Genomic DNA, 60,551 nt, shown 5'->3' on the forward strand with positions numbered 1-60,551 from the left:
AGAGGGAGAGAGGGAGAGGGAGGTGAGAGGGTCGAGAGGAAGCAGGGAGAAAGGAGAGAAAGAAACACACCATCTACATTTCTGTCAAATGACACCAGGGATCCTTACACAACCAGGAGAAAATAACACAGCGAGGCTCTTTCTCAGCTGGAACTGGAACTGCAGATGGGGCAAAAAACCACCAGGGTGGCCACACATGTCCAGCTGCCGCCCAGCCCCTGAGTCTGGTCACCAGGGCTCTGAGTGTTTGCTCCAGGGACCTGGGGTTCACCCTGTCACCCTGGAGGTCGGGCCTAGACAGCAGGGCCCCGGGCTGGGCACATAGGGGGAAAAGCATCCCCACAGGACAGCTTGTGCGAGCCGATTCAGCTGCGAGATTCTAGAGGCCCGGGATCACCCTGTGGCCCATGAAACCCAGGAGCCAGGAGGGTCTTGCATCGGGATTCCTGTCCGTTGGACTGTAACGTTTATGTAAGGAATCTTGGAAACAGTGGTAACAAGACTGAATTCGAACGAGCTTTAGGATATTATGGACCACTGCGAAGTGTGTGGGTTGCTAAAAACCTCCCGGCTTCGCTCTTGTTGAAAATGAAGATCCCCGAGATGCAGCGGATGCTGTCTGAGAACTAGACGGGAGAATGCTCTGTGGCTGCCGAGTAAGAGTGGACCTGTCGAATGGGGAAAGGAGAAGTCGAAATCGTGGCCGCCTCCTTCTTGGGGTCGTCGCCCTCGAGATGATTATCGGAGGAGGAGTCCTCCCCCTCACCACAGATCTCCAAGACGGAGAAGCTTCTCCCGCAGCTGGAGCAGGTCCCTTTCTAGATATAGGAGAAGAGAGAGATCACTGTCCCAGGAGAGAAATCACAAGCCGTCCCGATCTTTCTCTAGGTCTCCTAGCCGATCCAGGTCAAATGAAAGGAAATAGCAGACCACTTTGCAAGAGGAGTGGTGCACAGGAAATAACTTCATTTGACAGGAGTATGTACAGAAAATTCAAGTTTCGTTTGAGACTTCCGAAGCTTGTTGCACTTTTTAAATGTTTTAGCTGTTCACATTTGTTGTCTCTTGGGACAGTGACACATAAAGGTGTCATTCTCTATGGTTTGGAATGGGTCATATGAGGCATGTAATATGAAGAATTGTTTCTTTACAATGTTCTCTTAAGCAAAATTGAATTTGCTTTGAAATTTTGATCTTGCCTAGACTGATAATAAAACTCTAACTCCTGCCCACCTAAAGTGTGATGTTTATTATTATGGAAACAACACTGGCAAACATTGAAAAGACTTTCTGTAGCTGGGATATGGTATGCAGCTGTAGTTAAGCAAGCAGTCTTTAAAACGTGTTGTGAACACAAGCCAGCAGGTAGAAATGAAAGCCGCACCCTTACCCTAGGTTAGAGGTTTAAGAATTCCACTAGTCTTCACAGTGGACAAGAGGTTGTCCAGTGAGTTTAGAATCTAAGAATTTTCAAGGAAGTTAGTTTACCTTTGAGTTAGGTCATAAGTCCCCTCTGTGATTGCTGTACATGAATACATAGCTCTTTGTAATGTTTTTAGGAAGTTGAGATTATCAAGGTACCAGTGTCCTGCCAGATTAAGAGTATATTGTAGAGCTGAACTTTGAGTTACTGTGCAATATTTTTTTTCATGCTGTCATTTGTAATATGTTTTGTGAGAATCCTTGGGATTAAAGTTTTGGTTCCAAAAGGAACAAAGGAAAAAAAAAAAAGGATCCACCTGCCAATGCAGCAGACACTGGTTCGAGCCCTGGTCCGGGAAGATCCCATGTGCCGCAGATCAACTAAGCTGTGGGCCACAACTATTGAGCCTGCGCTCTAGATCCTGGGAGCCACAACTACTGAGCCCCCATGCCACAACTACAGAAGCCACACATCTAGAGCCCCGTGCTCCCGAAACAAAGAAGCCACTGTAATGAGAAGCACGTGCCCGCAACAAAGAGGAGCCCCTGCTCGCCGCAACTAGAGAAAGCCCGTGTGCAGCAACGAAGACCCAACGCAGCAAAAAAAAAAAAAAAAAAAAGACTATACTTGGCCAGGTGATTCAAGGGTAAAATTGTTTGTCACAAGCCCCGTTGATGGTGTGTATCCTTGATGTGTGTATCCTTGATGGTGTGTATCCTTGATGATTGACCTGAGGAGAATGACATTTTTATCTGTGTCTGGATCTTCCGCCCCAAACCCCATAACTCCAGCCCAACCATAGAAAAACATCAGAAAACCAACAGACAAAACAAATTGAGGGACAAATACCTGACCAGTCCTCCTCAAAACTTTCAAGGTATCAAAACCCAGGGACGTCTGAGAAATGTCACAGCCCAGAGGAGACTGGGACAGAAAAAGGATGTTAGGGGAAAGCTAGGGAAATTCTAATGAAGTGTGGACTTTAGTTAATAATAACGTATCCATCTCGGTTCCTTAGTTGGATAAGCATGTCGTACTAACGTACTAAAGTACTAACGTGTTGGAAATAGGGGTACTGGGTCGGGGGGTCCACAGCACTCTGTACACTCTGTACAGATCTTTGCAACTTCTTGTAACTCTAAGCTATTCTAAAATTAAGCAACTACTAAACAGAGATAAGAATGTTATTTCCCTGATTTTGAACATGCCTGAGTTTGTTTTCATGGTCACATTTGTGCTATCTGGATGTGTCTTGGAATCAGTAGCAAAGGAGAGTTGCCAGCCCCTGGGAAGATGTGGCTGGTTTGCAGGTGGCTTGCTCTGGAGCTGAAGACCATGGTGGGAAGTCTTGCAGCCTCGGGCTGCACTTAGAACCATGGGAGGGATGGGCCAGCTCAGTTAGGGATGGAACCTATAAATAAAACTCCTTTTTCTTTTCAATTATGGCTTATCACAGGATATTGAATATAGTTTCCCTGTGCTAGACAGTAGGGCCTTGTAGCTTATCCATCCTATATTTAATAGTTTGCGTCTGCTAACCCCAAACTCCCAATCCAACCCTCCCTCACTCTTTCTCCCCCTTGGCGACCACAAGTCTGTTCTCTATGTCTGTGAGTCTGTTTTTGTTTCGTAGACAAGTTCATTTGTGTCGTATTTTAGATTTCACATATAAGAGAGATCATATATGTGTCTTTCTCTTCTGACTTACTTCACTTAGTATGATAATCTCTAGGTCCATCCACGACGTTGCTGCAAATAGCATTATTTCATTCTTTTTATGGCTGAAGATATTCCATTGTATATACGTACCACATCTTCTTTATCCATTCATCCATCAGTGGACATTTAGGTAGCTTCCACATCTTGCCTATTATAAATAGTGATGCAATGAACATTGGGGTGCATGTATCTTTTCTTTCTTTCCTTTTCTTTCTTTCTTTCTCTCTTTCTTTCTTTATTTTTTTGTCACACAGCATGTGGGATCTTAGTTCCCTGGCCAGAGATGGAACCCATGCTCCCTGCACTGGAAGCACAGAGTCTTAACCACTAGACCACCAGGGAAATCCCAGGGGTGTATGTATATTTTTGATTAGAGGTTTTCTCCAGATCTATGCCCAGGAGTGGAATTGCGGGACCCTATGGCAGCTGTATCTGTTCTCTGCACGTCTCACGTCAACCACCTGCACTCCAATCCTTGCTCTCAATGTCGTCTTCGGGGAACCCAACCTGCGACAGGGACCTTGACAAGAAGAAATGCTCAGGGAAAAGCTACCTGCACAGGGAGGAGATAGAGGCCATCGACCCTGGGGTGCGGCGGGGAGAGTGGGCACAGAGATTTGTCATCTCATCCCTGATACTCAGCCCTCCTGGCTGCCCCACTCTAGGTCACCTCGGGATACAGAGGTGACCCGGTTAGAGTCCCTGGCCCTGTGCAGGAATCTAGGGGCACCAGTGGGTTCTGAATAATATTAGTGCAGGGTCTCCCCCATGGCACTGGGGTTATTTGGGGCGGGTCATTCTCTGCTGGGGGCCCCTGCTGGGCCACTGTGTGGGGTTCAGCAGATCCCTGTCCCCACCCATTTGATTCCAGGGGCCCCTCCCCCCCAGTTGTGACAACCACAGATTTTCCCAGACATCACCGAAGAACTGGGTGAGGCGGAAGCAGGATGGCCCTGGGTGAGGACAGCTGTGTTGAAGCAACCAGCCTGGCTTAGGGCAAGGTCTGCCCCAATCCCGTCAGAGCCTGCGTTTAGAACTGCCCCTTCCCTCTCCCACCTCCCATGCCCTGCAGTGGTCTCCGAGACATCATCCCCATGTAATAAATCACACCACCTCAGTTTACTGTCCCCAGCACCTAGAAGAGTGTCTGCTATGTAGTAGATGCTTCATAAATACTTGCTGAATAAAGGAGTTGAATAAAGGGATGAGTGGATGAATGAATGAAGGTTACCATGGAAGGAGGGGGGAGATTCCCTTTCTGGCTCTCGGGGGTTGGGATATCAAGTGAAAGATCCATCCTAAATAGGCTGGCCAGCCTTCTGGGGTTCCCCAGAAATGAGGGTTTCCCCACAGTTCCAGCGCTCAAACCTGAGCGGTCCTGGGCAAACTGGGGGCGGGTGTTGGTCACCCTGTGTAAACACAGTAACAATTCCAACTGCAATAGCAATGGCCAAGGACCTCTACGGTCTTATTGACCAGGCACAGTTCTTTACCTGGCGAGGAAGGGTGGGCCAGGATTGGAATTCCGGTGATCCAGGGTGGGTGGGTGAGGGCACACCCCGGGCTTGTGTAGGGGAGTCCAGGAAGGTTCTGGAGGAAGTGACAGTGACACAGGAGGGAGGGAGGAGTCTAAGGAAGAACATCCCACACGACAAGGTGTGCCAATGGCCCTGGGCCCAAGGTCACACCTGACCAGGGCTTGCTTTTTTTCTTTTTTTCTGATTTACTTTTTCCCACATGGATATGCAATTGTCCTAATGCCATTTATTGAAAACTCCTTAATTTCCCCACTTTCTGTCATATCAAGTTCTCATCTATCTGTTTCTGGACCTTTATTCTCTACCATAGAGCTATACGTCCCATCCTTGCACCACTAGGGCTGTTTCATCACTATAACTTTATTTTTTATTCATTTATTTCTTTGGCCGTGCCGGGCGGCATGTGGGATCTTATTTCCCTGACCAGGGATCGAACCCTCACCCCTTGCAGTGGAAGCTCAGAGTCTTAATCGCTGGACCTCCAGGGAAGTCCCCAGGGCTTGCTTTGACATCCATCGAATGGTGGCGGGTGGGCACGGGGAGCAGCTGTCTGTGAGCCATCCTGTGTAGAAATGCAGGGTGGAGGGCAGGACAGCTGGAGCGGGAGGGGAAGAGGCGGGGGAGGGAGGGAGGGATGGCGGGCGGGCGAGAGACAGACAGAGAGTTTCCGGAGACACTAGCTCTGGCCTTGTCCTAGGGCATGAAAGCTGAAAATAGCTCCTAGTTGCCGGGAGCCTTGGAGCCGGAGCCTGGGAGCCAGGGTGACTGGCTCTCCTCCCTGGTGTGTGTGTGCGGGGGGCGGGCCTCTGGACTTCTTCAGGCTGGGGAATGGCGTGCACGGAGCAGGGACGAAGCAGGGACCCTCTCTCTCTGGGACCTCGCGGGCCATCCTTAGCTCACAAAGCTGAGCCACTCCTGGCCGTACGAGTGGGGGGCTTCCCTGTCCCCTGGATCACACCCCCTCACACACAACTTCCCCGTGTGTGCTCCCAGCAACCAAGAGAATCTGTTTTAAAAGATTTGGGGGAGGGGGGTAAACATACAAACAAGAGCAGAATGGATACTTTTTCAGAATGGGAATGGCTTTGTGTAACCCCATCCCCAGGGTAACCAGAGTCCTGACCTCTAACACCCTTGACGAGTCAGCCTTGGTATGGGCTTGCAGACCCACGGAAGCTTCCTCATCCCCTCCTTCAGACCCCGTCTCTCCCTTGGCGTCTTTGTGAGAGGCACCGGGGGAAGTGGGACTGCTAGGCTGTACTGCTGCTAGAACTCCACCTGGGCTCCACCAGGCTCCAGCCCCCCGCCCTGTGCACCTCTCTGACCCTGAGGCACCTCAACTGGTAGGAGCGGCATCACCTTCCCTCCCGGGACCTGTGACACTTAAGGGAGACACAGAAAGGACAAGCGTTTGGTTCCCTGGCTGGCAAAGAGCAGGTGCTCGATTGTCATAAGTGTCCGTATCAGTGAGGGTTCTCCAGACAAACAGAATCCATAGGGGATGTGTGTATATACACACACACGTACATATGTACACGCATACAAAAATATACAGCTGTGTATATATACAGTACGCATACAGACATATACACATATAATATATACAATACGCAAATACATGTATACACACATATATATAATGCATAGTTTGTATATATACAGTATGTATACACACATATACACATAATATATACAACAGACATACATGTACACTATACATACACACATATGAAATGCACAGTTTGTATATATACAGTATGTACACATACGTATAACATATGCAACATACACACCTAGGTACGTCTATATCATACATATATACACACATACAAAGATATTTAGGTGTGTATATATACAGTATACATACATACACATAATATATGCAATACATACACGTACATACATATAGACACACATATACACCTACATATAAAAGCATGTAGAATAAAAATATATATGTACTGCATATATAAATTCGTCGTATATATACATACACATAACATATATGATACATATATACAATGTATACACACACATACACACCTATTTGTAAATATGTGCATGTACATACACATATAAATACATACGCAAGTGTGTGTATATATATATAGCATATACATACATACATATAATACCTATACAACATATACACATACAGGTATGCAGCATATATACACACCGATATATAAATATACACTGTATACATACATACATACGGTGTACATATACTGTACATATACACACCCATATATCAATATATACAGCATGTTCACCTTTATAATATGTATACTATATATATATACACATACATACATGTATACAATACATACACACAAATATATAGGCTTGTATGTATACTGTATATAGTACTTACACATATACTACAAACGCATGCACATATAAACATGTGTATACATATATATATGTGTATACACACATATACAAATTAATAGGCTTGTATATATTCAATATTTTTACATATATAGTTTCATTTTAAGGAGTTGACTCATGTGACCGTGAGGCAGGCAAGTCAGGGCAGGACTCTGGGCTGGAGACACAGGGAAGAGCTGATGTCCCAAGTCCATTGGAGGAACACTTCCCTCTTTCTAGGGCACCTCATTTTTCTCTCCAGTCCTTCAACTGATGGACGAGGCCCACCCACGCCGCGGCATTGACAATCTCCTTTACGCAAAGTGGACCCATTTCAGTGTTAATCTCATCTGAAAAATACCTTCCTGGCCACATCTGGAATAATGTTTGTGGTTGCCGGGGCCCCACGCAGTGCGCACATGAGATTAACCATCCCCGTGGCGATGATGACACTTTATTTTCTCCCTTGACCATTGTCACTACTATTCCAATTAAAATGGCAGTGCTATGAGGGCAGGGCATTTCCTTTTTTGCCAGTACTGAGCGTCCGCGTCTGGTGCCTAGCATAGGCTAAATACACGGCATTTTTGTGAACAGAAGCCGGGATTTCCACCTGTTATATTTAATAGGAATTATAGTCTTATTATTGGGGGGCGGGGGGGGGGAGTTGTGTCACACGTCGAGATCGGGAGTCGAACCCGCCACCGCTTGCCCTGAGAGGTTTTCCCGGGTCCCCACTTCGGGCCGGTGGGTGTGGCCAGGGGCAGCCGATGACGTGCGGACGTGCGTGCGGACGTGCGTGCGTGCGTGGTAGCGTGCGTGCGTGAGAGCGTGCGAGTCCATGAGGCGGGCCGCGCGCGCCGGGAGTGTTTCAGTCTGGCCCCCGGCTCATTGTGCTCGCCTCACGCCGGCCCGAGTTCGCAGCAGCGCTGGGGGCCCCGGGCCTGTGAGCACAAAGAGGGAGCCTGGGGCCGGACGGGAGCGCGGAGGCGGCAGCTGAGGCCCAGGCCAGGCCCCTCCCTTCAGCCTCCCGCCTGCCCGTCTGCCCCACCCCCGCCGGCGGCGCCGCGCCCCTCCCCCAATCGCCAGACTAGCGCGGTGCGGGGGCCGCGCGCGAAGACATGAGGGAGAAGCTGGAGCTGAGGCTGGAGTCGCTCTTGGGGACCGAGCCCGCTGTCTACTCGTGGCCGCTGCCGGTCTACGTAAGTGCCGCCCGTCCCCTCCTCCCGGACCCCCGCCCCTCTTCCCCCACGGCGCACGGTGAGCCCACCGAGAAACGGAGCGACTCGAGTCGCCAGACCCTCTTTGGAGCCCCCCTTCCCGCCCCGCTGTGTTTCTTCCGCGGTAGTTTCCAGCCCCCGCGCGCAGGGTGGGCAGAGGGGAGCCGGCGCCGGCCGGGGGGCACAGACGCGGCCGCGGGGACCCCGCGCTTCCGAGGAGCGCCTGAGCCGGTCTGCGGTTGGCTCTGCAGGGCTGGGGACCCCGGTGCCCCCGGGCCTGGACTGCCGGCGGGCTTGCCCTTCTGTACTTTAGGATCTGACATGTAGGGTTTCATTTTCCTGGTAGTTTATTCTTAGCGCTGTCAACGTGCTTAGTTTTTTTTTTTTCAGGTCACCCTTTTCTCCCTCTCTCCAGTTTTTTTTGTGTTTCTATTTTGTTTTGTTTTAGTTACGCATTTTATCCCTCTGATCTTGAGTGGGTGGGCTGGCAGGACACTTGGAGAGGAGGCGTTCTGTCCCCTGACCTGGAGTGACCTTTGGAAAATGACAGGCCAGACGGAAATGTACACAGGCGTCCGATGATTCCAGAAATGCAGGGTGTCCGGCTAGGTGGGCGCCCGGCCTCCCGTCCCCCGTGGCGGCGTGGTGCGCGTGTTCCTTATCTCAGGGTTTACGCTTGGGCCCCGCCAGCCCACCTTCCGGAGGGAAAGCGCAGCGGGTGCCTTGGGCCGGCGCCTTTGGGGCGCCCTTTCGTGCGCTCGGCTTGCGGGGGACCATCCTCCAGGCGACCCGGCCTTCGCGCGGGCTCCGTGTGTGTCAGTGTGTGGAAAGTGTGTCGCGGCCGGGGTCGGGGTCGGGACGCTGGGACCGCCTGGGAGCCGATGTTGACTCCCGGGCCCCGGTTCTCCGCAGTTATCTGAGGTCCGAGGGTTTCCAGCCCGCCACCGCGCACTGGCGCTTTCTATTTTTTGCCCTTCCTGTGCCCGGAGGCGCGGCTGAGCCTGGGCTCTGGCTTTTCCGGTTGGGTAACTCCGGGTGGCCCTGGTGGGCGGCCTGAGCAGTGGGCAGGGCGGGGAGACATCCCAGGGGAGGGAAACTGAAAGTGGGGAGAACCTTCAGAAGTCCAGCTGATGCACTTGCCTCGCCTCCCCGCCCCTCTTACTGCACTTGTCATGCACGGGTTGGCTGGCCGGCGCATTTTTCAAAATGTAATCATTTGTTTATCCTTAGTAGCCGTGAAGCATAGTTCTGTGCACTTGTAGTGCACAGCTGTAGGAGTTTTGACAGATGATCGCCGTCAGGCGGCAGAGCAATCCTGTCATGCCATTTGCTGCCCTTTGGCGCCAGCGCGCCTCTAGCTTCTTGGCCTCTAATCTCCTCTCTGTCCCTAAGGTTTTGGCTTTTCCAGAAAGCCAGATAAACGGAACAACAGCATGTAGCTTTTTGATTCTGGCTGCTTTAGCTCAGCAAAACCTATGCGAGATTCATCCCGCGTTTGTTTTTTGTTGTTGTTGTTTTAAACATTGATTTAGTTAGTTATTTACTTGGCTGTGCTGGGTCTTAGTTGCGGCACATGGGATCTTCATTGGCGCGTGCAGTATGTTTTCGTTGCAGCGTGCGGGATCTAGTTCCCTGAGCAGGGATGGACCCCGGGCCCCCTGCATTGGGAGCACAAAGTCTTAGCCACTGGACCACCAGGGAAGTCCGTCATCCCTGTTGTTGCGGGTATGAGAAGCCACTCCTTTTTCTGGCTGTGTTGTATTCCATGTTCCGTTTGTCCATTTGCCTGCGGGTGGCAGGACTTGTGGGATGTTTCCAGTTTTGAGGGGATCAGGAATAAAGCTGCTGTAAACATCCCAGGGCAGGTTCCATGTGAACTTGGGTTTTTACCTCACTTGAGAAAATGCTCAGGAGTGGGACTGGGATCTGTGCTAAGTGTATGTTTAACAACCCTTCTGCATCTTAGAAATTGGTATTTTTGAGTATTGGAAGAGTTTAGAAATGCACTGTGACCCAGCACCCAGGCACTTGAAACGAAGTTGAAAGTTCATCTGGAGATGGTCACGTTGTCCCCGTCTCTGTCTTTTATTCGAGGCAGAGCAAGGCCACAGATTTGTAACCCTTGTAAGGAAGGCTTTGTGTGTCCAGGCCCTGGCAGGACCTGGCTTTCTAGTGGTGGGCGGTGCTGAAGTGGAGAGAGCGTCTTTCCCTTGCTGGCCGGACCTCGCTTGGCAGGGTGCGGGGTGTGCTGCCTGCCTGGCCGGGCGCTCTTTCTGCCGGTCAGCAGCCGTTCCTGGTGTGTCTGTCCTACTACCAGGCAGGCGGTCAGGGGCCCTAGTGAAGTGCTCAGCGAGCCGCAGCCTTCTCAAAGCTTTGCGGGTAATGTCTGCTACCCTCCCATTTCCCTGCTGAGGAATTTTGCTTTCTCATGGGAATTGAGGGGGCATTACTTTATAAGAATTCATATTTTGTGATGACTCGATGCTGAATACGTTAAGAAAATGGGCTCCTTCCAGAAGCTTAACTTCTTAGAAGGTCAGATTACTCGTGTGACCGCACGTTTGAAATGAGTGAGCTTGTTTGTTCATTGATTCATTCATTCTGCAAGCACCTCCTGGATATTTAGAGTGAGTGTTCCAGGGGGCGCGGAGGACAGTAGACAGTATTTTTTTTTTTGATTTTTGAATTTAATTTAATTTATTTTTTTATACAGCACATTCTTATTAGTGATCAGTTTTATACACATCAGTGTATACATGTCAATCCGACTCGCCCAGTTCAGCACACCACCATCCCCACCCCACCCCACCCCCGTGGCTTTCCCCACTTGGTGTCCATACGTTTGTTCTCTACATCTGTGTCTCAACTTCTGCCCTGCAAACCGGTTCATCTGTACCATTTTTCTAAGTTCCACATACATGCATTAACATATGATATTTGTTTTTCTCTTTCTGACTTACTTCACTCTGTATGACAGTCTCTAGATGCATCCACGTCTCAACAAATGACTCAATTTCGTTCCTTTTTATGGCTGAGTAATATTCCATTGTGTATATGTACCACCACTTCTTTTTCTATTCGTCTGTCGATGGGCATTTAGGTTGCTTCCATGACCTGGCTATTGTAAATAGTGCTGCAGTGAACATTGGGGTGCGTGTGTCTTTTTGAATTATGGTTTTCTCTGGGTATATGCCCAGTAGTGGGATTGCTGGATCATATGGTAATTCTATTTTTGGTTTTTTAAAGAACCTCCATACTGTTCTCCATAGTGGCTGTATCAGTTTACATTCCCACCAGCAGTGCAAGAGGGTTCCTTTTCTCCACGCCCTCACCAGCATTTGTTGTTTGTAGATTTTCTGATGATGCCCCTTCTAACTGGTGTGAGGTGATAACTCATTGTAGTTTTGATTTGCATTTCTCTAATAATTGGTGACGTTGAGCAGATTTTCACGTGCTTCTTGGCCATCTGTATGTCTTCTTTAGAGAAATGGTTATTTAGGTCTTCTGCCCATTTTGGATTGGGTTGTTTGTTTCTTTTGTATTGAGTTGCGTGATGTGTTTATATATTTTGGAGATTAATCCTTTGTCCGTTGATTCGTTTGCAAATATTTTCTCCCATTCTGTGGGTGACAGTATTCTTATTCTCAAAACTTATGAACTGAGGACGGTAGGTGATCTATAAACACAGAAGTTCAGCTGAGGTGTAGTGCCCCGTATATGGGATCAGCTGAGGTCCCAGAGAGTGGGGCTGCCAGATTTGCCCTGGGGGAGGTATGCGTGGCTTCTCTGAGGAGGGGGCACCCGCAAGAGGAAGTGCAAACAGCCACAACCGCCTGTACGCGGAAATGTCCAGCCTCCAAGATGGGCTTTTGCGCAATTGACAAAAAGGAGGGCGGGGTGCAGGATGAGTTTTGTTCCTTCTGTGACTGAGAGTTCCCAGATATCTACTTATAGCTCACGGTGGCATTTCTAAAGCAGGATGGTCCTTTTGGTGGGAAAACCGGGTCTCAGCTCAGGAGGAAGCAGGTGGTATCTTTGGCTGCCTGATGGCAGGGCAGGAGCCAGCGAGGGCGTGCAGTGGTCCTTCCCCTCCGTGACTCACTGAGGCTGTGGGCGTGGAGTGGCCCCAGCGTGAGTGTCCCCGCCTGCTTCTGGCTTCCTCCTGAGAGCCCATGAGTCTCTGATGAATACCCGCTGAGCAGTCACGCCCTTCACTCCACAGTGGGTAGTAGCTGAAGTGGGCGGCTGAGTGAGCCATCCCTCCCCCTGACTCAGAAAACATTTTCTGATCTGACCTCTGCTGGTGTGAGTCCTGCCTAATCTGAGCTCAGATGGAAGGCAGGTTAACCCTTTGAGGACTTTCCGTGGGTGAAGTAGCCTCTTTAAAGAGGAAGGGATCACCGGGAAAAGCCTGGTATTCCGTATGCATGTGGCTGTTAGCTTTCATACTTTGGTCCCTAACATCCAAATGCCGCCTGTATGCTCTGTTCCTGGTGGGAGGAGACAGAGGCAGCCAGCCGGCCCTTTGGATATTCACTAGGCAGGAGGCTGCTGGGAGCTGCAGGGGACCCGCCCCCAGCCTTCTTCTAGGAGCTGTGTCCTTTTTTCCTTAATTAAATTAAACTTTTTATTTTGAGATTATCGTAGATTCTTGCACAGCCGTCAGAAATAGGTCTGACACATCCCACGTTCTCTTTACTCAGTTTCTCCTGATGGTGGCATCTTACAAAGCTACGCACTGATGTAATGATTTTATTGGCATTGATACAGTCAAGATACAGAGTGTTTGGTGTCCTTTTTGGATTCGGGGAGCTGTAGGGTGGGACTGGCTGTGTCTGCGCATCCCTGGGTCCCGGGCCCGGCGCACGTCTCCCAGGAAGCCCCTCTCCTCCCTCTTTCTTTCTGCCATGTCCTCCTCTCGTGGTCCTGGCACTCTTCCCCAGTACGTGCGCCTTCTCTCCCTGGCTGTGGGATGACAGTCCTGTTTCCTTCCTCCCACTCAGGGTGCTGCCTGGAGGCATCTTCTCTGTCCCCTCAAGCTGTCCCTGCCGTTCCCACCAGCCGGGTCTCCTGCCGTGCCCGTGGCGTCGAGCAGTCCCAAGGGTATTAACAGAGGACATGCCGGGTGCCTGTCCACGGTCATCCGCAGCTCATGCATGGCTCTGTACTACCTCCCTCACCGCCCGCCTTTCTTGTTCCTTCCCAGACTCTCTCTCCCCACCCACGGCCACTGTCGCGGTGCCTAGCCCGGGGCTCTGTTCCTCGGCACCCCTGTTTCAGACCGGGCCCTCTTCCTGTCCAGGGCGCCTGGCAGGGCTGCCGAGTCACAGGTTCCCGTGAGCTGCAGTTGGGAGTTCGGAGGCTGTGTGCTTCACTGAGTATTGACCTTGGATGACGATGCCTCCTCATCTCTGAGGGGCTTCCGTTTGAATCCCCTTAGTTAGTCATGGGGTGCGCGGCCGATGTCGGGAAAGCGCATCAGACTCACAACAGGTGTACGGGCAGCCGGTGTGTGAGAGAGGTTACCTCTGAGAACGCTGGTCCTTTAAAAACCTGACGCGTCTTTTCCTGGGTGGGGAAGGGGTCTCTGCAGGCTGTGTGCCCGGGGGTCGGGGGGGGAGGGGGGAAGGGACCACCACGGGGTGGTGCCCACTGGGATGGCGGGAGTCATGGGGCTTGGGGCAGGGAGATCTAGGGAAGGATTTGCACGTCCCGTGGTGGTGGTGGCTCACGTTTCCCCTGGTGTGCAGGTGGCTCCCTGGAGTCTGCTCTGTGCTCACCCTGCAGGCTGAGTGAGGCTCCCACTCAGCAGGTGCTGGGGCCGCAGGACACACTGGGCCCACACCTGGTCTGGGACAGACACCAGGTGAAGGGGCGGGAGAAGGGGAGGAGGAGCCGCGCTGGGTCTTGTGGGTTTTGTGTCTTTTTAAATAACAGCTTTGTCGAGATAGCATTCTCACACCACAGAACTCACACATATGAAGTGTACAATTTAATGGCTTTTACTATATTCACAGAGCTGTGCAGCCTTCACCTCTAATTCCAGAACATTCCATCAGCGCAAAGGGCCGGCAGTCCCCTGCTCTAGCCCCTGACACTCTGTGTTTGTGGATCTGCCTGTTCTGGACGTTTCCCATCAATGGAATCACACACTGTGTGTCCTTCTGTGTCTGGCTTCTCTCACTGAGCATCGTGTTCTCAGGGTCTGTCCACATTGTTGTGAGTGTCAGGGCTTCACCCCTTTGCATAGCTGAGTGATGCTCCCGTGTGCGTGGCCCAGGTCGTGGGGTCTTGAGGCCCCTGGAGAGGCGTTCGTTTGGCTTGGTCCTGGGGTGAGGTGACGCCAGTGGCACTGATACGGTGCTAACAGGATCCCTTGCTGGAGTGGGAGACAGTTGGAAGGCTGGGGGCGCGGCTCGCCTTGGCCTTTGAGACCGCTGGGTGGAGGCCGTGCTGCCGCTTGTCGCTCGGGTAGCGCGGGCGAGTCCCTCTCCAGCTGTGCCCCCTCCGAAGGGCTTCCTCCATCCCTGGGCTTTCCCTCCCTTGCAGTCACGGCCTCGGCCTCAGGCCGGACTGCTCTGTGGCAGTAAAGCATTTTCTTTGGTGAGGGCGAGAAAAGTTCTGGTGGTGAACTTTTGGTCGTCGCGTTCCCCCATCCCACCGGGGTCACTCCACGACGGCCCCTCCACGCACACGCCCGGCATCAGGCACTCAGCACTTGCAGCGGCTCCTTGGGTGGCTGGGCGGCCTGTTACAGGTGGGCTAGTTTGGATTGAAGCAACTGAAATGGTCTTGTCACCCCTGGAGCCCCTGTGGTGCCCCGTCCTCCTGTGGACACATCCACGCCCGTCCTGCAGAAGGACGGCTGCCCGGACAGCAGGACGTCCCAGCCGGTCCTGGCTCTGTGCAGACTGGCTTCCGTGAGCTGCGGACCCAGGCGTGGAGCTCAGGCTCAGGGTCAGGTCTGGAAACGCTCCCGCAGGTGGAGCGGTAGGTGAGGGGGCACACGAGCCACACGCATGCCCTCGTGGGAGCCAGGTGACGAGTCAGAAGGAGGAGGCGAGGTACGTTTTCATAGCATTATACATAACCGAGTATAGCCCAGACACGACGTTTTCAACGTGCCATTTAAAGAATTACTGAAGGGCAGTTTTACTTTGTGTGTGCGCGCGCACCCTGTCTTAGAAATCCGCGTGCATCTTGTGCTCACTGGAGTGGCACCAGCGCGCACCATTGCCCCTCGTCCAGGTGGCCAGGGGCCGCTGTGGGCACAGTGAGGCTCTAGACCCCTCTCCCTCGTGGCGGCTCCTTCCTTGGACCCTGGTCATCGGGGCCCCTGTGTGCACAGTGGGTCCTGCACACCCTGGTCAGGGCCGCGGGTCCACCGTGTCCTGCACCGTGTCTGTGGCCCGGGAGCCACGGGCCCGCTCCCTCTTCTCTCTTCCTCCTCCAGCTGGACTTTGGCCTCATGCGGTCCCAGCAGCCCCTTCCTGTTTTCCCATGTTGACTGTTATTGCAGTGCCGGTCTCGCGGGCAGGGTTTTGCGACGCGGCTCAGTCCCGAGACCAGCCTGGTTTGTCAGCCTGGCCCTGTGGGGAGCGGGCCGGGTGCGCGGTGGGAGGAGAGCCTCCTTCCTGGTTCTCTCCTTTGCATCGCTTTACCAGGTGGTTCCCATCCTTGGCCTGCCTTGTCCTCAGGTACGGTCCTGGGACCAGGCAACACCCCCTTGCTGGGGGCCTGCGGACGTCCGGGGCTGACTGTGGACGAGACCCGTGTGATGCTCCACAGCCAGTCTATCTGCCACCCCCACCCCTGTGTGAAATGCACTCATTTTCAAGTGAAAACCTGTTCACTTCTTGAGTACTCAGGCCCACCGCAGGTGCTGACCCTCCCCCTCCCCCTTCACCCCATGCTCCCTCTCCCTGGTGAGTGGCTGCTCCCCAGCGGGGCTGCAGGCTGAGAGATGCTCCCCAGCGGGGCCGCAGGCTGAGAGGTGAGGCTGAGCGCCTTTGCTGGGCCTCGGGGCCCTCTGCTCACCCACTTGGCTTGCCTCCCAGACGGAGAGACTTCTGTGGATTTTCCACTCCTCCAGCCAGATCTCTGCTCTCAAAGCCTGGCCACTGGGAGAGGCAGAGAGACAGCCGGCGGACCACCCACCGTGTTCCACCTCCCCTGCCTTTGACTCCTCCCGCTGTGCCTCTCCACTTTGGGAAGTAGTGCGTGCATCCCACCCTGGCCGCTCTGTCCCACTTGCCTTGGCCCCCACCCCAGGGCTCCGAAGGTGTGCAGAGCCTCGGGGAAGAAGGCAGCGACCCCCAGCCCACAGGCAGTGCCCCCTGCAGCCTGCTGGGGAGTGGGGACCACGGGCAGAGTCCCAGGGTGCTACCCCTCAGCACCTGCTGGACACTCGTGCCCTCAGCAGACGGTGATAGAGCAAGAGTCCCTGCTTGCTTCAGGCCGGTGGTTCTCTGAGCGGGGCCCTGGGCCAGCAGCCTCCCCACCAGCCGGAACTGGTTAGGAATGCGGGTTCCTGGGGTCCAGACCTGCTGATTCTGAAACTTTGCGGGTGGGCCCCAGAACTGCATTCTGACCAGGGATTCTGATGCTCGTCCTGGTGTGATGCCCCTGCCTCGGAGGCCCCCTGGGTCCCGGCGTCTTCCTGCTGCAAGTGGGAAGAGGAGGACGGAGTCCACGTCTTATCTCCTCCCTAGTCTCTGCCCCCTGCCTCTCGCCGGGTCTTCCAGGGACGATGTCTCCAGATGTCGTGCCCCTGTCACCGTGAACCAGCCTGCGTGCTCAGGGGTGGGCTGTGCCCTGGCAGCGAGCACCCAGGAGGCCTCCTGTCCAGGCTCCTCACACCGGGCGCAGGGCCTGCGGGGACGAGCAGGGGCAGAGCCAGACCTGCGGGAGTCCGGGTGGAGTTCCTGTTCCCACACCTGTCCTCACAGTCAAGGACGAGGCAGGGGCCTGCCGAGTGGGACAGCCAGGCTCCCCAGCCCCGTGGGCGGCTCCCGCCCTCACCTGAGCTGGGCAGGGGCGGGGAGCAGACGGGACGGGCTTAGTGGCGGCTCAGGCCTGATGACAGCCCCCGGCTTGTGCACAGCGTGCTTTTTCAGGTGGGAATGGTTGTGCTTATTGCAGCTGTTTTCCCAGGACCCCGGAGTAAGGCCGCTGGCTCTGTGATGAGCAGCATTCCGCTAAGCCTCTGCGTGGCTTCCTGCGGAGGCTCTGAGGCTGTCAGTGAGAAGAGCCTGGGTTAGTCAGTGACTCAGCAAGCAGCCAGCAGCGGGCCGGGGCTGTGGCTGGGACTGGGAGGCCGGGCATCCTGTGCAGCGAGACCAGGGCTGGCCTCAAACTCCAGAGTTCCAGGGCTCCCCCAGAGGAGGAGGTGTGGGTGCTCCTAAGCACGGGCTTCCTCAGGGCTGTTCTCAGTCGGACGTTTCTGGGTCAGCTTCTGGTGTCGCTCTGTTCTGAAGGCCTGTGAAGCAGAAGAAGAGGCCACAGCCGAGAAGCTGTGAGAGCTTCTGAATCATTGATGGTGATCAGGGCATCTTAAATCATACGACTCAGGATGGTCGCTGGAAGCTGGCCAGTTCCTAAAGCAGCATCCTGAGACTGTAGGAGGCACATCGTAAACTGTTTCCTTCCTTTTGGTCTGGTTTTAAAGCTTGGGAAAGCTTGAGTTCATCTCATCACGGATGAGACCACATTCCAGGCCCCTGTCTTCCCAGGTCTGTGTGATGCGGCCTGAGATGCGGTGGCTCGGCCAGGGCTGCGGCCCACGTGCCATGAGGGTCCCTGCCGCCCCTGCAGGAGGAGCGTCTCTGGGGCACGTCCAGCCTCCTGAGGGGGCCGAGGGAGGGAGCGCAGTCCGAGCTGGCACGGGACTGCCACGCGGCGCACGCTCAGGCACATGCGCATGCTCACAGGGTCCTTTCAGAGCGCGCACGCTGTTTTGTAACTCCACAGTGGTGACCGGAATGAGACTCTTCTGGGTACTGTCACGTCCTCCCGTGGCTCTAAGACTTGTTCTTACGGGCCGTGCTCACAGGGTGTAAGGTATCGGCCTAAACGCAGACATGAATTTAGCAGCTTGAGACAACGCACACTGATGACCTCCCGTGGTTTCTGAGGGCCAGGATTCAGAGCAGGCAGGCCAGGGGATTCTGGCCGAGGGTCCCTCAGGAGGCTGCAGTAGGGGCTTCAGCCGTGGCTGCCCCATCCGAAGGCTGGACCGGGCGGGATGCCTGGCTTCCAGGAGGCCCCACCCGTGGCTCCTCTGCACGTGGGCCCCGCAGGGCTGCTGAGGCTCCTCAGTGCACGGGGGCCGGCTCCCCTCAGGAGGAGTGTGATGCGGGAGAGCATTGGTGGAAAGTTCTAGACCCTCCTCCTCATCCTGTGGCTACCTCAGTGCCTTGTACACCGTGCTGTGTGCTTTTGTCTCTGAGCAGACCCTGCGGGAAGTGTGGCGTCTTCTCTGCTTTCAGTGGGTACAGGAGCCCAGGGAATTCAGGGCTGCCAGGGCTGTCTGTCTGGAATCACTGAATGTTGTGGACCAGGAACAGAGTCCGTCGGCCACATGAGTGTCTTAGATGCTCGGTATTTTCCTACTGAGGTGGAGGTGCTTTTAACACTGCCTCACATTTCCTCCTATAGATTGTGTTGTGGTTTTTTGTTTGTTTTTTGCCACGCCGTGCAGCTCGTGGGATCTTAGTTCCCCAACCAGGGATTGAACCTGGACCCTCGGCAGTGAAAGCACAGAGTCCTAACCACTGGACCGCCAGGGAAGTCCCTGTTGCTGTTGTTGATAGCTGTTTTGAGGTGTAATTCCCACACTCTTCACCTCATCCACCTAAAGCGTGCCGTTCCCTGCTTTGTAGTGTATTCATTGAGTGTAGTCGTCACTACTACCAATTTTAGAACGTTCCATCACCCCGAGAGGAAACCCCATCCCCATTAGCATCCCTCCTGTCCCCCTCCCCAGCCTCTGACAACCAGGAACCCACTCTCTGTCTCTGTGCACTTGCCTGTTCTGGACGTTTCCCATCAGTGGAATCACACACACTGTGTGTCCTCCGTCTGGCTTCTCTCACTGAGCATTGTGTTCTCAGGGTCCATCCACGTTGTAGCGAGTGTCAGTGCTTCACTCTTTTTCGTGGATGGATAATATTTCTGTGTGTGGAGGGACACATTTGTTTATCCGTTCATCTGTTGATGGACATTTAGGTGGTTTCCACCTTTTGGCGGTTGTGAATCACGCCTCTGTGAACACTAATGTTCGGGTTTTGGGTGTGTTTTTTTTTTCTGGCTGCCTTGGGTCTTCGTTGCTATGCGCGGGCTTTCTCTAGTTGTGGTGAGTGGGCTCTAGTCTTTGTTGCAGTGTGCGGGCTTCTCGTTGCAGTGGCTTCTCTTGTTGCGGAGCACAGGCTCTAGGCACGCGGGCTTCAGTAGTTGCAGCACGCGGGCTCTGTAGTTGTGGTGCACGGGCTTCATTGCTCCGCGGCATGTGGGATCTTCCTGGACCAGGGCTCGAACCTGTGTCCCCTGCATTGGTAGACGGATTCATAGCCACTGCCCCACCAGGGAAGCCCAACGTTCAGGGTTTTGTGTGGACGAATATTCTCATTTCTCTTGGGCAGACACCCAGGAGAGGAATTGCTGGGTCATTTGCTAACTGTTTAACCTTTGAGGAGCTGCCAGACTGTTTTCCAAACCCAGCTGTCCTCACTGTTTTCTGCCATTTGCCAGGAGGCCTTGGGGCCGATTGTTCCCATCAGTGGTTCTTCCCCAGGGTTTCTGGGTCAGCAGTGGTGCTGAAGCTGCGGGTCGGTTCCCCCGTGTCGGGAACCACTGGTCTGCAGGGCTGTCCTGTGCTGGACCGAATGGACGGCACATGCTCCATCTCCCGCCCCGGCCTTGTCTAAGTAATATGAGTTCAATGGATATTTACTGCTCCGTCCTTGGTAAGTTGGAGGATATTATTAAGAACGATAGAAGATTGTTTTTTTCCTTTTCCTTAAAAAATAAGATTCTGGGCAAAAGGTCACATACCGTAATTCTATTTACAAACGTCCAGAACGGGCAAATCCACAGAAACAGAGAATGGACTAGTGTTGTCAGGGGCTGGGGAGGGGATTGGGGCGCGTCTGCTAATGGGGTGATGGGATGTTCTGGAACTAGATAGAGGGGATGGTTGCCCAGCTCTGAATGTATTAAAACCCACTGAAGTGTATACTTGAAGCGGGGGCCCATTCTGTGTGAATTATAGCTCAGTAGGGCTGCTGTTGCAAAGATGAGGCTTAGGACACAAAGGGTGTTTCTGGAGTTGTTTGACCTGTTAGGACCGCTGCGCCGTGGGGGCCCCTGTCCTGGGACCTTCCGGGCATCCGTGCCCTGGCCCGTAGGGGCTCTGCCTGCGTTGCCGTCCTCCACTGTGAAGCGTGGAAATGGTGGCCTGGTCTGAGAGGGGCAGTTGCTGTCCTGGGGCAGGGCTGGCAGCTCTGGGCCTGACCATCTCACCTCCAGCTTCAGCCCGTGCTCTTCGGGGGCCCTCCTCTCGCTGTGCATCCTCTTCGAGGCCCCTCCTCACCGCGATAGGAACCTTCACCGGCGGGGCGGAGGTGCAGTCTAGAGTTACAGACTGTCCACACGATGCGTTGTCCTCACTTGGTTTCTGCGGGGTCTTGGGTTAGCTGGCCGCCAAGACCCCGGCGAAAGGCCAGAGCAACCCCCGACGTGCTCCTCGGGGAAAGCGGCGAGGCCAGCCCGCGGGTGCAGTGAGGCCCGGAGAGTGCCGCCGTGGGCGGGAGGGAGGAACGCTGCTCGCCCGCTCATGGTGGTTGCACGAGTGGTGTTTCCCCATTTTACAGATGGAGACCGAGGCCTGCGGCGGTTCAGGGACTCAGAGGCAGACCTGTGGCTTCCAGGCTGCAGGAGCGCCCGGGGGAGATCCTGGGGCAGGAGGGTCGGAGGCTTCAAGTCCGTCCCGGTCCCTTCCCTGCAGCCCGCTGGGCGGCAGGGCGCTGCAGGAACAGGCGCTCCCGGAGCCAGCGTGTCCCACGTGGCAGGACAGGGCCCCAGCGCTGTAGGTGGAGCTCTCTGGTAGGTCCCGTGTGTCGGGGAGTCCTGGGGGCTGCAGCACCCGCCTCCCCTGGTCGCCCCCGTCACCTGAGCGGGGAGGGACAGCTCTGAAACCTGTCCCGTTGTCTTTCAGGACGTTTAAACCCCACGATGCCGCTCACGAAATCAATGAGACCATCCAGTGAGTGTGGCGCCTGCTGGCGCAGGGCCTCGGGGTGGGCCAGTCCTGAGTTCCCAACAGCCCCCCAGCCGTGCAGTCCCCCATTCCTCCATGCTGATCTGCGTCAGCATTGTCAGCATCGAGGAGGCTTGGGAAGCGGGGCTGTGGGGTCAGGGGTCAAGTCCTCTGAGTGTGACCCAGGACAGGTCTTGGTGCTTCATGAGCTGGCTTCCTGTGGAAGAGGCTGGAAATCCTGAGTGGCCAGCTTCCCGAGGGACCCCTCCCCTCTCCCCTCATCACCTTGGTTTACTCTTCTCCCGTGGGGTTTGGTGTGACCTTTGGGTTTGGGCCGCTCTTCCCTCTGTGAGCCTGCCCAGTGCTGTGCAGAGGAGGCCGGGTGCCGGGGAGGCTGACCCAGGCGAGATCTGGGAGGAGGGCCGCCTGCTGTGTTCTAGCAGGCTGTCTCCTCACGTGGGACCTGAGGGTCTGCGACGGCCTCCAGAGTGCCCTCGGGGGCCCATGCGCAGAATCCTGTGACCGCTCTTGGCTTTAGAATGTTCCACATGTGTGACTGTGGCCCTGGCATCTCGCTGCATTGTGCCTTAAAATCCTTAGCTGTGTAGCCACTGCCTGGGCCACACACCATTATATCTGCTTGGACCTGGGGCGGCCGGGCTGGCAGCAGCACAAAAGGCTGTTTGGTACGTAAGGGTCGTGCTCCCCCCTCTCCGTCCTGTTCTTCCTGCGAGAAGCAAGCATGTATCAGTTTCTTCTGTATTGTTTCAGATTATATGTATGTATATATTACAGTAGTATATTAGTATAAAATCTATCGTAGGGTTCTCCAGAGAAACAGACCCAGTGATGTCTGTGTATATGAGATTAATTTAAGCAGCTGAGTCACACGACTTCAGGCTGGCCAGTCTGAAATATGCAGGACAGGCCAAGAGAGGCAGACCCAGGGAAGAGTTGATGTTGTAGCTCAAGTCTAAAGGCAGTCTGGAGGCAGAATTTTATATATACACATACAGATTAATTTCATATAATATAGTACGGAGGGGTCCTGTGTAGTTTACCCAACTTTCTCCAATGGTGACGTCGCACATAACCGTAATAGCAAAACCAGAAAATGGACATCAGCATAATCTACAGACTTTATTCACTGTGCATGTGTGGTCACGCGTATGCACGCATGCATTCTTGTAACCTCCACCTCAGACAAGACATAGATCGGTTTCATCACAACAATATTTTTATCCCTCTTAAATACATAAATACAGATATCCTGGAGATGGCAAGTGTTGTGAACTTAGGGAAGTAGTGTACTAAGGTATTCATCAGAGAAGAGCTGGTGTCCAGTCTAGGTTGTCATCATCACTTCCTGATGTGAATCCCAAATTACTCCTTTGGTTTTTTTCTAGTGTTAACAAATCCCTGACATGAGGTGGATCTTTGACTTTACGTAGCATCACTAGATGACCTGTAGTGCGCAGACGTGTGCCGGGCCAGCTCCTGGGCCTCTCTTTGTTTTGAGGGTGGTGGGACATCAACACCAGACTGAAGGTTGCCCAGATCTCCCCCAAACCGAGATTAACCCCCAACCCCTGTTTTTAACCACATCAAATGTATTTATTTAATACTTTGACTCACGCTTTTTTTTTTTTTTTTTTTTTTTTTTGTGGTACACGGGCCTCTCACTATGGTGGCCTCTCCCATTGCGGAGTACAGGCTCCGGACGTGCAGGCTCAGCAGCCATGGCTCACGGGTCTAGCCACTCTGCAGGATGTGGGATCTTCCCAGACCGGGGCACGAACCCGCGTCCTCTGCATCAGCATGTGGACTCTCAACCACTGCGCCACCAGGGAAGCCCTTTGCTTTTGGTTTTGATCTTCTTTTGAAATACTGTTTTTCTCTTTTTCCCTTCTCTCCACATAGGAGGAAAAGAGACGTAGAGTTACATCCAGAGAACGGTAAGAATAATAAAGCTTTTTGTTCTGTGCAATATGTAATCTTGATGCCTGAAATTACTTTTCTGAAATCTTTTAAAAAGAAGAACTTTATAGTGAGTTGCCAGGGTGACCATAGATAGCTTAAGGATGCTGGGCTTGCAGTCAGGTTATTAACCTTGTGATTCAGGTAGAATTCTCTTGCAAAGAGTGAATTGGGGGCAACTGGCAGTTATCAGAACTAGATCTAAAGGTTGTATTAAATATTAAATCTCGAGGTAAGATGTGCCTTTTAGGGCTCCTGAGATGAAGATTGATTTTTTTTTGGGGGGGTGGGTGTAGGTAGGAAGGAAGACCTTTTGAAAACTGCCTCCACGGGAGGAGTCTGTGAAAGTCATCCTTAGGGTGTGTGATTTTACTTGACAGGGTTGCTGGACCGCTCCCTGCAGAAGAACCGGGAAGAGTAAGACCAGGAACACACGTGGAAAAAGAAGAAAGAGATGATAAAGTAAAGTCTGGTCACCCCCAGGTTTGTCACTTGCACTTTAATCTCAGAACCCATTTGGTTCTAGGAAGGGGGCTCAGGGTGTGGGCAGTGTGTAGGAAGAGAATGACTTTCACTAATGATCAAAATGACCTTGGATTTAGCTAAAATGCTCTTCAAACTCATTTTTCTGCTGGTTCTCTATGTGGAAGGTGTGTTACGTGGCTCTGGTGATAGTAAATCAGCGGTAGGCCTGGAGGTCAGCTGGACCTCTGCTACTTGATCAGTCAGTCACAGAGCTTCAGTCTGTCCCCTCTCCTGCCTGTCTCCTGCCCATGAGGTCTTTGTGAAGATCTCATTTTCAAACACAGGAGGTGCTAAAGTGCTCTAGTATCGTCCAGGTATAAAGTTGCATTCTTAACTGAGATCAGACCAGTTCTTTCCCCAGACCTCCAGCTCTTTTGTAAAATCAGAGTTTCAGGTTCTATGAAATACAGATGTACCCACTGAACCCCCATGGGAGGGGGTAGGAGAAGGGATTGGGGATCTGATAGTGGAAGCTTTACCATTAGACAGCACTGCCCCATATGACAAAGGGCTAACATTGGTCGGGCACAGGTGGTAGAACAATATCACGTCCCTTTTGGTTTTATTAAGACGTTGCTTAGAAGTTTCAGCTCAGCAGAGGGGCAGCACCCTGGGCGGGGACTGGGCCTCCACCATCTATGGCTCCTCCCCTCCAGCACCCAGGCTAGGTACTCAGTTCCCAGCAGCCCAGAGGGCAGGAACAGAGCTCTGCCAGGCTGGCCTTCTCAGAGGGCAAGTGTAAGCAGCACAGCCAGGAATGTGAGCGACAGGCTTTGCTGGGTTGTCGGGAAGGAGGGCGACGTCTGGCTCGGCATGGCTGGAGTCAGCGCTAGCCTCCCCTCGGCCATGGGCACTGGGTCCCTGGTCTCAGGCTCACACAGGCCTCCAAAGCCCTTCCCTCGCGATGGCACCCAGACCCTCCACCCAGCTCACCCTCCCGCCCCAAACACCAGCAGGTCAAGCACCACTCAGAGAAGGGGGCCTTTAAAGGGCTTTAGAAAATCTTAGACTTCCGGATATGGAAGCTACTGTGTTTCACTTCTGGCTGAGAGCTCTGCTCCCAGAGCACAGGATGGCCCAGGGGGGCGAGATGGGAGGGTCTCGCTGTGACCCCCCCAGGCACTGCTGGCCTTTTTAGCCACATGCCTGCGTTCCTTGGAAATACATTTCATTAACAGCCAAACGGAACATCCTGAGAAAAGAGAGGAATTATTGGTTCGTTTCAACCCTTAGCAACACCATGTGTATATTTCGTCTGCTCTCTGCGATGCACTGGAACTTACCTTTGGGCAAAATGTGCCTCAGCTGTCCAGGGCACCCGACACACTTGGCGACTCTGCGGGAGCGCCCTGGGCCCCAGGGACAGGGTCCCTCCTTCCTGACCACCCCCTCGTGGGAGTGCTGAGGCTGGTCAGCCCCCAGCCCTGGGGGCTCAGCTTTCCCTCGGAAGTAACTGCGAGTCAAGCTCCCCACCGACCCCCGACCCCCTGGTCTCCCTCCCGCCAGGGCCGCTTCGTGTGTGGTTCCGGTCGGACCCTCCTCAGGGGGTAGGTGTCGGGGAAGCCCCGAGGCGGGTGCCCTCCCGCACCCTCACGACTCGGTGCTGCTCCGGGTGGAGCCCGCGGCCGGGGTGGGGGTGGGGGCAAGAGGCGCGACGGGGGTGGGAAGGAGACGGGGCCACGGGAAGCCCACCCCGGGCCGGCCGGGGCGCAGAGGCAGGAGGCGGCGAGGAGGGCCGGCCCAGCCGCGAAGCCCGTGCCTCCGCCCTGCCTGGGACCGAGCGGCCTTCAGACCTCCCTGTCGGCCCCTGGGCTCGGGGTGGGTGACGGGCACGCCGAAGAAGCCATCCCGCTCGAGCCGTCCAGAGAGGCCGGCCCAGGGCTTGAGCCGTCCAGAGAGGCCGGCCCAGGGCTTGTGCCTGTTCCCGGCGTGGGGCGAGCACTGGGGCATGAGGGTGTGGAGCTGTCCGGCCGCAGGTCACAGGCTTTGCCTGTTGGAAGGGAGGGCTGCGATGGGGCTGTGCCGACGGAAGGGGAGGATGGAGCCGCCCACAGTCCCCGTTTGCCAGGCAGAGCTTTATCGCGGACCCTGTTCTCAGCAGCCGTAAGCAGCAGGGACACCCAGGCCTGGGGAGTCTGCGCCCCACCCAGGGCCGCTGGGTTCCTGTGTGGCAGCCCCGCCCAGCATCTCCTGCTGAGAAACCCCCAGAGACCATGCTCCTTCCCCTGAGCCCACCGCCCCGCTGCAGAGCCCAAGGGGGCTGGGGGCTTCACCCCAAACTTGAGGAAGCCACACCTGGGGGCCAGGACACAAGCGGGGGTCCCACTTTCCCCGCAGGAGCAGACCCCGTGGAGGGTCTATCTTTTGGAAATAAATTTAGACTAACAGGTTTTACACACAGAATCTTAGAGCTGGGAAAAGTCCTTTGTGTCATTCATGTAGCTTCGTAAGATTTTTTTTTTTAAATGAGAGGATGGATTTCCTTGAGCAAGAGTGAATTTCCAGGAATGGGTCCCTGGTTACCACAGACTGTTTTCGGGAAGAAAGATGAATCTATTCTGTGAACGCCTTATAGAACTTATTCTATATTGTAGTTCTCTCTGGAAACACATGTACCGTTGAGCTTTGTAACAGCCCTTAACATCCTCAAGAGAAGCTCTCATTTCCCCATTAATACTTGTTATAGACTGAATATTTGGGTCCCCCAGCATTCACATGTTGACACCCTACCTCCAATGTGACGGTATTAGAAGGTGGATCTTTTGGGATTTGATGAGCTCATCGGGATGGAGCCCTCATGATGAGATTCTTATCCTTGTGAGAGGCATGAGAGAGCTGGCTTTTTCTCTCTGCTCTCTGCCCTGTGAGGACACAATGAGAAGTGGACAGTCTGCAACCCGGAAGAGAGTCCTCACCAGAAGGCGATGATCCTGGCACCTAGATCTCAGACTTCCAGCCTCCAGGACTGAGAAATACATTTTTGTTGTTTACAAGCCCCCACCCCGCCCCGTTTATGGTACTTTGTGACAGCAGCCCAAACTGACTTAGCACTCTTTTCTTCAAGTACATCGAAGAATTTGTGGAGCCCATCCGTTTTATGATACAATTTCCCAAATAACCAATATTCTCTCTATACACTGATTTGTCAACTTTTTTATTTATCAAAATTTTTATTAAAAAAGCTTCCATATTTTTTCCTAATAAATTGTTTCCAATCCAGGTTGTCACTGTAATGGTTCTATGATATTAATAATTTGAGCCCTAATACCTTGCTTAAAATATTCATTCGTGTTATGAATAAGTTCAGTGTTCAAATGCAAAAGTTTTAAAAGGATATACTATGTAAAACATCTATGTCATCCGTCTGAAGGAAAGAAGGAGGGAAGAAAGGAAGGGAAGAAGGAAGGAAGGAAGGAAAAATCATTGAATTTGCCCTCAGTTTAGCTGCCACTTCCTAAGGGAAGCCCTTTCCAACTCCAGACCCCCAGGCATCACAAATATGCTCTCATGGGACCCTGTCCATAGTGTTGCCCATCATGTTTCCTGAAAAGCTGCTTCTGAGACAAGGACAGACTTTCAGGAAGTTTTTTGGGGTGTGTTTTTGGGGATAAACATAGAATTACCATATGACTCAGCAATTCCACTCCTAAATCATTGAAAACAAACATTCAAATCTACGTACACATGTTTATAGCAGCACTATTCACAATAGAAAAATCATGGAAATAACCCAAATGCCCATCATTGGATGAATGAATAAACAAATTGTGGTATATACATACAGTGGAATAGTAATTCAGTCATAAAAAGGAATGGAGCCATTAAATATCAGTTACACGGCCAAAAACATTTTTTTAAGGAATGCAATACTAATATATATTACAGTGTGGGTGACTCTCACGAACATCATGCTAAGTTGAAGATGCCAGATACAAAGGTCATACACTGTATGATTCCATTTATCTGAAATATCCAGAATAAGTAAATCCATAAGAGAAAGAAAGCAGATCGGTGGTCTCCAGGGCCTGGTAGAGAGAGCGAAGTAGTATCTTCTCAATGGGTCCAGAGTTTCCTTTTGGGATGATAAAAATGTCTGGGGGAAAAAAAATTTTAATTGGAAAATGATTGATTAAAAACAAGTCTGTGGGGCATTTCTTGTTACTGCCTTTCCCAATTTTGACAATAAATGGTCAAGTACACAGTAAATGATCAAGTACAGCAGCCATGGTTTGAGAAAGAAATGATGACCAGAGCTCAGAACACTCACTCAGGGACGAGCGTGAGGGTCACCCCATGAAGTAAGCCATCCATTTTAGCAGAGATATTATCCAAGGATGAGGGGGATTGAGAATGGATAGCACAGGAGGGAGACAATGACTATCAGTTGTGGCCTTGAGGCCACCTACAGTAACAGAAGCTATAGTTCGACCCATTGACCCTCCTTTCACTAGTAGTTCATCTCAACTCACCCTCTCCCCTAAAAACGATCCATGGAAACTATGAAAGAGTTGTTTCCAGAACTTATGCAAAGACGTTGATCCAAGTAAAGGCAACAAAAGCAAAAGTAAACAAGTGGGGCTACATCCAACTAAAAAGCACAACAAAGGAAACCAACAACAAAATGAAAACGCAGCCTACCAAATGGGAGAAAATTTTTACCAATCATATATCCTATAAGGGGTTAGTATTCAAATTATATGAAGAACTCATACAAAAAAATAGAAAAAATATCCAGCAAAAAAATGGGCAGAGGATCTGAATAGACATTTTTACAAAGAAGATACAGAGATAGTTAAAAAGGCACCTAAAATCACTAATCAGCAGAGAAATCAAACCACAAAGAGATGTCACCTCATTCATGTTGGAATGGCTAATATCAAAAAGATGGGAACGTGCTCGCTTCGGCAGCACATACACTAAAATTGGAACGATACAGAGAAGATTAGCGTGGCCCCTGCGCAAGGATGACACGCAAATTCGTGCAGCCGCATAGCACAGGGAGATCAGCTCGGTGCTTTGTGACCACCTAGAGGGGTGGGATAGGGAGGGTGGGAGGGTGGGAGACTCAAGAGGGAAGAGATATGGGAACATATGTATATGTATAACTGAGTCACTTTGTTATAAAGCAGAAACTGACACACCATTGTAAAGCAATTATATTCCAATAAAGATGTTAAAAAAAAAAACAGGAACTAACAAGTGTTGGCAAGGGTGTGGAGGAAAGGGAAGCCTTGGACTCTGTTGGTAGGAATGTAAATTGTTGCATCCAGTATGGAAAACAGTATGGAGGTCCTCAAAAATTTTAAAATAGAACTATCATACGATCCAGCAATTCCACTAGTTGGTATTTTTATGAAGGAAACAGAAACTATTCAAAATGAAATCAAAATGAAACCCCCATATTCATTGCAGCATTATTTACAACTTGGAAAACCCTGTGTTCATCGATGGATAAATGGATAAAGGACATTTGGCATATATATATGCCAAATTATTTTTATATATATTTATATATATATATAATTCAGCCATGAGAAAGAAGCAAATCCTGCCATTTGTGACAACATGAATGGACCATCAGGGTGTTATGCTAGGTAAAATATGTCAGACAGAGAAAGAAAAATCCTGTATGATCTCACTTTATATGGAATTTTTTAAAAAGCTCATAGAGGCAGGGCGTGGAGGGTGGGTGAAATGGGTAAAGGTGGTCAATATGTACAAACTGCCAGTGATAAATAAGTCCTGGGGATGTGACTATAGTTAATAATACCGTATTGCATATTTAAAATTTGCTAAGAGAGTAGATCTTAAAAGTCCTCATCATAAGAAAAACAGATTTCTACCATGTATGGTAATGGATGTTAACTAGACGTACTGTGGTGATCATTTTTAAAATTGAAGTATAGTTGATTTACAGTATTATATTGTAATAACAATATATTAGAACCCAGTGATTCAATTTTTTTATAGATAATACTCCATTTAAAGTTACTATAAAACATTGGCTATCCTTATAGCTTATTTATTTTATGCATAGTAGTTTGTGCCTCCTCATCCCCTCCCCTCCCCCATCTTGCCCCTCCCACCTTCCCTCTACCCACTGGTAACCACTGCTTTGATGTCTACATCTGTGCGTTCATTTCCTTTCTGTTACATTTATTGTTTATTTTTTACTTTCCACATGCAAGTGATAACATACCGTATTTGTCTTTCTCTGTTTGACTTATTTCACTAAGCATAATAGTGTTGCAGCAAAAATAGAAATGAAGTTTTTCCTCTCCTGAAAATAAGGAAAGTAAAGGGGACAGTGAACAGGCTAGAGAAGAGACATAAACTGGCCTGAAAGAGTTAATAGATCCTAGTTTTATTTAAACTGTTACTAATCTGTAGTGTCTGTAACTAGATGTATGTTTCACAAAGCTAAATTACATCCTGTTCCTATCACTCCCTAGCTGTCAATGTAAATTACATCCTGCATCTGGTGCTTAAGCTCCCTGCACTGTCTTGTAGCAAGTCACCCTGTGTAGCTGTTTGCATTTCAGGGAGCAGATGGCAGGCAGATAAGGCAGAGGCAAATGAACCCAATTACCGGTCCGCGGGACCCAGTTACCGGACTGCCTGACGCCAGCGATGCCGGTTTTGAAATAATGCAAGAAGAAGAATGCAGGACCTTTACCACTTTGATCCTGATTACCACTCCCTGGACTGTGATGGCCGCCCGAGGGGCTGGGAGGCCAGCCGGGGCTTCCAGGCATGTGTGGGCATCCTGTGTGCAGCCAGCATCCCCGAGGCCTCGCTCGGCTCATCATCACTGAGTGAAGGTGCGCCGTGACAGCGCGGCCGACTTTCTTCTGGCTCTGTGAGGACCTGTGTGCATTGCAGGATTCGGTGCCTCTGCCTGCCGTGGGCGCCTCCCTGCGGGAGGGCTTGCTGGACTTCAACGGCCACCGCCTGCGCGGGGTGGACGGGGCGCTGCCCCTGAGCACCCTCTGCCCCCGATCTGTATCCAGAGCTTCTTCGAGCCATGGCTTGGCGAGGTGGGTTTGTACTTTCCGCTTCCAGGGGCTCTCGTGTCGGCGCTGCAAAGCGGAGTTTTAGATGGTACAAGGTGGAGGGTGGGCACTAGAACCAGTGCCCGGGTGTGCGTGCACTAGACGGGGCGTGCGGCCTACGACTCCTGCCGGCTCGGTGACCCCGGCCGAGTGCCTTAAGGCTTCTAGGTCTCAGTGTTCTCAACTGTAGCATGGGCTTAACAGGACTCACTCTCTGTGGCGGTTACAAGGTCACACTCTGTTAATGCTTGTAGACTCTACAATGTAGAACACTTAGCACAGTTTGGAGCATCGTTCATTGTTCCACAGATATTACCTGGTCTGTTGAATGACTTTGCCTGGTACACGCCAAAGCGATTAGGAAATTGATATATACCAGCTTCATTTCCTTTTCATTAAAACAGGGCTCAGGAAAAAAAAAATTTTTTTTCAATAGTCCTATCATATAGTGGAAAGAGCACTGGTGTGAAGGCAGCTTAGGGTTTGAATTCCAGAGTTTATGCTCTCTGTGGCCTGGGAAGGTTTCTTTTGCACTACAATCCCCACACTTATAAAATGACATTAAAAACCACCCTTTCTGTGGGTTCTTAGAATTAATTACGCAGGTTATGTGTGTAAAGTATCCTGGCACTTGAATGAGTGGTCAGAACCAAGGGCTGCTGGAGAGGATGCTTCTGCCCTAGGTAATCTCCCCTTCTACTGGGCGGCAAGTAAACATAAACACAGTAGTCTGTGCTCTGGAAGAAGTGGGTTCTGGTGCTACAGAGCACAGAATCTTGTTTTTTTAAATTTAATTTTTATTTTATATTGGAGCATAGTTGATTTACAATATTGTGTTAGTTTCAGGTGTACAGCAAAGTGATTCCGTTATACATATATCCATTCTTTTTCAGATTCTTTTCCCATACAGGTTGTTACAGGATATGGAGTAGAGTTCCTTGTGCTATGCAGTAGGTCCTTGTTGATTATTTATTTTATATAGAGTCGTGTGTATATGTTAATCCCAAACTCCTAATGTATCCCTCCCCACTACCTTTCCCCTTTGCAGAGCACAGAATCTTGGAAGGGAAAGTTCAGGGTAGGCTTTTTGGAGGAGGTGCCATCCTTTCTAAGGATATGTAGAAGCTCCTGGGGTGGCAGGAGGGAGCAGTGTGTGTCAGAGTTGGAGAAATATAAGAAAATATGGCAAAACTAAGATACAGGACTGGAACTCAGGGTTTAGGAAAGAAATGAGAGTTGATACTGGAAACCTAGTGGGGCCCAACAGAAAGGGGCCTTGTTTGTCCTGTCAGAAGTTTAGATGTTTACCCTGAAGGCCGTGGGAAACCCTAAAGAACAGTGAGATGGACTTCTGGCTTAGAGACTCACTCAGACCTCCATGTGGAAGGCACTTGATTGGGTGCAGGATGAGTTGTAATCTAAGGGTCCCACTTAAGTTATAAAAGCTTGAACTGGATTTTGCAGATCCGAGAGAGAATGGGTGGGGCCTGGTGACCAGTTAGAAAAGGAAGGGCAGCAAGTGTGGGTGACAGTTTACAGCTGCATCTTTTTGTGAGATACAGAGCACAGTAGGAAGGGATTGGGGGTGGGGAGAGGATCTTACTTCATCTTCAGTGCTTTAGAGGGGCCTGGTAGACGGGTCTGGGCCCAAGGTACAGATCTGGGCTTTTTGGGAGGACAGGTATTTGAAGGCATTGGAGATACTTAGGTTACCCACAAGAAGATCCAAAGAATCATAGGTCTGAGGGCTTTTTAAGTGGGTATATTGAGGATGTTTATAAGCTGAAAGAAAGTAGCCAGCAGAGAAAGGGTGTTAAGATCTAGGAGAGAAAATGATTGTTCATTTGTTTTCAAAAAGCTGAATACTTATCGTGAGCCTGGCCCTTTTCTAGGATCTGGGGTTCACACCATGTGTTATCTCTTCTGCAAGGACAGTTCAACTCATCCCCTGGTGAAGAGAAATCAGATTTTTCTTTGCATCCCATTCAGGTGTAGGAACTGTTCCGTACCTCTGAAGGGACTTTACTTAACCAGAGTAATAAGTTAGAAATCAAAAGAAATTAGAGCTGGAAGGGACCTTAAAGGCCACTGTACTTAATTTTGCCTAATATTTTACATTGATTGTAAGAAAAATTTATTGCAGAGCCCATTCTCTTCAGAGTTCCTTCACTGAACTTTCTTCATGTCTTGCATCCAGTGGGGCTAGCTTGTAGATTTTGGCCTGCTCCTAAATTTGCTTCTTCATCCACATTGCATTTTGCCCAGACTATGGCAGAAGCTCCTGGGTGGTTTCGCGGCCCCTGGACTCAGTTCCTCTAAGTTCATCTGCCTACTGTGGTTGAGTGATCTTCTAACATGAAAAGATACGCCTAAAATAATGCTGCTAATGGCTTGCCCACACAGAGTTAGTGCATACTAGCCGCCCAGCGTGTGCTCTGCCCAGAGGCGTGTAGTCTGAACTGTGCTCTACCAAGCCTCCTGGGGCTCTTTGGCCCTGAGGAAGGGGAGCTTTTTGTGATCACTCCCTTTATCTAACTGGTCCTTCAGCAGCAGGGTGCCTTTTGCTAATCAGCGGAGGCACCCTTACTCAGCCAGTGGTAGCCCCGGGCCTCATCACCTGTGGGATACAAGCCATGCTCTCTCCCAGGCTTGATTTGACCAATGTCTCTATTTTCTGTCCCTTCTCACACTTGGACCCCTGGCCTTTAGTCATCCCCACCTGCAGTATTTACAGTGCCCAGCAGGAGTCAGGCTTGAGTGTCTTTGCACAGGTGCTCCCTCTGCAGTTGATGCACCTCCTCCTCCAACTCTGCATAGCCTCATCTTTCTCGATTGTACTTCAGGGTTATCATGAAGCTGTCACTTAGACATAACTTTTTGCCTCCATAGGAACCTCTGTGCATAAAGGTTATGGTTCTTTATCTCATGTGATTGAAATTTTGAGTTTATACATGTCCCTCCTTAATGAGGCTTTAAGGGTAGGAGTCGTTTCTAATCCTTAGCACAGAGCAGATGCTTTTTTTTTCTTTTTAGATGCTTTTTAACGGTGATAAAATGTATGGTTTAAATCACTCATTTTACAATAATTTTGCTTTAGGTTTTGACAGAAATAAAGTTTCCAGAAGTTGTGTTCCTGCAATAAGAAATAAAGATGTGACCTTCCAGTTGTGTAAAGCTCTTAGACGCTGTGTAAGTGCGTCAGGTGCGCTAAGGAACCTGCAGCGAAGTGGGCTGGTTGTGAGAGAGAGAGACGTAACTATGTTAACAAAGGTAAGCCTTCATTGTGTCCTGCCAACATTTGATAGTTGCTTTTGGGGCAAACTAAAGGGGTAAAATTTTAGACTGTTCCTCCCCGTTAAAGGGATTGACTAAATCGGCCACTTTGGGGCACCTGTGTCTTGTGAATTGTCCAATTGGAGATGGAGGTTTAGAAAGTGAGTTTCAGTCTTGTTTAAGTCTCTTCCCATCAGACTGGTCTCGTGATTTCCTACACACCATGTTACTTCCTGTCTACCTTTTCTTGGTGTTGTTCATGCCTGGATTGTCTCCTGTACCTGCTCAAACCTTGGTCCATTCTCATTTGTACCATGGATACTGGTATGGATACATGTACCATGGATACATGTCATGCTGGATATTGTCAGAATTAATATTAAGTTTGTGTTAAGCCACAAACCACATGTTTTGTATATTTTCTGTTTTTTTGTGTTTGTTTATATTTTTATGGTTTCTCTTCAAGAAATATTACGGGAAGGGAAATAGCAAGATATAAAGAGCAAAAAAGTCATCATGATCTTTAAATTGTTAGAACATGTATCTGCAATCATAATTATAATGCACTGTGGTATGTGTTAAAATAGGAAATATATGTAATGTCCTGTAGGAGCAGCAAATTCAGTGGTGTTGGTGAGGGTGTGTCATGGAAGTAATCACAAAGCAGGTGACTCTTGATTGGGGTCCTGAAACAGTGTGTGTTCCCTGTGTCCAGTAGTGGTCTGGAGGGGTCAGGAAGCCTGCCTTTCAATTTGAGGGAAGAGCGGGTTTGAGGTCCTCTCTCTTCTATTGCTCTAGTATACTGCATAGCAGCTAATAAAATACTGGGTTTATAGTTGACATTTAAGTCGCTGATTGATCATCAAGATTGGCATGTATCATTGGAAATGAAAATCAGAAGAGTCTTATGCTTTTTAGGTTTTTCTTTTTTTTCCCTTTGTCTCAAAAATATGTAGTACTTTACTGAGTGGTTGGGAATAAAGTTTGCAGTATTCAGTGTATTCAATTTTAGTACCTAAATAGAATTAAACTGTTGCTGTAAACTGGAATAACACTTTGTTACTGACAAGTTTTAGAATGCATCAGTTCATCAATTACCTGTTTGGGAAGATTGCAGTTAATGATTTTAAGAATGTGGCTATAAACCTCCAATTGACTGAAGAAAAGCAAATAAATCAAGATTGACAAATGTATAGGCTCTTCATCTTATTGTGTGTGTGTGTTTTTATTTTCCTTTTAGTTATTTGTCAAGGTATAAAGAACTCTGTCACTCTTAAGACAGTAAACTTCACAGGGTATAATCTGACATGACAGGGAGCAGATCACATGGCCTAGATCTTAAAGGTGATTTTATGTTTAAACTTTCATGAAAACATGTGATTGAAGCACATTAACATATTGATACAGATGGCAGTCAATTTCTGTCTTTTAATACATGTGAGTGCATCTTCTGTTTTGTTGAAAGAATCTGACCAAATGGTAATGTGAATTGTTGTTGCATAAAGAATAGTGTTGAATCCCCAGTCTTTGCACTTGAGTTTAACAACTCTGTGGTTTTCTATCTTCTTCCTGAGACACTTAATCTCAGGTCCATCCTCGTCACACAGAGTGGTAAATTAGAGAACGATTAATATCACCATTTACAGAAGTGAGAGTGAAATCTCAACCATCCTGAACATAGGAACTGAAGGGGCCTCTCAGCAGTTCAGAGAGTTATTACCAAGCTAGTCAGCTGAATTCTGTTCAGTTTTCTCCGTAGCAGAGCCTTCCAGGTCCTTCTTTTGAGCTTATTTTTTTTATACACAATTCTGTATGGATACTGTACATAATAGCAATAGTTGTATTAACTGGGTTTAACTGGTGATGTATTTACATCAAGATCTTGTTTTACAGATGAGAAAATTGACAGTTCTAGTTGAACTTTTTTACAAGAGGAAAATATGTTCTCATTTTAAATAAAAATAAAGTTGAAAAAAGTTTTGATGTTGATATTCTCCTTTCCTAAAATAAAAAATATCAAGAAGCTACATTCTATTACCAAATAAACCTGACCTCTAATGTCATTCCATAATTTTGTTTGTATGGACAGAAAAGAAAAATTGATTTTCATAAGAAATTTTTGCACCTCAAAAATAATATATTTATTTTATTTCAACTTTAATGAAGAGCTGAACATTTCTAGTAAATAAAGGAACACCATTTGGGGGGGAACTTGTCTTTGTGCTACAAAGTCCATGTTTAATTTTTAAAAATCATTTAATATGATTTTCTTTTCGTATGAAACATGACTGGTTTCAGAACTAATTATCCCATTATTGTAGGACTATGGGAATTAACTCTTTGATTTTCAAAAGAGAAAGTTAGATTTTTATTTTTTTAATTAAAATTAATGATAATATAGAGAAATTTTAAGAAAAAACTTAGAAAATTATGAAATGTTAGAGTAGGAGAAATCTATAGTTCATGTAGAGTTACCCTCTTTCATTTTATAAATGAGCACCTACAATTTGTAGCACGTAAGTGGCTTATTAGTAAATGGCAGAGTACGACAAGACCCTAGAGCATCTAATCCGCATTCCTTGTCATTTTAGGTGTGTTGTATTCATTTCCTTCATGAGTAGACCATGAGTAGAGATTGTATTTCTAATAGTAATGATAGACACTGGGGAAGACCAAGAAGTTTACACACTGGGACCACAGAATAGCAGATTCAAAATGCACTGAGAACCCTTTCAGCTCTTCTCCGTTTTGACAAGACACTACAAGGATGGTATCAAAGTGTTTAAGTATATAAGCCCACAACAATCAAGAGATTTCAACACAGTTTTGAAAGACGGAAGACAAGTGGAAGAGTGTGAAACTGAGGCAGTAGAACAGAGGAAAAGCATCAACTAGAATATGCACAGGGACCACCTGCAACTGAGGAGGATTCTGACCCCACCTGCAGAAGTAGCCCCATGCTCAGATGCGCATGTAGGAGAGAGGGTGGAGTTAGTTAAAAGTGACTGAAATAGGGGAGCTCATTGAAGGGTTGTGTTTGGAGGAGTGGACTCCCAGCCCTGCCCTCACGCTCCTGAAATGAGATGCTTTCATTTTGAAAACAGTGAAACTGGCGAGAACTAGGGCAGCTAGTGTGAGTTTTCACACCCTAGAAAATTGTGTTTGCGGGAGATCCTATTACAGTTACTCCCCGCTTCTTCCTGCATAAGAAACCAATCAATCGTTGACTTCAGGGAGCTTTCTGCACTCATTCTTAAATAGAAAATAACTGTCATTTGCCTGATAGTTGAGTAAAGCTTACAACATGAGAGAGGGGGACAAAGTGTGAAAACATATCCTGGTAGGACTGGGGACAATTTAGGGAACAAAATAATTTAAGAAAAAACCCTAATTAGTATTCTGAGGGAGATTTAAAAAGGGCTAGCAACTATAAAATAAGACTAGGGTGTTAATTAAAAAGAGAATGGTCAGAAAGCAAGAGAGGTCTCTTGGAAATGAAAATATGGTTGCTGAAATAACTTCAGTAGGAATTAAAAAAATTTCTCATTATATAAAAAAGAAAGACACAATGGAAAATGTGATAGCAATATGTTAGAGAGGCTGCATCTGGGAGATGCAACATGTAACTATTAGAAACTCCAGACCCAGAAAAGAAATGGAGGGAAGCTGTCAAAGGGCAACAAAATTCCCCACAGCTGAAAGTAGACATCAGGCCTCTGATTGAAAATAGTTACTCAAGTTTTGAGCAAGATGAACAAGAATAGACTCATACCTAGGCACCCTTCATTATGAAACTTTAAAATACTGAAAAAATAAATTAACATAGAATAAAATACTGACAGGATACATCCATTCCAGAGAGAAAAATACTGGTCACCTAAAAAAAAAAAAGTTAAAATCTGACTTTATCATACTTGTCATCAGCACCATGGATCCTGGAAGGCATTAGAAAGATACCTCCGAAGTTTTTCAGGCACATAATTTTCACCCTAGGGGTTTGTATCCAGCCAAACTATCAGTCATAAGTGGAGGCTGAAGAAGATATTTTATACAGAAAGAAATTTGAAAAATTGACCTCCTGTGCTACACCTTAAGCTTTTTATAGAAATAATCCAGCAAAATGAGGCAATAAACCAAGAAGGAAGGTAATAGGGGATTCAGTGCAGAGAGCAGCTAGTCTAGATTGAAGAGGCTTCTATTGATTGTGTGATTGAGAGCTTAGAAACACCTTGAGGCATATCGTACTTACTAGGTATTAGGCACTGTTGGAAGGGAAGAGGGAGAGGAAGAGGAGAAGGAACTTGAACTCCAGAGGAAAAAAGGCTATACTGACATAAACCTGAAGGAAACTAAGCTATGGTTGATTTTTAACCTACTATTGGTGAGGAAGAGAAGAATCCACTTACACTTGACACTATAGATGTCCCCCTTTTCAGCGACACACGGGGGTAATGACCACCTATCTAATTTGTTGTTCAAACCAGAACTTGTCCAAACTCCTTACACTTCAATAGTGTAAGGAGGCGCTCTAATGCTGTAACATCAGGACAACAGGTATAAACTGGAACAGCCCAAGGCGGCTTGGGGTATGTGGTCAGCCTGCACAAGGGCAGTGACACTGACACAGTATGGAACGAGGTGTAGTCTATACACAGAGACAGTATATCTGCAGTGGGCAATATTAATTTCATTGTAATAATGGCAATACTGTCTTGGTTTGCAGCTTTTATTGTCAACTTGCATGTAATAACAAATAACTAACCTAAACTATACTTAGTATGTATTTGCATTAACTTGGTATGTACTGAAATGTACTAGTATGTACTTAGTATATATTAGGCTCTAAGTGTTTTTGCATATATTAACTCATTTAATCCTCTGAATAGCCTTATGAGGTTGGTGCTAATATCATTCCCACTTTTGTGAAAAGGAAGCTAAGACAGGGAAGGAACTTGCCCAGGCTGTACCTAATTTAGGGTTGGATCGAGGCTTTGAGTTTAGGCTCTCTGCCTGTTGTCTTAAACCTTACTCCTTACTGACTGTCAAATAACAGAAGACTTAACTGCACATAGAACAGAATATAAATTTCAACTTTGACAATGTAAAGCTAGGTTTGGAAGGTAGACAGGAGGTAGAAAAAAGGGAAGATGGTATGAATGTCCTCATTTTACAAAGCGTGACGTTGAGAGAGTTTATAGTTGATCAACAGTGTAGGTTTTTAAGTATATCACTACCAATCAAAGAGATCATGAGCAGTGGAATAACTAATGATGACATAACTTTACTGAGCAGTGTGGACATAGGAAGAGTGTAAATGAACTAAACCCTTACTTAGTAAAATAGAAAGTGAACAGATAATGCCTCCAATTTAGTCAGAAAATGGTCATGTAAGAGTATTACTCGGAGAAGAATTCAAAATAACAATAGTTGGACCTCCCTGGTGTCGCAGTTGTTAATAATCTGCCTGCCAAGGCAGGGGACACGCGCTTGAGCCCTGATCCGGGAAGATCCCACATGCTGCGGAGCAACGAAGCCTGTGCACCACAACTACGGAGCCTGCGCTCTAGAGCCTGTGAGTCGCAACTACTGAGCCCACGTGCCGCAACTACTGAAGCCCACCCGCCTCGATCCTGTGCTTCACGACAAGAGAAGCCACTGCAATGAAGAGTAGCCCCCGCTCACGGCAACTAGAGAAAGCCTGCACGCAGTAACGAAGACCCAACTCAGCCAAAAATAAATAATAATAATAAAAAATAACAATAGTTGACGTAAACCTCATAAAAAAGGAAATCCAAACAGCCAGTAAACACAGAAAAATGTAGGACTTCATTAAGTAATAAGAGAAAAGTGAGTGAAAACCAATGATACTACATGCCAATCAGTTTGACAAATACATAAATAAAGTGTGGTAGTATCAGGTATTGTAGACCTAGAGTACTATGGGAATCTTCTACCCTACTTATACTGGAGTATAAATCGACACAACTACTTTGGAAAGCATTTAGCACTCTCCATCAACTGAAGGTATATAAATAGCCTGTGACCCAGCAGCCCTCACCCCCGCCCTGTGTAAATGCACCAGAATAACCGGTACAGCAGGATTCCTGTCCATGATTTGCATTAGCACAAACTGAAAACAAACTAAATGTCCATTAAGAGTCAAAAATTAAATAAATTATGTGTATTCGTACAGTGGGAAAACTATCAAGCAATAAAACTGAATGAACTAGAGCTACAGGCTGCAATGTGGATGAATTTTTTAAACCAATGTTGAGCGAAAGAAATACGATAGAAAAGACTTCATATACTATGATCCTCTACATAAAGTTAGATGTTGACAAAACTAAACTCCTTTGTTAGGGATGCATGCAGGTTAAAGAAAAGGATTGTCAAGAAATGAGGACGGTGTTTAACTGGGAAGAGGGAAGGAGATTGTGATGGGAAAAGGATATGGGGGGGTTTTTGAGATGCTGACAAGTATCAATACTTTCAGATTCGAGTACTGGTTATGTAAGTATTCTCTTTTTATTTGTCACATTGACAGTTTTGTTCTGTGCACTTCTCAGTACGCATATCGTATTTTACAATTAAAAACCTGAGTAAAGAATTGGTCACTTCTTGAGTGCCGAATGTGGGAGTGGGATGAGACTATTTCATTTTAAGCCCTTCACTACTGTTTGCATTCACATGTTATTCATTCAGCATTAATTGAACATATGCTGTGTACCAAGCACTCTTCTAATTTTATATGTGTTTTAACTCATGTAATCCTCACGAGAGCTCTGTGATATGGGAGCTTATCTCCATTTTATAGATGAGGAAGTTGAGGCCTAGAGTTATAGAACTTGTCCAAGGTTATATAGCTAATGGGTAGTGCCAGGTCCATTTGCCTCAGAGAATCTGAATTTTTACAATATAATCTAAAAGAGAAATTAAATTGCTAATTATAAGAAAAAAAATTACACATTAAAGAAGATGACAAGTTTTCATCTATGCAGTTAGAGAAAAACACACAGTCTGTCTTTCACACACGTACATCTTGTATTGGCAGGGATTTTCCTTATTAAGCAATTATATATTGACCGCCCACGTTGTGCTAGGCACAGGTGCTGGGGATAAACACTTAATAAAATACACCCCCTATCTTCAAATAACTTGCACTCTACGTGAGGAAATAAGCCAACAGTTGTAGTAGAGGTTATATACCAAGTGATACATCGCTGATGGCAGTATAAAATCTCATAAATCTTTTGGAAAGAAGTTTGGAGATAGGTACCTCAGAGCCTTAAAAATGTTCATTTGCTTTGACCTCAAACTCATTTTTATGGATTTATTGCAAGAACGTTATTCTCAATATGGAAAAAAGCCTTCATGCATAAAAACGGTTATTTTGTCTTATAATATTGAAAAGTTGGAAAGAATTTAAATGTGTAAAGTGGTTAACCAGTAAACCCACTCAGTGGAATATTTTGTAGCCCACACACAAAAAATCAAGGTTATGAATCCCCTGATTATATGAGAAATGATTGATTTCAATGTTAAATGGAGAAAAGGTGAACATAAAATTTGATATCCAATGTGATGGGAGCTTTGTCCCAGAAAAATCACCCTAGCCAGTGTACAGAGGGAGGAAGGGAGAGCAGATGACAGGAAGGAAAATTATTCCAAAGCCTTATCATTAGTCTTACTTAAGTAACAGAATATCAAGCAATTTTACTTTCTAACTTTTTTGGTTCCATATTTCCATGTAAGGGACATGAATTATTAATACTTTGTGGGAGGAGGGTACACTTTTCCACAAAAATTTAACACTGTGTTCTAATTTCCTCCACTAGAGGAAGAAACTATTTCATGTAATTGCACTTTGATGTGCTATTTAGAACCAGTCAGGAAGTTTTACTCTACTTTCCTCTGACTGTGGTGAGAGCTTTTTTGTTTATTTGCTTATTTGTTTAGAAATTCTTTGAAATCGGTTTTAGAAGATTTATTAAACCATTATATTGAAAGTAGAGGAAGTTTGCAATTTTCCCCCCTTTTTCCCCATTGAAAACTTGGCCGGCTTTAGTAATGAAACATTAAAGAATTTGAAGTTCTTAGACTGTCAGTTTTTTAAACATGATCTGAATATAAAAATATATGTTCATTGAGTAAATTTTTGAAAACAATGAACAACTCATTGAAGGAAATAAAAGCCACCTCTGCATGTACACACACCTGATCTGCTCTTTTGTCTGAAAAAAGTATGAAAAATATTTTGTCTTACCACTAAATACTCTTCTACATCAGAGAATTTGATTAAGCTTATGCACCATCTCCCAGGAAAAACGCACAGATATATTTTGAATGTAGAACTCCTGAAGCCCATTCATTAACTCTGGTTGAGACCTGTTGTCATTATTTTCTTAGTGGCTTCATAGCGCATTCCTTCATTCGGTGATCTGTTTTTGTTTAAACCAATCCCAATTTGGAGGCTCTTAGCCTTCTTCTAGGGTTTGGTTATAAACAATCTTAAGACATCATGTTGGTAGATAAATCTCTGCCCACATCTTTGATTTCCTTAGGGTAAACCCCTGATGTAGGATTGTTGTTAGGTACCAAGAGCTACTCTCCAGAAAGTGATACCAGCTCCTTTGCCAATGATGGCATATAATAGAGTTCCTCATTCTTTAAGTGATTGTTCAAAGCAGCTAAAATGTATAAATATACCTTACTGTTTTCATAAGTGTAGGTATTCTGATTGTTTATCGCTGCATAGGAAACCACCCTGAAACTGTGGCTTAAAACAATGAAAATCGTTTATTTTGTTCATGAGCCTGGAGGTTGAGTAGAATATTAATTCTTTTAGTACACTCTTACTGACTGAAAACAATACCTATTTGACTAGCTCACAGTTCTGTAGGTCAGAAGTCCAGGCACAGCGTGACTGGGTTTCCTGCTCAGATACACACGGGAACATGTGGGTTCCCTCCCGAGAGTGTTAAAGCACGTGAAATTTAAGTGTAAGACATTGAGTCCCAAACGTTGGATGTTCACCATAGTTTGTGTGGGTCACAGAGCTGAAATTAAGATTTCAGTCTGGCTGTGTTAGCATCCCGAGGCTCTGGGAAAGAATGCCTCCAAGCTTCTTCGGCTTGTTGGCATAATTCAGATTCTGCAGTTGCAGGACAGAGGTCCCCATTTCCTTGCTGGCTGTCAGTCGGGGGACAGTCTCAGGTCCTAGAGGCCTCTCGCTTGCCTTCCCTGCCGCAGCATTGGACTTCTTCAGAGCCAGCAACGGAGAGTCTCCCTCTTGTCCCTTTTGTACTTCAATTCAGGAAGAGTTCAGGTCCTTTTCATGGGGTGCCTGAGTAGGTCACATCCACCTAGAATAATCTCCCTATCTTAAAAAATCAACTGATTTTGAACCTTAGTTCCATCTGCAAAATCCCTTCACTACAGCACCTAGATTTAGAGTTTGATTGGATAAGTGGAAGGTTTGTGTACTTCAGTAAGTAGGAATCTTGGGGCCTCTGTTAGAATTCTGCCTATTGAAAGCAGTGTCCCCACTTCAAGGACCGAAGTGTCTTAGTTCCTAAAACTCCTAAGAGAGTTTATCAGTGTTCATTTTATTTCAGTGACCTTGGTGAATGGGAAGACTACCACCTCCGTGAACAGGAATGGCACCCAGCTTCCTGAGTCCACAGTGTGGCTCTGCTACTTAGTGGTGTGACCTTGGCTGTGCTGCTCTACTTATTCTACTTCTCTGCCTCTGTTTCCCTCATCTGTAAAATAGCACTTCCCTGGTGGCGCAGTGGTTGAGAGTCCGCCTGCCGATGCAGGGGACACGGGTTCGTGCCCCGGTCCGGGAGGATCCCACGTGCCACAGAGCGTCTAGGCCCGAGAGCCATGGCCGCTGAGCCTGCTTGTCCGGAGCCTGTGCTCCGCAATGGGAGAGGCCACAACAGTGAGAGGCCTACATAACGCAAAAAAACAAACAAACAAAAAAAAACCATGGAGTTAGTGATCGTTCTTTCCTCGTAGGTTTTTTTTTATACATTTATTTATTTATTTTTGGCTGCGTTGGGTCTTCGTTGCTGCTCGCGGGCTTTCTCCAGTTGCGTCGAGCGGGGGGCTACTCTTCGTTGCAGCGTGGTGGCTTCTCATTGCGGGGCACAGGCACTAGGCGTGCAGGCTTCAGTAGTTGTGGCACGTGGGTTCTAGAGCGTAGGCTCAGTAGTCGTGGTGCATGGGCTTAGTTGGTCCACGGCATGTGGGTTCTTCCTGGACTAGGGCTCGAACCCGTGTCCCCTGCACTGGCAGGCAGATTCTTAACCACTGTGCCAGCAGGGAAGCCCCCTTTTAGGGTTTTGATGATTAGATTATTTCATACCCAGGGAACTCCAGGAACAGTGCTTGACTGTGAATTGCTTTAAAAGTGAGTACTTCTTAAAAACATGCTTTTGAATCTGCAATTAGGCAATTCAGGTATGTTAAGCATGTTCATTAATAGGACTTCCTACTATAAGGAGACCCACAAATAAAAATAGAATTTTTCTTTCTGGGTCTTAACTTCTTATTTCTGACTTACTATGTTATTTATACGCATATGCCTTTTATGGTGGGCTACCACAAATTTATGTTGGAAAGAGTGGAATTTAAATAAATCTTACCTATGCTAACTTGATAGGTTTTGATAATTCATTTCACTAGCATGGTATGATATTACCAGTAGCAGACTAAAATCTGAGTTCACTTCTGGCTCTGCCACTAAATCCTGATGAGACCAATAGCTGGAAAGGCTTTGGGATATTATACTATGAATTAGTTATAATATTGACTCTGTTTAGGAAAACCTGGAGGAGTGCCTAAAGCAGTTAAAGGAGGAAAGAGTAATAAGACTGAAGGCTGATAAACGAGTCAGTGAGGTAAACAAGTTTCTTCTTCTGCTTTAGAGAGTGTTTTAGTTTTATTTTGATTTGATTTTAAGCCATATACACATAATTTGTAAGATTTAAAACTGTAATATGTTGCAAATTTGTTGTATCAAGTGGACTTTTGCATTTACTGGTATTTAGTGATCATATGATCTATATTCCAGAAAGCATGTTTTTAAAAATGTGAAAATCTGGTTTTGTGTATGTGTATGTGTGTGTGTGTGTGTGTGTGTGTGTGCTTGCGCGTGTGCGCTTTTATATGACATTAGCTTATTTCCTGTTCATGATTCTTTGATTCAAGAAGGCACTTTTGTGCATATACTGTATATACAGTAATATAAAAGACACGATGAGACTCTCCTGGCAATGAATTAGGAAAGTGAATCATTTAAATAAATTTAAGATATTGGAAAACTTCTAAGAATGCAATGAAAGATAAAAATATATACTATGAGAATTACATTAGGTAATGTGCATGAAAGCAGGGCATAATCTAAAAAGTTCTATCTAAATATAATTTATCACAGCATGAGTGTAGGGAGGAATTTTTGAAAGTGCATCCGTTGGATTGGCGGACACTCATTCAATAAATGTTGAGCCACCTGCTCATGTAAGGCAAAAGGGGCATCATGAACATTAATGGCCTTTCTGAGAAATACTAGAGTTGAGCTTACAGGGGGTTTTAAGTGCATAGATGATGAGCGGAAGGGGAAGAGTGCATGGGGGGAATATTTTCAAGAAGCCAAAGAAAATATTGGTGATTGTACATTTAATAGATTGGGTTGGGTATGATTTAGGACTTTTAAACGTAAGCATTAGATATTTTGCTCACTAAAGTTAATTCTTAACATTCAGCAGAGTTGTAATATGTTTTATTCAAATCAGATTCTATATTTCATTTTCTAATTTAAGAGAAACTTAAAGCAGGTAATTTTCTAATGTGGAATAAGGCTCCATTTTGAATTGAACTAGTTAGAAATGTGATCTTTTGTGAAAGATCATTAATAAAACGGTAACTTTGGTTTTTTTATGTACCACCTAAGTGTTATATAGGAAACTTTGTTGGGTGCCTGTGGGTTTTGGTTACTATGTGATATGGTCTCTGTCTTTACTGGTGGAGAGTTAGGTTAATTACAAATTAATTACATTTTGAGTGTTTTAGTTTTGTTCCTTGAAAATAGGGAAGACTACTTTTGATGACAATGAGAAAAAATCATGTCAGACATTTTTAGTCTTCTTTTATAGCTGGAACATGAAAATGCCCACTTAAGAAATATGAATTTCTCTTCGTCTGAAGCCCTTCATGCCCACTCATTGACAAGCATGATCCTGGATGATGCAGGTGTTTTGGGCAGCATTGAGAATTCTTTTCAGAAGTTCCATGCTTTCTTGGATCTCCTTAAAGATGCTGGGTTAGTTCATTTCTCTTCATGGCATTCTTCTCTTTGCGACTGTGATGGTAGTTTGCTGAGGAACTGGAGCAATTTTCATCACTTCCGTGGCCATATTTAGTGTAATTATAGGTAATATAGTTGACTATTTAAAATGAGGAATTAAATTTTTTAAGAAATGCAAATAGGAAAGCGTGCTTTGGTAGAGTGCGGAGCTCATTATAAAAGAGTAACCTGTAGATAGAGTAATTAGTAGGTGTAGTTTTTTGTAAAGACTAAATTGAAGGCAGTTTTCATTGAAAATATTCGGGAATGCATAAGAATTTTCCTATCTTTCACTTATTTTGCTTGTTTGATAAGTGAATTAAAGTTATTTTTGCCTTAGACATAAAAATTATTATTAATCTGCAGGGGAGATAGGTCAGTGGTTCTCAACTGGGAGCAATTTTGCTGGAAGAGGGAAGTGGAGATTGATAGTTGATGGAGTGGTGTTTTGTCAGTGAATGAATTGGTGTTGGTGTTGGGAAGGAAGGAACAAACACATTCTTGGAAACTGGAGGAAATGTGGTAAAGAAGTGTGGGAATAGAGGTGTGAGAGGTAGTGGACGAGGTGCGTGGTAGATGTGAAGCTGCTAGTCAGACAGTGTTTAAAATGGAGCGGTAATAGGTAAGGAGATGGGATGTGTCCTAGAGGATGAATCTGGAAAGGGCTGAGAATTTGGGGGAGAGAGAGGCTTGTAGTCTGGCGTAGGATGTTGGCTTTTAAGATTTTAGAAGTATTTCATGATTGTAGGTCTGGGGAAATCTAAACTGCTCTTATGTGATTATAATAACCTTTGTCTTTTCTCCTTTCCTCCTCTGGTCCAGGCTTGGGCAGCTGGCCACAATGGCTGGTATAGATCAGTCAGATTTTCATTTACTAGGTCGTCCCCAGATGAATTCTACTGTTAGTAGTCCACGTAAAGAAGAAAAGAAGGCACTTGAAGAAGAAAAATCAGAATCAAAACAGGGTGCCCCAGGACAAATGAAAAATATCCAAGTAAGTGGACAGAACAGCACTTAATGATTCTAAGAGTGATTAGCAAAAAGGAAATGACCAAGTCAGGGAGAAAACAATAACGATCAGTCTCTAATAGTTCACATGCTCAGAACCTATAAGATTCTGGAATCCTTTCCAAATCTGAGATTAGTAAATGTGTGCCCATTTCATGATACTGTATTATTGTAAATAAGGAGACTGGAAGTTCTTTAGAAAATTTATGAGTTAAAGCAAACTATCCTTAGTGAAGAAAGAAAACATTAGAGAAAATATTCAGATTTAAATTGTATAAATGTCTATTCTATTCATATTTTATCTAGGTTTCTATTTGTATGCAGTCAGCTTACAGTGAAGGAACACTAATGAAGGTACACATACTGATATAATTTTTAAAATAAGTAATCCAGACATAGCTAATAGGTAACATATTACAGTGAATCACCTGGTTTTGGGAATGGGAGGGGAAAACCTGTCAGCTTTTCCTCTAGCCTTACTTGGAGCCCCCATCAACCAATCTCAGACTGGTCTTGGGAACTGACAGCTTGAGAACAGAGTTTGGTCACAAACTATATACTGTTTGCATGTGCCTGGAGGATAGGAAAGAAATTAATTATCTTACAGAATAGGGTTTTATTTTTAGTGAGGGAAAGGAAATGGGTAATAACTACCCCAGTCACCAAAGTCTGAAAATGTAGCGGACATAGCCTTGGATATAGCTAGGTTAAGCTGAGAATCACTTGGCAAGATATAATTAGAAAAAAACTGGCTCTGAAATCTTCTGAATATTGACTGTGTTAATAATAAGGTCACAGAGTAACACTGAAGTTTGAACTCTACTTTTTAATGGTTGGCTTTGTTCATCACTGAATTTTTGTCTTGTCTTTTGTTTTTCCGTCCAGTTTCAGAAAATTACAGGTGATGCTAGGATTCCTTTGCCTCTCGACTCCTTCCATGTCCCAGTGTCTACTCAGGAGGCCTTAGAAACTTCCAAAGACAACCTGGGGGTCCCAGTCACAGAGCAGCGGCAGGAGTCTTTTGAAGAGTTCATTGCTAGAACATGTTCTCCCTTCAGCAGACATCATTTCTGGAACTGAAAGTCAAAGCAAAGAAGAGGAATTATCTAGAAATAGCAGGTCGTCTTCAGAGAGAATGAGCAAAGCACGTGAATATACCAAAAAATTCTCTGCTAGGAGACAACCTGGGAAGGACCTGCATTCCTGCTCTGACTCACCTGTAAAGCATAAAAGCAAAGGAATTGGGCAAAATAATTCTTTGGTTAATAAACCAATTAAAAGTGAGTCTTCAAAAAACACATTTCTGTTAAAGAGAGTAGAATAGTGACTGTTTCATCAAAGACAACTAAAAGTAAACTCAATCTACTAGAACATTCTGAAGGTGATACTCCTGGATCTGATTGTGAATTTCAAGAAAGCATCCATACTCTATCACGCCTAACATAGGTCTAAATCATTTAAAATTATGTTTTTGCCTTCAAATTTTAATAAATTACTTACGTTTTTATTATAGCATATGGTGGTTTCAGTTACTTGACTGGAAGCCATTAGAGAAAGATTTATCTATACTTTTTTATTATAATGAAAGTTTTGGTGTACTTTTCCTTGTGACACTTTGCACCATTCATTCAGCTAGTGTTTACTGAGGGCTTCATATGTACAGTACTTTTCTGGGTGCTATTGCTTTCAGCAGTGAACAAAATAAAGCCTTTACTCTCCTGGAACTAGCACTCTATGTTGAGAGAAACATAAACAACAAAGCAGGGTGTAAGGGTTAAAAAGATATGGGAATAATAAATGGAATAGTTTTACCATTTGGTTAAACATCAAACTATTATAAATCACATGGCCAGAAGCCATTGAGGTATTTTAATTCACAATAACCAGAGAGCCTCAAACATTTACCAAGGCACTTACCGTGTTTATGGACTACAGCAACGCTCTGAGGTAGGGAACTGTTACCATCCCCGTTTATAGATGAGGAGTCTGAGGAGACATTATGTGAGTTGCCCAGAATTACACAGCTGTAAGTAAGTGGGAAGCTGCGATGTGACCCGAACCCATGCTCTATTTTTTTTTTTAATGTATGGAATTTATTTTAATGTATGGACTTTATTATGTTTCATTTATTTCTGATTTATGTGAATTTCTTCTTTAAAGATTTTTTTCTGATGTCGACCATTTTTAAAGTGTTTATTGCATTTGTTACAGTATTGCTTCTGTTTTATATTTTGGTTTTTTGGCCGCAAGGCATGTGGGATCTTAGCTCCCCCACCAGGGATCGAACCCTCACCCCCTCCATTGGAAGGCGAAGTCTTAACCACTGGACCACCGCGGAAGTCCCCTTATGTGACTATTTTTATGGCAATTTTTTTAAATTTTATTTTTTTATTGACGTATAGTTGAATTACAGGTTGTGTTAATTACTGCTGTACAGGAAAGTTACTCAGTTACACATTTATATACATTCTTTTTCATATTCTTTTCCGTTACGGTTTATACACAGGATATATAGTATTGCTGTGCTCTACAGTAGGACCTTTTAGGTTTTTTTAAAATACATCCACTTTTTAAAAAATAAATGTATTTATTTTTTTAATTTTGGCTGCGTTGGGCCTTCGTTGCCACACGCAGGCTTTCTCTAGTTGCGGTGTGTGGCTTCTCATTGTGGTGGCTTTTCTTGTTGCAGAGCACGGGCTCTAGGTGCATGGTCTTAAGTAGTTGTGGCATCGGGCTTAGTTGCTCTCTGGCATGTGGGATCTTCCCCGGACCAGGGCTCGAACCCGTGTCCCCTGCATTGGCAGGCGTATTCTTAAACACTGCGCCACCAGGGAAGTCCCATGTAGGACCTTTTTGTTTATTCCATCCTGTATATACACCAATTTGCATCTGCTAATCCCAAACTCCCAATCCAACCCCTCTCCCACCCCCTCCCCCTTGGTAACCACCAGTCTATTCTCTATGTCCTTGGTTATGTTTCTGTTTCACAGATAGGCAGAACCCAGGCTCTTAATTACTTTGTTATCCTGTTTCCTTGTTAAGAGAGGAAGGGTTTAAGGAAGCACTGAGAGAGAAGGCAGTGAGCACTAGAACTGCAAAACAGTGGGACTGTCAGAAAGCACACCTGTCTCCTTCCCCCATCGTGAGCAAATTTTTGAACGGCAGAGTATGTAAGAGTATGTGATGACACATCTCTGGATTAAATTATGTCTCCCTGGTAAAACATTACAGATAAGTCTTTAGTTCATTCAGACTGAAAGGTGAGAGCAGAGAACAGCTGGAGTGTCAGATTTCTTCTAGAAGTTCCTGCCTGATTGTTACAAAGAGGGCTACTACAGTAGTAGTTAGTTCATTAGTCATGGATTGGGTGTTAGAGCAGTGAAACAATGAGCAAGATGTAGCGTTGGCCCTTTAGCAGTGGGGTGAGAGGGGAAGACGCACAGCAGATGTCTCATCCTGCACATGACATGCTGTGACGGGCATATTCAGGGCATTTGGTCAGTGTTTGTGGAAGAAGAGGGGGAGCTGTGAGGCAAAGAAAAGTCATCGAAAGAGGCAGTCCCTAAGCTAAGTCTTAAAGGACTCGTGAAAACTGGTGAGTCAGCCGGTGAAGGAAAGGACACTCAAGGCAGAGAGGACAGCGGAAGTCCAGAGCCGTGAGTGTGCGAGGGGTGTGTTACGGAGCCACAGGCACAGGCTCTGGAGGATCAGTGCAGTGTCACCAGGCAGTGGCAAGTGCCCCTAAAGGAGGCCGTGAGGAGGAGGAGAGCGGGTCTTAACCACCCATGTGTGTGGAGCTGGTTTCCTCAGAAAACAGCTAAGAATGGAAAGGACAAGTTCAGGTGGCATTTTAGACCACTGACGTCAGTATGGATGAGGAATTTGAAGAAGCCTGGAGACAATTATGCCCCACTCTTCTGAGGAGCAGTGTTTTTTATTTTCAAGTGGGACTTTCACGCTGCCACCTCCTCTCCAGTCCCTACTGAAAGGTTTATAGGCCGGCAGAAGGGAGAACCTGGCTTAAGTAAAGTTAATCAGGTTTCTTTACTGTACAGCTCTCGGGGCTGCTGTAGGCTAGTGTTCATTCTGGATCGTCACAGCAGGCGTATGGTACACAGCCATCCTCAAAGCTATTTGACTCTAGTGTCCTTTTTTAACAGAAGTGTCTAACAACTGGTTCCACCAAACAGCAATTTGGTAACTTCTAGACCAGGTAATAGCAAGAAGAAAGGGTCTGAAATAAGGTATAGATGAGGAGGAAATAAGTTCTAATTGTATTTAGGAAATTACAAGCAAGACTTGATCTTGGGAAGTAAGGAAGAAGTAGGAGGCGGAGGCTGAACCCCCATCTGTGTGACTAAGGTTGGGTGGTGGTATCATTGAGTTTGGAAATAGGGGATAAAGAACTGAATTGGGAAAAAGACTTTAGTTCTGGACATGTTGAATTGTAAAGCACCTGTAGAATTCAGGAGACAGACTGGTAGATAACTGGACATGCACGTGAAGACATGGAAAGATAAAAATTTGAATGTCATCAGCACATATCAGCAGTCATTAAAATCATGAAATGGATGAGATTTCAGAGAATTGTGAGTACTGACAACGTTTAAGTAATAAGCAGAGAAAGAATTCTGGGAAGGAGTGAGGTGATAAAGTTTCAAGAAGGAGGAAGTAGATGACAGTGTCATCCTTCAGAGAATGTGAGTGTCCATTGGATTTGGGCAGTTAGGTCCCCAGTGACCTTAGAGCAGTTCAGTGAAGTGGTGGACAAAAAGCCAGATGGCAATAAATTGAGGGTGTAGGGCTGCCTGTGGGGGCCAGGCGGGGCTAGTGAAGACAGTGGGAATAGGCTACTCTGAAGGAGTTTGGATGAAAAGAGAAAATAATTAGCAAAAAAGAATTTTTTAGAATGAGAAGGACTTATATGTTGAAATGAAGGAACCGATAAAGGAGATCCTGAAGATGTAGATAATAATTTAGAGAATTGGGGAAACATGGACATATGAATAAGAAAAAAACCTTGCACAGTATATAAAAGTCACTTGTATCCTTCGAGTTGGTTGGATACTGGTAAGTTTGGGAGGAAATAAAGGTAAGAAGAGATAGAAGTTAAATGAGTTTATACTGATAGCCTCAGTTTTCTTTGACACAGATTTTTCAGAGACACATATATACACATACATAATTACAGTTTTAAAATTCTTTCATAGTTACATGTTTTATTAATCACGTCTGAGAAAAGTCATTGATTTTCATTTTGTACCGCATTTCTTGTAAGGACAAGATACAGTGACAACTTCCAAGTTTTTGCATATCAGAGCTGAAACGGAAAGTATCTCCATAATTGAATTTTCACTTCTTATTTGTATAAGTTTATCCTTAGGAGGATACTTTCATAGTGTTTGATCACAGATGAGTTTGGGCATTGCTGTCACTCAATAATGTTAAGCATCTGTCAGGCTCTCTCCTATACTATATATTAATTTTTTCTCCGTGAAGCAAATATTTTTTGGCGCCTGTGGGAATAAGATACACCTAGGTCCTCTTTCCTTGGTATATTCACAAAAGCCTCTGAAACTAAATTTCCAAGTCAGGCCATACTAAGGCCTGGCATAATAAGTTTTCATCGTTAACAGTTTTTTTGTGTTTGTGGGTTTTTATTTTGTTTTTATTTTTTTGTGGTACAGTAATTATAGCAGTACATTCGTCATGTATCTTGTCTTATTCATTATGAAGCTGATTAAGCTAATGTCTTAACTCAGTAGTTGTCCATTGATTAATAAGTCAAAGAGACATTGATGAAGCATGGTATTTTGAATATCCTTTCCACAGAATAGGTAATGGGCCATCCTGAAACTCTGGTGAGATGCTTATCATTTTCAGATTTTGGAGTGGCAGAGAAAACCCTATTACACCTTGAATTATCACTAGAAATGAATTCAGCCAAATAAAAACAGTGCCTCTGCCTACTGAGGTTGTCAATTTCCATCTTAACAAAAGTGAACATTTCTCCTTTAGATTAAAATCAAGAAAATCCCCTCTGTCCAGGATTCAATAATGGGGTGCAAGAAAGAGGAAAACTGAAGCTATTCCCTCTTTACACCTGAACAGTGAATTCATTCTGATATCAAATATTTTTTATGATTCTGTATGACCAGGTGCTTTATTGTTTTAGAGATCAAGTTACTGTTCATTCTTGGTAAGTAAGAAAAATCCATTTTTTAGGACTCTTAGTAACTTTATATATTTTATATATATATTAAAAATAAATATATATATTATATATAATATATATTCCACCTATTCAACAAAATTGTAATTTTCATCATCTCTTATGAATGATGAACTGTATTCACTCTTTGGAAAGGGCTTATAGGGAATTAAAGTCTCCATATACTTTTTATATAAGACCATAGGAACCAAATTCTCAACTGGGAGCAAACTTAGGTTTTGCTATGAAGGTTTATGCTTGCCTGGCCTTAGAGTGATAGGCCAGGAACTCAAGGTGGAGTATTTTTCCTCTAAGTTACTTTCATTGATGCCACCCTGAAAAATTTGGAGGGAGTATTTTTTGAAATAGCTTTATCTCAGTAACCCTTTAAAAATGCTTCAGGGTATGGGAACATAACTGTCAAAATGTTCAAGCAACTCTTGTTGATTTAAGTGTAATTGATCAGGAGCAATACAGGAAGGAGCTGGGTACAAAAGACAAAAGACCCGAGGCTATTTCATGTATTGTTTTTGGCTTATTGTACAAAACAGAGAAAGTCTCATACACTCAGGCAGCCAAGGTCCCCTACTGTTCTCTCCTTAGTAGAAATAAAAGAGCTAGTTTCTCAATAGCAGCATTCTATCCTTAAGTGGGTACACAGTGATATTCTAATGGTCTCTGGAGCAGAGAATAATTCCGTGGCAGCTCTGACCTCCAGTCACCGGGTTCTCTGTAACTTAGTCTTTCATGGCCAAGGACTATAATCATTATTTCCATTTGTATTTAGCATCTCAAAATTGAAAGGATTCCATGGACAACAAACAGTAAGTGATTTCATGAAGTGTTTTAGTATGGATAAAATAATAAACTATAAAAATACAAATCATCAGTAAAGCTTTTTCTTTCTGGAGAACTATATTCAGAAATTAATGTAAGCATCTAAGGTGCGCATGTGTGTTTTTTCACCCATGATGTTTTGTGTGTGTGCATTCCACTGCTACAGGAGACATGCAAAATAATATCAGATTTGCTACTATATGAAGTTCTGCTTTCTCCCAGGAACTGTGTGCTCGCAGGGTTCGTTCAGGAAGGTGAGTGCCCTACCACCACATCGCAGTCATATCTCATCACCTTCGGCAGGAATAATTTACAGTTTAACCTTACATGCAGGTGTATTAAATTAGTATTACTCATCAGAACTTGCTTATTAATAAAACAAGCTGAATTAGCCACTGGAAATCATATTTGGAAATTCAATGACAATTTTACATTTTTAATAAAGGCTCAGAATATTATTGCAGAGCAGGTGGTACAGAAAACTGTGGTCAAATTTGACATTCATTAATAATTGAAGTGTGGAACGTGACAGGTGAAAATTGATATTGATTTCTTTCCTCTAATATTTGGAAGAGTTCTAAAAGGTAAATAAAATGAGATAACAAGACATATCAAGTCTCACTGATTTCTTTGATCACCTCCTCCCCACATATCACTCCTTCACCTACCATGTTTTGAATAATTCAATGCCCATAGTCTTTCCAGTTCAGTGCATTATAAAACACACTCAAGCTGGGTTTCAATCATATTAGACTGAAAGCTGAACTTTTTATGAAGGATTATTTAAAACCAAATGCGTCTTGAGCCCAACAGCCTTTGAAAACAAACAATCCTGGGAGTTCAGTAAGGAAATGTCAACACTGTGGAGAACTTTTGGATTCAGAAAATTCAGTAATCCTATTTGATGTATGTTAACCGTATCAATATTAACAACCTTCTGCTTGATTTCAGCACTGATTTGAGAGCTGAGTTACTACTGGTCTTGTATTTTAACTAGTTGTGAAAGCACTGAGAGATTGTTCTTGGGTTGAACTTGACCTGCCTCTGGGAATGCTCTCTGTTCTATCCATCTTGAAAAGCTTTATGCAAGTGCATTTCTCTGCCTTCCTTCTTCTCATCTGCACCCCTTGGGAAACGAAAGATGCTCAAATATAGATGTGAACACTGCAGATGCTCTGTTTGGCAATGGTGTCTTTCAGCTTCCCAATAAATTTATATTGCTGACCACCCATTTGACTGAAAAGTGACTCATTTTACTGACAGATATCTGGCTTGAGATGCCAAAAGAAATAGGTCATTTCAATTTCCTTTTTAATTTTAAGTCATAGCTTTGTGTTGCAACACTACTTGTTCAAAAGTTAGATCATGAAGGTTCCTTCCTATGACCTCCAAATAATTATCAAAATGTTCTTCAATGGGCTATATAAAAAGCAAGCAGAATATTCCTAATTATCAATCTTTCTCTTGAGTCATATAGTTCTTGTAATTTCAAGGAAGAGAAACTCAAATGTAAAGTGTTACAATAGCCAAGCCTACCAGCACTGTTATCTAACCATTCAGCAATATTCTCTGCCAAGTCACTCTGAACTTAGACTACTGAGAATGTGTTTTTAATTAATTTTTAAGGTTCTCCTCTTTTGAGTAAAAAAATGGTCACAATTTTATAAGTAAAATTAAAGAAAAAACAAAAAAAGAACATCTGAGATATTTCCTTAGGCATTTTATATATATATATATATATACATAATATTAATATATATACATATATAAATGCACTGGGATAAATCTCCATCTTCTGTGTCAGTCGGACATAGGTCCATTTTCTTAGGAATAGGGAACTCCTTTCACAATGGAAGTGAGGAATTAGCTGGACCATCCTTGAATATAATTCCATGAAGCCACCATTTAAGGTCGTCTGGATCTTGGTTCCTTCTAGCAATCTACTACTCCAACAGTGTGTAGTTCATCAAATTCAGGTCTTTCTGAAGCCAGGCTAGAAATACAAAGTGAGGTGGACGACTAAGGTAACTGACCAAAAAGGAGGAAAGGAAGACGAGCAAAACAATTTCCCAATTTCATTTTTTCCCATATTCTCTGTGCTTGACAAGGGAAAAAATATTCGGGTCTGAGTTCCTCTCATTCTTAGCCATTGTTGGTTCAAAGTCTGAGAAAAAAAAAAAGGTAAAAACGAAAATATGGAGTCCAGAATTCCGTTAGCTCTCTTGCATGTAATATCACAACTTAAAAGGCCTTCCAAAATGGAGGGATAAACTTTTAAAAATATAGCCCAATCTTTTCAATCTAAACAAGTAAACACTAAAAATATATTTTAGAAATCCAGCAAACACACTAACCACAGTCAAAGCAAAGGAAGGCTTATGGCTTACCAAATGACAGTGGCTGTCTACAAGAGAGAGAAAGAATACTCCAAAATTCTATCTGACCTGGCAGAGCTCAGCACAGCTACTATTCTTCTTTCCTAAAATCAAGGCATAAAGAAATTGAATAAAACTTGCCAAAATGTCACCCAGTGCCTCCAAAAGCAGATTAAAGAAGGGAGTGTCCAGAAATCAGGATGAAGAAAACTACTTAGAGAAGCCCCCTTCTCCTATCAGTGGGCCACCAGGTTTTATCTGGGTAATAAAATGATAATAGTCCTTTCTGTCATCTTCTTTTTATAATTTATACATTTAAATTTCAGTTAACTTTTAAAAATATCCAATCAGAATGACAGGCATTTCCAGAAGTATCAGTTTTTTTAATCCTCACCCTTTTACAAATGTGAAAACTGAGGCTCAGTATAGCTGTCAAGGATTTTCCTAAATCATTGAACTGTAAATTTTGGACCTAAGTCTAAATCAGTTTCTCATTTTATCTTGGCTAACTTCTTAAAATTCTGTTTAGGGACATGGGGAGGGGAAAGGGTAAACTGGGACGAAGTGAGAGAGTGGCATGGACATATAGACACTACCAAATGTAAAATAGCTAGTGGGAAGCAGCCAAATAGCACAGGGAGATCAGCTCGGGGCTTTGTGACTACCTAGAGGGGTGGGATAGGGAGGTGGGAGGGAGACGCAAAAAGGAGGGGATATGGATATATACATACGTATAGCTGATGCACTGTTATACCAGAGACTAACACAACATTGTAAAGCAATTATACTGCAATAAAGATGTTAAACAATATAAGAAAGCTATACTATAAAATAGATACAGTGATAATATATCTGAGAGGTGGAATTATGGCTGCTTTTTAATCTATTTTTGATTATTTGATTACATGATTTCTCTATAAAATATGAATCTCTTGTGTAATAAAAGTTCTGAAACCAAAAAAAAAACAAAACATTCTGTTTAGGAAGAGAGGATAGAATGAAGGTTTGAGCATAGAAATCATTCTAGAAATCACTGAAGATAGTGGGTCTGTAGTGCAGTTTCATTTGTAGTGGGTTTGGCTTACATTCTTATATTTAGTTTTATTTCTATACAACTATCAAAGAAGGAGAAAGAAGTTGGGTAATATTTGCATTTGCAACTAATCAAAGCAGAATTGCTTTTAGCTTTAACAAAAAGATCGTTCTGTGATCTCAGATTAACATCTTTATTCTTAAATGGAGCATAAATAACATTTATTGGCTAAGATTATTTGCAATAAACAAGACTGTTTACTGTTTACCACCTAGCAGATGACTATTTGTAAGTCTCACTGAGTATGCTAAAACCTTATACTGAGCTCTCATTTTACCAGAGTGAATTTAAATTAACTTCAGCAGCCAGAATTAATGAAACCGGGTAAATGATGCAAAGATATTCCACAGGGTATTCTGTTTTAATTAGAGATAGAAATGTGAGTCATTAGAGGTTTTAAAAATGTGCATTGTATACTTTCTCATATTTTAATCTAGGAATATAGATGAAACTGAAAAATGTTAGCCACTTTAGTTCAGTTTTAATGTATATCAGCTCTGAATTTATATTGAGTGAATAGTAAAGAGTCTGAATGAAGAACATAGTCTGGAGGCATTCAGGTACAAGCCCTAAATTTTATTAGAAGTTGAGTATCTGTTAATTAGCAGGCAGCTATATAATTTAACTATAAAGCCACTACAATTCAAACATTGTAGCATTACTACATGAATGAACACATGTACAAATTAAACAGAAAAGAATATCCACAAATAGTTCTTAGTATGTCTGGGAAGTTTGTGATAAAGTCAAGTTATAATCTTTAAAATTGATGCCTAGAAAACTACACACCCATTTAAAACTAAAGTCTGTACCTCACACTACATACCAAAATAAATTACACCAGTTGCACATGTAAGAAGCTTGCAAGTTGCCACTTTACCCTAACAAGATGCGTCTTTTACAAATTTTTTCTCCCACTCTGTGGCTTGTCTTTTCATTATCTTGATAGTGATTTTCACAGAGCAGAAATTTTCTATTTTAATGAAGTCTAGCTTATCAATTCTTTCATGGAGTGTGCCTTTGGTTTATATTTTAAAAGTCATTGCCATACCCAAGGTCATCTAGGTTTTCTCCTATGTTATCTTCTGGGAGTTTTACAGTTTTGTGTTTTACATTTAGGTCTGTGGTTCATTTTGAGTTAATTTTTATGAAGGATATAAAGTCTGTGTCTCGATTTTTTTTTTTTGTTACTATGGACATCCAGTTGTTTTCAGCACTATTTGATGAAAAGACTATCTTTGCTCCATTGTATTGTCTTGTTCTTTTGCCAAGATCAGTTGATTGTATTTATGTGGGTCTATTTTGGGCTCTTTATTCTGTTCCATTGATCTATTTGTTTCTTCACCAATACTCACCCTTTTGATTACTGCACCTTCATAATAAGTCTTCAAGCTGGGTAGTGTCATTCCTTCAACTTGTCCTTCAATGAGGTGATAGCTATTCTGGGTCTCTTGCCTCTTCATATGGACTTTAGAATCAGTTTGCCAATATCCATAAAATAACTTGCTGGGATTTTGATTGGGATTGCACTGAATTTCTATAGATTAAGTCGGAAAGAACTGACATTTTGATAATACTGAGTCTTCCTATTCATGAACATGCAATATCTCTCCATTTATTTAGTTATTCTTTGACTTCATTCATCACGGTTTTGTAGTTTTCCTCCTATAGAGGTTGTACATATTTTATTAGATTATACAGAAGTATTACATTTTTGGCAATGCTAATGTAAATAGTGTTGGGTTTTTTTTTAAACCTATTCCACTTGTTCATTATTGGTATATAGGAAAGCAATTGCCTTTTGTATATTAACCTGGATCCTGCAACCTTGCTATAATCACTTATTAGTTACAGGAGTTTGGGGTCAACTCTTTAAGATTTTCTACATAGATGATCCTGTCACCTGTGAACAAAGCCAGGTTTATGTCTTCGTTCTCAATCTGTACACCTTTTATTTCCTTTTCTTGCCTTTTTGCATTAGCAAGGACTTGCAGCACAATATTGAAAAGTTATAATAAAGGAGGACATCCTTGCCTTGTGCTTAATCTTAGTGGGAAAGCATTGAGTTTCTCTCCAGTAAGTATGATGTTAGCTATTGTTTTTTTTAGATCGTATTTATCAAGTTAAGAAAGTCCCTCTCTATTCCTAGTTTACTGAGAGTTTTTTCTCATGAGTGCACTCTGGATTTTGTCAAATGCTTCTTCCACATGTATTTATATGTTTTTTTTTCCTTTATTTTGTCTTGGTTGGATTATATTAATTAATTTTCAAATGTTGACCAGCCTTACATACCTGACACAAATCCCGTTTGGTCATGGTATATAAA

At 45.3% G+C, this 60,551-nt stretch overlaps 1 protein-coding gene and 2 pseudogenes across 3 annotated transcripts; all 3 read left to right on the forward strand.

Moving 5' to 3' along the window:
• The first annotated feature begins 411 nt into the window (after positions 1–411).
• Positions 412–1,232, forward strand: LOC117314325 (serine/arginine-rich splicing factor 3 pseudogene; annotated as a pseudogene).
• Positions 1,233–7,880: 6,648 nt separating this feature from the next.
• On the forward strand, positions 7,881–48,935 carry LOC117314271 (centrosomal protein of 78 kDa-like). 3 transcript variants are annotated; one of them, XM_073788855.1, is made up of 8 exons: positions 7,881–8,252; positions 23,446–23,480; positions 23,883–23,985; positions 45,179–45,256; positions 46,511–46,677; positions 47,524–47,695; positions 48,016–48,063; positions 48,595–48,935. In XM_073788855.1, the coding sequence occupies exons 1-8, from the start codon at positions 8,172–8,174 to the stop codon at positions 48,787–48,789; spliced, it is 879 nt and encodes a 292-aa protein (XP_073644956.1). In that variant the 5' UTR covers positions 7,881–8,171; the 3' UTR covers positions 48,790–48,935. The 3 variants fall into 3 exon arrangements, with proteins under 3 accessions (XP_073644956.1, XP_073644957.1, XP_033722814.1); XM_033866923.2 differs by lacking the exons at positions 7,881–8,252; positions 45,179–45,256 and adding exons at positions 30,570–31,064; positions 34,177–34,349; XM_073788856.1 differs by lacking the exon at positions 48,016–48,063 and having other exon boundaries at positions 7,886–8,252.
• Positions 28,920–29,009, forward strand: LOC117314332 (U6 spliceosomal RNA; annotated as a pseudogene).
• Positions 48,936–60,551: the final 11,616 nt, after the last annotated feature.

Source organism: Tursiops truncatus, chromosome 11 (assembly GCF_011762595.2).
Source record: "Tursiops truncatus isolate mTurTru1 chromosome 11, mTurTru1.mat.Y, whole genome shotgun sequence".
Classification (NCBI taxonomy): Eukaryota; Metazoa; Chordata; class Mammalia; order Artiodactyla; family Delphinidae; genus Tursiops; species Tursiops truncatus.

Excerpts from the sequence above, each read along its gene's own strand:
- LOC117314271 (XM_073788855.1), top strand. The coding sequence starts at position 8,172 with ATGAGGGAGAAGCTGGAGCTGAGGCTGGAGTCGCTCTTGGGGACCGAG. Across the intron at positions 45,257-46,510 it reads CTGATAAACGAGTCAGTGAG|CTGGAACATGAAAATGCCCA; the intron begins GTAAACAAGTTT and ends CTTCTTTTATAG. Across the intron at positions 48,064-48,594 it reads GTGAAGGAACACTAATGAAG|TTTCAGAAAATTACAGGTGA; the intron begins GTACACATACTG and ends TTTTCCGTCCAG.